This window comes from Rosa chinensis, chromosome 5 (assembly GCF_002994745.2).
Source record: "Rosa chinensis cultivar Old Blush chromosome 5, RchiOBHm-V2, whole genome shotgun sequence".
Classification (NCBI taxonomy): domain Eukaryota; kingdom Viridiplantae; phylum Streptophyta; class Magnoliopsida; order Rosales; family Rosaceae; genus Rosa; species Rosa chinensis.
The window spans coordinates 58,831,560-58,903,648 of NC_037092.1; the positions used below are offsets into that span (position 1 = coordinate 58,831,560).

The following is a 72,089-nucleotide window of genomic DNA, read 5'->3' on the forward strand; positions in this document are numbered from 1 at the left end:
CCAGAAGAATGCAAACCATTCATTCCCAAGGAACAAGCTCAGAAAAATGAGCCTCAACAATCAAAAGTCGTCTCTACAAGTAGATACAGCAACTATATAGAGATTGGACTCAAGTTCCCGAATCACAGGAAATATCATCTACATGCTTTTGTAGATAATGGATCGGGATTTACTGTTGCAAAAAGATTTGCAATTCCAGAAGAACTCTGGAAAGAAGATAAGAAAAAGTCAGCTACTGGTGTTACATTTGATGGCAGCCATCTCACCATGAAGAAAGTAGCAAAAAATGTTCATATCACCATTGGTGGAGGAACATTTATCATCCAGAATGTTTGGCAATCTGAAGGCCAAGGATCTGATTTCTTGTTGGGAAATGACTTTATTCTCCAACAACGATTCATTCAGGATGAAGAAGCGATAGGCTTCCGGAAAGGAGAACGGGTGTTCTGGGCAGACCGACTCACATATGCATTCAGTGTGGTAGGTCCCGGTTTTACTACTCACTATCAGAGATCGCAACAGAATAGTGGTGATCCCTACAAACCCAAATTTGAACCCATACTCCAAATCAAGCAACAAGAAGAATTGCTTGTTGAAGAATCTTCTGAAGAAGAAGAAGAAACTAGTGAAGATGAAGAAGCCAGTTTCATCCATGAGCACAACCTCAAGCACTTTCAGAACAAGCTTGAGTCTCAACAAATTCCCACCCTTGAAAAAATCAAGAAACTACTAGAACAGAATGTGGATACAAATCCTCAGAAGTTTTGGGAAAAAGACCCAGTGGTCTGTGAATTGAGATTGCATGACATGAACGCTATCTGCCATGTCAAAGCCATTCCTCAGTACAAAGAGGAAGACCAGAAAGAATTCAGAAGTGATATTGAAGATCTCCTGAAAAAGAGATTAATTCAACCTTCCACTAGCCCTCATCATGCTCCAACATTCTATGTAAGAAATCATGCAGAAAACTTACGAGGCAAAGCTAGAATGGTGATTGACTACCGAGATGTCAACAAGAAGACTGTCAAAGACGGTTATCAAATCGCTCAGGTACGAGTACTGATCAACCAGCTCAGAGGAGCCAAAGTCTTTTCGAAATTCGATGCAAAGTCGGGTTTCTGGCAGGTCAAGGTGCATCCTGAAAGTGTACCCCTCACTGCATTTGGAACACCACAAGGACATTACGAATGGCTGGTAATGCCTTTTGGTCTAAAGCAAGCTCCCTCAATATTCCAAAGAAAGATGGACAACATCTTCAAGCATGTGGCGGAGTTCTGCGTCGTCTACATAGATGACATCCTGGTTTTCTCCAAAAACCGAGAAGAACACATGAAGCACCTCCATGAGGTAACAAAGCTGATAGTACAGCATGGGATTATCCTAGGAGAAAAGAAAATCTTCTTTATCCTTGATGAAGTCGATTTCCTCGGGATAAACATCAAGAATGGAGTCATAAAGCTTCAACCTCATATCCTAGAAAAGATCTGGAAGTTTCCAGACAAAATTCCTGATGCTAAGAGTCTAGAGAGATTCCTTGGTGTCATAAATTATGGGAGAGATTTCATCCCTAAAATCTCAGGGTTAACAGCAATGTTATCTCCTAAGACTAGTTCCAAAAGAAAATGGAACTTCACAGAAGATGATGAAAAGATCGTGAAGCAGATAAAAAATCTCTGCAAAAACCTCCCTCCTCTTCAACAACCAGAAGAGAATGATGAAATTATCCTCCAAACAGATGCGAGTGATAATTACTGGTCCGGTGTAGTCCTTGCAAAAACGCCTGGAACTAACATCGAAAAGATTTGCAAATTTTGTAGTGGCAAGTTCAGCCCTGCAGAACTGAATTATCCCACAGGGGAAAAAGAAATTTTAGCTGTTAAGAAAACAATTTTAAATTCTCCAGCTTTCTTGGAAAACCCTTTACTGTCCGCACCGATTGTGCCAGAGTAAAGAATTTCAAAAATTTCAAAATTGATAAAGCTGCTGATAGAGGAAGATTAGCAAACTGGCAATTATTTCTTAACCAATATGATTATAATGTTGAATTAATTGCAGGAAACAAGAATTATCTTCCAGACGCATTAACCAGAGAAATGGCAATGTTCAGCCAAAGAGAAGACGACGAAGGTCGTAATCCCAGAAGCAGAAGGACTGGGAAAGAACATGAGCATCAAGAAGATCCTATGGAAACCAAAGAAAAAATTCTTAAAAGGTTTCTGCTAAGTCCGAAAGGCTTGGCCACAACTGATCAATCCCAGGGTAAAGGATTGGCTAGCCCGTCTCAAACGGCAGACGGTAAAGGCTCATCAAGACCGTTGATGGCTGCTGCTTTGCCAAAAAGCAGACCAACTCCAAATGGAGTTATAAATGTTTTTAATTATGAATTAAGAACTTTTGATACTCCTGTGTTCAGAACTGGCAGGAGACTAGCTTATCACCAGAAGGCAATCCTGGATAATCTCTTATTTGCCTTTCAAGAAAGAAGCAGTGGTCTAATGTTCCCGGCACTCTTTGCACTAGCTGAAGAACTATATGAGAATGCTAGACCACAGTTTGAAGAAAGTCATATACAGCAGAGTGCTGTAAGAAAAGAAAAAATTCTCTTCCTTGAAAGTCCATAAAGTGCTAAGGTTCCTGTCATGGCACTTAATGAATCAGACTGGGATGAATTCCATAGTCTGATAGGAAGACATAATTCAGAAGACCTGGTTCCTCCAACTCTCTTTATTGTTTCAGGTCCTTATGTTGGAAGATACCTGGTTAATGTTCAGAGTGAACATCCTCAAGAACACAAGCTCTGGCTTGTTGAAAATGGTTTTGTCCATAATCTGTGGACTAAAACAAATGATGATCTAAGAGGTTTGCCGCCTATCATTGTCAACACAGTCAAAAATATCAGAAAGAATGACTGTATGCTTCGACTAAAGTTCAGATCCACTCCTCCAGAATGGATCCAAAAGGCAAACGGTGAAGTTGAATATATTCCTCCTTATCATTATGTAAGAATTATTCAAAGGAAATATCTTCAACCAGCCTGTGTAGGGTACAATGGCCAGCCAAACTCAAGCATCCCGTGGATGAAGGCCATGACTCTAGAATATATCAAGAAGATCATCTCTGAAGATGTCAACAACACCTTCCTGGCAGCAGGAGAAAAAATTATCATCACTGCTTACGATCATCCTGACGTAGTCAGCAGTGACTTATTCCTATCTCTTACCAGAAAGGAGATAGATTCGACACTGGCATGCTTGCGATCGGTGGAGAAACTTGAAACTGACAACCACTACAAGATGTATGTTGATACAGATGTCGAAGATAATGCAACAACAGTAAGGATGGCCCAGGCAGATAACGACTCGTTTGTCCTTGGTCATAATTCAGAAACCGACGAGAACATGTGAAGCAGCAGGTGTAGAAAACACCGAAAGTTCTTTTGTATTTTCTCAAAAGTGACTTTTGCTTTTCAAAAAAGCAGGTGAAAAACATTTCACCAAAGGAATCTGCTTTTTCCCCGGCCGACCTCCACCAGCAGGAGCACTAAGGAAAGCAGAAAATCACGGAGTCGTCCTGTACATTTTGTTGTTTTGATTTGTAATTTGAGTTCCGCTCCCTATATAAGGAGCTTTAGTTTCTCTTAGAAGGGGGGTCGAAGAGAGAAAAACATCAGTTCTATATTCGAAAATCTCTAAGATCAGTTCATAGTTATAGCTAAGAAGCAGTAGCAGTCAGTCTATGAAGTGTGCTTTCTATTACAAGTAAGTAGTTGCAAATCAATTATGAGTAGCTAAACAGCTTCTAGCTGTTTGCCCAAGAGTGAGGCTCTGGGTTCTGTATCTGTATTTATGTTTAAATAAATAAATTCAGTTTGTGCCCAGTACCCTGTCACAAAAATACTTTACTGTTTTTGCATTTATGTTTTGGCAACAGTAGCAGTCAGTAAGCAGTAGCAGTCTTTCTGTTTTGCTATTTAGACTGAACCATTTACCATACTAAGGCAGCAGTGATTCCGCCCTGTTAGTAGCCGTTTAGACAGGAAGTCGCTAGGTGAAATTGTGGCATGTTGAAGGCTAGTCCTTAGGTTGATACTGTGTTTAGTCTAGGACAGTACAATAGAAGCTGATACTGTGTAGAAGCTGATACTGTGAAGAAAGTAAAAGGATAAAAAGAGAATAGTGAGTGTCCTTAATTGTATAAGGGAAAAGGTTGTGGACTTTGTTGTCAAAAATCTTATTGTCTGGGAGTGCTTTGTAGTTAACCCAAAAAAAAACAACACCCATGATATGTGGTCTTCATTCAGCGGGAGAAAATGGATAAATGATAACGTCAACCAGAAGAAAGTAGAAAGAAGGAGTGACTGTAATTTCCCTGTATATTCCTCACTACTTCAAAAAAGGATGCAAGTCTTTCATTTTGCTTGGGAATGGTTGTAAAAGTAAAATGGAATTGGTCTGCTCATTTCATTTCATAGTCCCTTTATATAGGAAGAGAATTACAACGGAAACATCAATTACAATGATGACATTAAATGCTGATTGATCGGTAATTCTTGCTGATTGATGGTAATCGCTAATTCCTTGATTCCCTCTTTGTCAATCACTTTGACCAAGGCACATAATGTGTTTTTCCTTTAACACTCCCCCTTGTGCCAAGTCAAAGGCGAAATGGTGCATGAGTTGTTGCCTCACTAAAAACCTTGCCAAGTAACAATAAAAACCCTGTGGGACAAAAAAAATACACCTTGGTCGAAGGAAAAGAGCACAACGCACATTTTACATTTGAGGATGACATGTGTGTGTTAGACTCCCCCTAACATCTACACCTCCCCCTGATCCTTCCATTAATCAAGGGAGCTTGGAAAATCTTTGCATTCCTATGTTTTTTACATGTTTCTCAAATATGGCCTTAGGCAATGATTTGGTGAACAAGTCTACCACATTCTCCTCAGACCTTACTTGATTCACTTGAATCTTGAGGAGGGCATGTTCTTGCTTATTGTACAAAAAATTTTGGCGATATGTGTTTTGTATTATCACCCTTGATATATTCTAGCTTCATCTGTTCGATGCAAGCTGCATTATGTTCATAAATACAAGTAGGCTCATCAGTGGTAGAACTGAAACCACTAGTCACTCGAATATGTGTAATGATAGCTCTTAACCATACACATTCACGAACAGCCTCATGTAGAGCAATGATCTCTGAGTGGTTCGAGGAGGTAGCCACAAGGGTTTGCTTAGTTGATCTCCAAGATATCGCCGTGTTCCCAATGGTAAATACATAACCAGTTTGGGAACAACCTTTATGTGGGTCAGAGAGGTACCCATCATCAGCTAAACCAACCAAAACATCATTTGGGGTTTCCGTATAGTGAATGGCGCTTTCGCCATCAACATTTCCTTTAGGGATTGCAATTCCATATGCGGTCCCTCTTGTCTCTCTGTAGGGAAAGAACAGTCTCAAGTCAATGGTTCCTTTTAGGTATCAAAAAATGTTCTTGATACCATTCCAATAATGTTGTGTTGACACAGAGCTAAATCTAGCTAACAAGTTCACTGAGAATGCAATGTCTGGTCGAGTACATTGGGCACTTAGATAGGGAATTTCAGATCCCAACACCTCTTCGTCATCTTCCTTTGGACGAAATGGATCTTTCTTTGTATCCAAACTTCGACTGATCATGGGAGTGCTAGCAGGATGTGCTTTGTCCATGTTAAATCGCCTGAACATCTTTTGGACATACGCAGACTGGTGGACTAGTATTCCACAAACTCGGTGTTCTAGTTCAAGGCCAAAACAGAATTGAGTTTTCCCAAGATCCTTCATCTCAAATTTGGATTTCAAGTAGCTCACGATTTCTCTTATTTCATCAAGAGTACCTATTATGTTCATATCATCGACATATATAGCTACAATTGCAAATCTGGAACTTGTTTTCTTTATGAATACGCAGGGACAAAATTCATCGTTCTTAAATCCCTTCCCAATCAAGTAGTCACTTAGACGGGTATACCACATCTGCCCGGATTGTTTCAATCTGTAAAGTGAGCGTTTCAACCTAATTGCAAACGCACTCCGTGGTTTAGAGTCACTTGACTTGGGTAATGTAAGGCCATCAGACACTTTCATATATATCTCTGAATTAAGATCCCCATAGAGATATGCAGTAACTACATCCATGAGCTGCATTTCCAGTCCTTCGGAAACTACCAAGCTAACTAAGTAGCGGAACATTATAACGTCTATTACGGGAGAGTATGTCTCCTCGTAGTCAATTCCAAGGCGTTGTGAGAAACCTTGCGCCACAAGGCGAGCCTTGTACCTCAAGACTTCATTCTTCTCATTATGTTATCTGACAAAGACCCATTTATGTCCTACAGGCTTTACACTTGGTGGGGTTAGCACTACCAGACCAAATACATATCTCTTTTTCAGAGAATCTAATTATGCCTGGATTGCTTCTTTCCATTTAGGACAATCTGCTCTTTGTTGACATTCTACAACAGAGCGTGGTCTGATGTCATCGTGCTCTATGATTTCTTGAGCAACAGTACATGCAAATACGTCATCAATGTGTATGGAAGATCTTTCCATCAACTCATACACACTCTCATAATCTATTGAGATTTCTTTGTTCTCTAGAAGCATTTCAAACATCGGAGTGTCCTCTAGTATTGATTTATGGATATAACTATAATCAGAGACAATCTCATGAGATGGATTCTCTACATTGATGACTAATGCATCGGTTTGTGCCTTACTCGCCCTCTTCTTCCTTGGGTGAGTGTCAATCGAAGCAAGTGGCCTCTCTCTCTTCCTATGGGGAGCCACAGCCTCAACCACACCTCCACTAAGTGTAGTTGCATCGCTTCTATCTGCGGCGCCATGCCCCTTGTTGGGGACTTCTAACCTTGCAGGCACATTTACAGCTGGTATATGTGATCTCGTCACTTTTGCGATATTAGTAAACGCATCAGGCATCGAATCTACTACGTTCTGAAGATCGATTATTCTTTTCACTTCACTTTCACATTGTGAAGTGAGGGGATCAAAATGAGACAGAGTGGGGACAAACCACGACAATTCTTGTCGTTCCTTTGGAAAATCCTTTTTCCTATCTCCCCCTAACGATGGGAAGACTATCTCATCGAAATGACAATCCGCAAATCTAGCGGTAAAGAGATCGCCTGTCAAGGGTTCCAAATAGCTGATAATCGTTGGAGATTCGTATCCAACATAAATATTTAATCATCTCTGATGACCCATTTTGGTTCGCTATGGGGGCGCAATAGGCACATATACTGCGCAACCAAATATGCGTAAGTGTGAAATGTCAGGCTCATATCCAGATACCAACTGGTACGCAAAAAATAGTTGGCTAGTAGTGGGTCTGACACGAATAAGTAAAGCTACGTGCAATATTGCATAACCCCAGATATATGCAGGTTGGTGCGCATAACCAATGCCCTAGCCACTATCTGTAGCCTTTTGATGGTGGCTTCTGTGAGACCATTTTGTGATGCAAATGGGGTATAGGATGCTCTACATCAATCCCAATAGACATGCAATAATCATCAAATGCTTTTGATGTAAACTTTCTAGCGTTATCAAGCCTTATAGACTTGATAGGGTGATCAAGGTGGTGAGCCCTTAAACGTACAATATGTACTAGGAGTTTTGCAAATGCAGCATTTCTTATGGACAATAAAGCGACATGTGATCAGCACGTCGAAGCGTCCACCAGAACCATAAAGTACTTGAATGGTCCGTATTCTGGATGGATAGGTCCACAGATATCTCCTTGTATCCTTTGTAAGAATGGAATGTTTTGTTTTGTGTCTTTAGCATAGGAAGGTCTCGATCCTGTTTTTGCTAAAGAGCTGGCTTTGCAAAACTAGTGATGTGCCTTTGAAATAGTCAATGAGGCATAATGAGAGGGAGGTCGTGCTTCTGGTCCTTCAGAAGGCAATGGTTGCATTTGAGTAGTACTAGGACCGACACCTTATATTGTGGCGGATTTTTCTCCCATTTTATTTTTCACTCGAAAGAAGGGATGTCCATATGAGTTCTTTAAAATACAGATCATCATGTCAAGGCCGGGGTGCCCTAGGCGGTCATGCCAAAGTCTGTATAAGTCAATGTCCCAACATTTCATTATTCGTGACAGCATGGGATTCAATTATCCGAATCTTAGTGAGGTACAGTCTACCAAATTGACTCATAAGTTTCTCTAAAATGTGTTTGCTTCCACATTCATTAGAGGTAATATAAAGGTATTCAGTTCCATTTTCACAGTGTATTTCTACATGATAACTGTTGGCACGAATATCTTTGAAACTTAACAAGGTTCGATTAGCTCTTGGTGCATATAGAGCGTCTGTAACTATAAATGTTGTGCCATTAGGCAACAAAAATTTGGCAGTTCCTCTCCCTTTTATTACTTGTGATGATCCAATCATCGTAGTCACAGAGGAATTATAGGCGATTAATTCAATGAATAATTGCCTATTCCTTAATTTGGTCTGGGTAGTCTCACTATCAACTAAGCACTCAAGTTCTCCTCGATTCATTCCTACAAATAAATGGGAGGTATTATTAATTAATTTAGAAAATATATCTCATATTCTTTAGAGTATTTCTATTTTAGTAGAATGATAATCTTTTCATTCTAATAATTTTTTTTCTAGATGGATTGCTTTACATGTTTATAGTGCTATTTCTAACCATGTAAATATGTGTAGTAAATAAAAATTGAATAAATTCAATGCTTTAGAATAAAATCTGAAATTTATTAATAAGCCAACGATAATCGAATCAAGGTCTTGTTCAGAAATCTAATTCATCAAACCGTTATTGAAATAAACTTTAAGACCAAGTAATAGTCTAATTAAAAATGAGGCATTGTGTCTTCACAACTGTTTTTGGAAAATAAAATAAATAAACCAGATCAGTCAAAATCTGGGGTATCGGTTGACTGAGCAAGTTCCTTCTTGCCATTAAAGTGTACAATTGTGAGGTTGACGTCTGGGTCATGGCCTCCTTCTTCCATTTAGTGAGCCTCTTGTTCTTTAGACTCCATATACCTCTTGTAATTGGTTGCTACTCTGTTGCTTGCTTGGCAGTTCTTGTACCAATGCCCAATGACTCCACACCTATAGCATGGTTCATTGCCAACTCTTTCCTGTTTGACTGAAGGGTTCTTAGGTACCCTTTGCACCTTGTTTCCATGACCACTAGGGCCAGCACCACCATCTCTGCGCCATACATTGGGAGGGCCTCCACGGCCCATACCACGACCCCCATGTCCCTTGCCACGTGGTGCATTGTTTCCATGTGGGTAGGGATCAACACATCCAACCCCCTTTGTATTGGGGTTCTTTCCACCTTTCACTTTGCCATAATTAGCCTCGGGAATTTTCTTTATCCCAACAGGCCTGGGATTGTTGTTTAAAAGAACCTCATTATGTCTCTCAGCCACTGACAGTAGGTTAATTAGCTTATTGAAGGTTGTGATTCTTTTCTTGTCATACTCCAGCCTATATTGGTTCGCTAGTATAAGTGCTGAAGTAGGAAAAGTAGAAAGAGTCTTCTGGATCATATCATCTTCTGTGAGTTCCTTTCCACAAAAATTTAGACGTGCCTTTAGGCGCAACATGTCCTTGTTGAAGTCATTGACTCTTTTATAGTCAAGCAAGCGGATTTCATTCCACTGAACGGTCAGTTCTAGGAACAAGGTGTCATGAATGTTCCCAAAACATCCCTTAAGGGCATCCCACAGTTCTTTGGGTGTCTTCAACTGAAGGTACTCCCAGCGTAGGCTAGGATCAATATGTCGCCTCAGAAACATTAAGGCATTTGCTTTCACCTTGCCAGACGATCCATCGTCTTTGGGGTTAGTGGGAGTTTTGATGGTGGCAGTGTAGTCTTTTACCACAAATGTAGTTTCTACATCGGAAACCCAATGGTGGTACTCAAGTCCTTCTGAGTCCAAAATGTCAAATTCATGTCGTGTTGGATCAGCCATCTACATAAACAAGAGAGAAGAAATAAATTATGCAGTCATAAAGACATCCAGGTGAATTATTTTCCAAAAATATGAATTAGACTTCAAGACCAAGATTCCTAATGGTCACACATTTTTTTTTGATGCTATGTGAAAATGCTTTATCACTGTAAGTATGGATTTATAATGCGCATGAATTTTCATTATCATGGCAAAGCTCAATTTATAGATAGCATACTAAATAATTAAGGAACAACTATAGCACGTTTAATAATGAATAAAACATAGCATATATAAAAATAAATTACGTGGCATGCTTAAAATTGCAATATACAACAAAATATATGCTACATATATCATGCGTAAAAATAAAATATAAACAATAGCATAATATAAAGACATGCTTAGGAATAATTATATAAGCGTAAATAAAATTCACAAAACATGCTCACAATTGCATAAATAATATATAACAAACTATATAGGGCATGTTCAAAATAAAGTATAAACCATAGCATAATTAAAACATGCTTAAACATAATTATGTAAAACATAAATAACAAGACATGCTTAAAATGATAAAAAAATTATCTAACTAAACATGCTCAAAAGTTCTAATTATAAATAATTAAATATACAATAGTATGAAAATAAAATAAAAGAGAACATACTTGGTTTCAAGAAAATAAAACAATCCTAGGGCACACGCGTGTTGATGCAGGCTTGTGTAGCGATGTTTTTGGGCTTGAGAAGAACAGGGCCGCTTCTTTCTTTTCAACAGTGGGCTTTGTTCTTTTTCTTTTTTTTCTTCTTTTTTTTCCCCTTTTTTTCTTTCTGGGCCGCAAGGCTTGTTTTTTTGTTTTTTTGTTTTTTCTGTCTGTTGGGCCGGGTCGTTACTTTGGGTCGGGTCACCTTTTTTTTCTTTTTTCTTTTTTCTGGGTCGGGTCCCACTTTTCTCTTGTCTCTTTGTTTTCTTTTCTTCTCTGTTTTTTCTTCTCTCTCTTCTTCTTCTTTTTTTTTTGTTTCTTTCTCTTCTATTCTGGTTTTCTGGTTTTTTGTTCTTTCTGGTTGGCTGCTGCATCGAGCTGGGGTGGAGACTGGGCAGTGCTGCAGCACGCGACCTAGTGTGCTGGGTGAGAGCGGGTTGCGAGGGAGACGCACGAGAGAGGGAGGCCGCGCCGTCGATCAGGACGAAGGCAGAGGTCGGGTTCGACTGAGTCTTCTCCGGGACGGGTATGGTGCTTGCTGGGCCGTGCGTGCTCCAGTGATGTAGGGCAGGAGGCTGCTGGGCAGAGGCGAGCGTCTGTGTGTTAGGATCCCCAGGATCCAACCAATGGTATGACATTGTGAAAGGAAACAGAGAGAAATTCTAGACAAAACTAAGAAAATAGAAACGCAGATTTTCATTCATAGATATGTTCTACAAGAAAGCTAGTAGATATAGAACTGTTTAGGACACGTGTCAACCAACCAGTGATGACCCCTACCTAACATACTCCCAGCACAAGGACTAAATTAAACAAAACGCTGCGTTTCAATTGTAAATAAAATGACTCATAACATTTCTTCCCCCTTAAACAGAAACTTGACCTCAAGTTTCACTTTTAGAACCAACTCCTAACATGCTGCAGCTTGTCCTCAACTTTCGAGTCCTCTTTAACACCCTTAATCAAATGCCAAGTAACCAAAACAGTAAATCCAATCACCACAGATGCCACAACCTTCAAGTAATTGACGCTATGTCCTCGAAGAGCATTCTCACAGTATGATATTGATTCCATAACTTTACCTGTCCTGTTATACAAATCTGCCAGACGGATGAAAACTGAACCAACAGATGGATGATTCTCTCCTTTAGTGGTCTTAAACCAATTTAACGCCTTCTCATAAGCAAAAATAGCCTCATCATACCCGGACAAGGGTAAGTATGTGTCTCCATTTTTGCTGTCAACAGAGTTTACCTCCACTTCCTGGCCATTTGCCACCACAACCCTGCTAGCTAAAACAAGATGCTCAAGAGCAGCTTCAAAGATTTGATTACATGAGCAGGACGTATCAATGTTTGCCACTACTCCCAAGAATTTGTTGCCAACTGTATATGTTATCCAAATCGTAATCAATTCAAGCAAAAGTAGTATCGCACCTTCTTTGAAACCTGGCAATGCCTTAATGATCCAGATAGAAAAGATATCTATCTCATTATGTGGCATGCAAGGGAACTCCATTCTGTGCTTCAAGAGACATATATAACTTGGCTTTGGAGTACAATGATTGTTGAGCATAATGAATAAGCCAATTAGGAACCTCCTGCTTTGATTCCTTTATCAACTCTACTACCATACCAGTAGGACCAATCTTGTGAACATAATCATCTATGCTTTTTGAAAAGTCAAAATTGATGACATGTGCAACATCAAACATTACGGCAGTACCATGATATACTTCTTTGACAGCCAACAAGGCAAACAACCCATTTGTTACATCACCAAGCTGAACAATTGCACTCTTCAGCTTCTCAAACCACCACTACAGAAGATTCCCCTTTGGATCCTCCCTTGCCATCCTTCCAACCATAACAGTATCATGACCATAAGCCTTTGATTGATCATACATTGCACCCAAAATAGCGTCCATCAGAGCAGTGCCATCAACACTCTTTGTCAAGAAATGCCTAACAACATCAACACCCGGAGCTTCTGTGGCAGATTTTTTCACACCTTGAACCTTCTTCTGGCTACCCAAGAACTGAATTTGCTTCTTCATGAAAACCCTTACCGTATCTGGATAACCAACCAACCACATCTGTCGTGCTGAGGAGTTTAGTGCAATTACATCACAAGAATCCCACAACTCAAGCTTGAAAGAACTTCTAAATTTAATCTTCATGGAGGTCAATCCAATCTCTTCCATATCATCTTCTTCATCCATGTTCCAGTAAAGAACAACTACGCGTCCATCAATTTTACTAATCACAAAACTATTACATTCAATGCCACTAGAGATACGCCCATGATCATTGTGCAAATCGAAACATCCATTTCTAAGACTAATCACTGATGCCATTGTCCCTGCAAAGTACTCCATAAAAAGTTCATTTGTTAAGAGAGTACTACCTTTATCATGAACCTTCTTATCAAATCCAAAGAAGCATAGTTGCAGTACGTGGTAGCTAATCTTCTTTGAACCCTCAATGTAATGCTTAAGCCTTACACACAATGCATTAAAAACATTCACCACGGAACCTATACCAATACCCTTTTCATACCTAAAACACTTAGGTAAGGCATAGTTGATTAGCACTGATGAAATCGGCTGAAAATTGGGGTTAACAAAATTAGCATGCATCTGAGGAATAACATAAGGGACAAGTGGTGGTACTTGATACTCCAATTTGCTACCATCTAATACAGCGTCACTGCTGGTTGCTACTTTCAGAAGAGCTGCCAATGCAACAGAATCAAATAACTCTTTTACCTTGATTTTAGCTTCAAAGAATTCCAAATTTTGCTTCTTGGAGTTGGCTGGAAAAACTACGATGTCGTCGTCATCCTCCGAGGACGAATCAGAACCTGAGTGTTTGTCTACCAGGCCTCGCTTCTTCAGATCCTCATACCGACAAGCGTATTCTTCATTGGTGTTCAGATTCGGAGCAATACTCTCTTTGGTTTCAGAGTCGCTGTCGCCGTTGAAGTCGATTGACGGACGCAAAGATGAACCATCAGGGGCTTATGTGGGAGTATAGTGGGTCGTAGGGATAAGTGATGACGAAGACTCCGTTGTAGCTGGAATTAATTTAGGTGTTGATGACGGTGGAGAGCCAAGCTTCAGTGGAGTATCAACTCAGCTTGCCGGAGATTTCGACGAACCCCTTAACAAACGTAGCTCTTCCTTGAATTCAGATATGAAGGTATCCATCGAACTCTTCAAATATTTTTGCAACTCACAGAGCTTAGCATCTGTGTGTTCTTTGTGAACTTGTAATTCACCGAAGCCTCGTGGTGGTGACGGTGGTTTCTGAGCCCCTTAAGTTTGACCGTAGTCTCAGGTGTGAAAGGGGAGTAGTCTGAATCAACAATTGGGACCTCCCAATCACGAACCCGATCAGGTTCCATTGGAATTGGACGAAGCTGAAGGTCATGAGTTTCCACATGCTTTAGATCTGAAATAGGACGTGGTTGCTCATGAGTGGACGGTGGAGGAACAAACTGGTTTGTGGGGATGCAATAAGGCTGGGTAGGTGGGTAATAGTGATAGACCTCACCTGGAGTTGAAGGATGTTGACATGGTGAATGGAAATTTTTCAGATGTTGCAGAGGCTAAGAAGTGGTGTAAAAGCGGTGCTTAGGGGTTTGTGGTAGTGAATAAACGGAATGGGTCATATGAGAATGGATTGGGGAAAAGGAGTGGGTGGAATCGACCATACTACTAATCTGAGTGTGAAATTGAGGATTTTGGATGAACGATTGTGATGGCGGTGATGGTGGGTAGTATCGCTGTGGTGGAATCTGTGGTGTATACGAATGCGAATAGAGAGAAAAACCAGTGTATGTACCAATAGTTTGAGCAGAATTGCCATCCAACACCGTCGTTCTAGTCGGAGCAAAACCAGGTGAAACCCGATATTGCGCCACCGCAACAGACAGCTCCGGTGGCCCTTGCCCCAACGGCCCAATCGATGGGCTCTGATACCAATTGTTAGGATCCCCGGGATCCAACCAATGGTATGACATTGTGAAAGGAAACAGAGAGAAATTCTAGAGAAAACTAAAAAAATAGAAATGCAGATTTTCATTCATAGATTTGTTCTACAAGAAAGCTAGTAGATATAGAACTGTTTAGGACACATGTCGACCAACCAGTGATGACCCCTACCTAACATACTCCTAGCACAAGGACTAAACGGTGCACACCAATTAAATAAAACGCTGCGTTTCAATTGTAAATAAAATGAGTCATAACACTGTGTGAGCTAGGCCAGGCTTGGCACTGATCTGGAATGGCGATCAATCCGATCTCCGGTGCTTGAGGAAAAAGAAGGCGGTCCTGAAAGGAAGGCTAAGGCGGGTCGAGGCCGGTTTATGGGGCTGGATGCGCACAAATTTTTTTTTTTTTTTTGGTGGCTGCAAAAAAGAAGAAAAAGTTTTTTTTTTTTCTTTTAGGGTTTTGGTTTTTTTTGTTTTTTACTGAAAGAAACTAGAAAACTATGTTTTTTTTCTCTTGGCTATTGGCTCTGAACGTGCTGATAACATGTAAAAGTAAATTGAGAATTGGAATTGGTTTACTCATTTAATTTCATAATCTCTTTATATAGGGAGAGAATTACAACGGAAATATCAATTACAATGATGACATTAAATGCTGATTGATCTGTAATCCTTGTTGATTGATGATAATCGTTAATTCCTTGATTCCCTCTCCGTCAGTCATTTTGACGAAGACACATAATGTGCTTTTCCTTTAGAGTTTTTCTATTGGAAACTCTAAATTTACGCACTTGACCTCCTATGCTTTTTGCACCTCCTATCAACTTTGCAAGTACTAAATTTACTCACTAAAGTTCCTCAAATAACCTCATTCATATAATTTGCAAACAAACTATTATCTTTAAAATAAAATAGAAAATTACATACAAGTGTCATTTTGAAACTCTAATTAGCCATCAGGCCACACAACTCTTTTTGTCTTCTTAAGGCCACTTTCACCATCAAATTATTTTGTCTCTGACAAATTTACCCTTCCATTTAACAAGACGTCAAAACCAACCTGAGATCCTATTCAATCCATTCTCTTCAAAAAAAAAAAAAAAAACTAACCCATCGTTCTCTCTTTTCTCTCTCTCGTCGGCGATTCAACCTTCTCTCTCTCCGTGGCTGTCATCCATGGCGTCACCAACGAAGAACATCTACGACGTGAGAAGCTTTCCCTTGGCTGCAACCGACTATTGCTCATCGCTGGCTGAACGATCTCGACGGAGAGAAGCTTTGTTACGGATCGGAGCGAAACGAGACAGCATCGTTTCACCATCTCCTCCTCTTTCTCCCACGTTTACTCTAATCTCGGCGCCGATTCGAAGCAGATCTGAGCTCGGGAGATCTGTCGACGCATCGATCGGTGACGCTTCTCCTTCAGATTGTTTGCCTTCGGTGACCTCCAGCTTTGTTCCTTATCGGTGACCTCCAGCTCCGGTTGTCCTCATCTTCCTCTAGAAAGTTGTTCAGAATACATCAGCTCGTGGTTGACTTCTCCGGCGAGGTCAAACTCCAGGAGGCGAAGGCCGACAGACGCTACCGGAGGAGGATGTCGTCGACGCATGTGGTGTCGGGCTCGAAATTGAGCGTGTAACTGGGAGAATTGTGGCTGACGCCGCAGTCCTTCGCATCTGAAAATGAGATTCCTGCACCGGTCCCTGATTCTATTTCGTTCGGCTTCTTTCCGGTGACGAGTTGTCCTCAATGCCATTCATTTTGCTGAGTTTTTGATTTTGGTATAGATTTGTGGTTTTAATTTTGTATTGTTACTGTTTTTGGAAAAGGTAGAAACTCATTTGTTCCCTATGCCTGATTTGATGCATTGTTGGCTTTTGTCACTAGATTTTGTGGTTGATTTATGGACATGTAGTGATTAGCGTTCTCTGTTGGTAGATTTGTGTCACTAGATTTTGTTCTGCTTGGTTATAGCTTTTGACATTTATGAGAGTAGTTTTTGGTGATGGTGAGAGTAGTTTTTGTTATTGGTGAGAGTAGTTTTCTGGTGTTGATGACAGTAGTTATTATTATTGATGATAGTAGCTTTTGGTATTTGTAACAGTAGCTTTTGTTGGTGGGGATAGTAGATTTTGATTTTGAGGAGTGTAGCTTTTGTTGGTCATAGTAGCTTTTATTACTGGGAACAATAGTTTTTTGTGACCTCACCGGAGGTTGCCGGAAATCTCACAAGAGTAGGTTTTGTTCCTAGTGACAGTAGCTTTTTTTGTTGGTGACAGTGGTTTTTGTTGTTGGTGATAGTAGTTTTTGTGATCTCGTTGGAAATCTCACCAGCGTAGTTTTTGTTTGTGACAATAGCTTTTGTTGCTGGTGATAGTAGCTTTTGTGACCTCACCGGAAATCTCACAAGCGTAGCTTTTGTTGCTAGTGATAGTAACTTTTATTGTTAGTGATAGTAGCTTTTGTGACCTCACTGGAGGTTGCCGAAAATCTTATCAGAGTAGCATTTGTTGCTAGCTACAGTAGCTTTTGGTGTTAGTGACAGTAGTTTTTGTAGTAGCCAGAGTTGGCCGGAGGTCTGCCGAAGACCTACCGGAGTTGATTGGAGACCTTGCCGGAGATGAGAGAGAGAATGATTGTTGACTTTTTACTCTAATGGCATTTATATAAATATGTTAGTTTTTATATCTAAAATATAACACCCTTTTTAATCTAGTGGCCTTATGAGGGAAAAAATTAGTTTGTGGCCTTGTGCCGAAAAAAAATTGAAATATGCACTTATATGTAATTAACCCAAATAAAAAAACTTAGCCATTTCAATGATTTAATTATTTTATAAATCTCAATTACATATTCATTCCTTAATTAGATAACATAAATCTCTTTTTCAATAAAAGAAAATCAAACAAGAAAATAATATGAACTATTCTGTGGTTTTTTTTTTTAGCTATGCAAAAAAAGAAAAGAATAATAATTTTTTCTTAATGTTTATTTTATTTTCTCTATTTTCTGTATCTCATGATTATTATTATTTTTTAATTGCTAGCTCATTTTTTGTTTTTTTACAAATATAATGGATAGACTTATATTTAGGTCATAATATGATTTATTTTGTTTTTCCTCACCAATATGAGTTCCATATGTATATCATACATTTTTATTTCACATGATCTTAATCACAATTTTAATTCTGATTATATATATATATATATATATATATATATATATGAATACATTAATGAGTATGTAGTGAAATTGGAAAATGAAAATAGATAAGGAAAATAATAAAGAATACAATCTAATGTTATTGAATTGAAAAGTCTAGAGAAAATTAATATAATATTTTTTTGGGGTATAATTATTATCCTGAGTAGTAATTTTATAGTAGGTTATATATGTCATTTAATAATTCAAAATAGAATGAGGTCAAGTGAGCAAATTTGGAGATCCCAATAGAAACTCTTTCCTTTAACATATAAAAGTAAATTGAGAATAGGAATTGGTCACACAAAAATGATGAGGTACTTGAACTTCAAACTCTGCCTTTTAAGCGTAGAGCAAGTACTTTCCCCTAGTAAAGCTCCAGAAAAGCTTTGCTTATTTGCTTATACCATTTTGATATCTGTTGAAGGATATCGATATAATGTGTGCCTCTACAAACTAGGGTTTAGAGTTGTAATAGGAATGTGTTCTAGGTATTCAATTGTAATCAGATTCTATTACCTTTTTCGGTACTTTGTAACTCCCTATTTAAAGGGCTCCTATTATCAATAATATACACAACTTCATTCTCCTACAACACATTATCAGCAAGAGTCTCTAGCCCTAGCTTCGAAAAGAAAAAAAAAACGTAGACTTGTTCTTTCTCTTCTGCCGCCCTAAACAAAAAAAAAACAAAAAACAAAAATTCTTCTCTTCCGGCCTCGTCCATCCCCAAGGATCGGCGCCGTCTTCTCTAGGCCATCTTCTCAGCCAGCCGCCCTCAGCTTGACCCCGATCCTGCCGATCGATCCCAGCGCACTGCTGCGCCCCATCCGCTCCGACCTACAGCGCAGCCCAGTCCTTCTTCCGGCCACCAAATCATCCACGATCGGCCTCCCTCTCCAGTTCGCCTTCCTCCACTGCGTCCTCGTCAGTCCACCGTGGCAGCCTCCTAGCAGCCCAAGCCGCCAGCAGCCCAGGCCGCGAATAGCCCAGCACTTCCGACCTGCACAGCAGCCCCCGCTGCTTCCTACTGCATGGCCGCATGCTCCCCTGCACCTTCCTGCTGCACAGCCGCTCGTACACCAGCAGCCCTCGCTGCAGCCTATAACCCATGCAAGCCTAGCCCGTGCACCACCATCCCTGCCGCTGCATCTCTTCCGACTGCCAGCGAAATGAAAAAAAAAAAGAAAAAAAAACAGAAAACAGAAAGAAGAAGAAGAAGAAGAAGCGTAGAAGAATGAGGGAGAAGGATTGGGCCCATCAGAAGAAGAAAAGAAAGAAAAGAAGAAAAGAAAAAAAAAAAGGGGGGGGAAGCAAGCTTGGGCTGAAAGAAAAAAAAAAAAAAAAAAAAAAAAAAGGGGAAGGGAGAAGGGAGAAGGGCAGCCCACCAACTGTCAATTTCCGACCAGATTCCGGCAATCCTAATTTAGCTACACGCCTGCATCAACACGCGCGTGTATAAAGACTCGTGAAGCAAAGCTTCAAATCATCAAGTAAGCTTTTGTAATTAAAGTTTCTGCTTTCTTGTCTTTTAAATTCCTTTATTTGCTGCAGGATTTTTATAATACGAACATGGGTTCGATTATTTAATAAGCGGAATTGTGGGGATTCACGCTTAGCGAACTAAGAGCGCTCGTAACCAATAAACTAAGAGTGTTCATAATGCTTGGACTAAGAGCGTCCGTAAGCATCAAATTGTGACCATATTAAAACATCATTGTTTGGTCTAATCCAATTATTCTTGGAAATTGATTTCTTGGTAGCATAGCTCGGAAATCTTATTATTATTAGTTTTCGTGGAAGTTTAGCTCCGAAACTAATTCGTTCTTGTTTCACCCTTTTTCAGGATGTCAAACTCGAACATACTCGATTTTGTTCCATTGGATTATGCAGGCAAAAGATACATATTGTGGACTCAGGACGTTGAGCTCCATCTTATTTCCAGTGATCTATTATACACAATCCAAGATCTTTGTTTTGAAGGAACTGCTCCAGACCCTCAAACTGAGATTGACAATTCCAGGGCACTTGCCCTAATGATGCGTTATATGGATAGAGACCTCCCGTTTGAGTTCATGAATGAGGATAGCGCCATAAAGCTTTGGCAAGCGCTTCATGAATGTCATGGCAATGTTCATGACTCCATCCTTCCGAATTTAGAAGTAGAATGGAATGATCTTCTCTTCTCTGACTTTGATACAGTCATACGATTTTATTCGGAAGCTCTCCGCATCACAGGAATGATGCGCTTCTATGGTAAGACGATCACAGAAGAACAATTGATTGAGAAAACCCTCAATACCTTCCCTACCTATGCTATGAGATCCTGTGATTTATTTCGGACTCATATAAATGCAAGACGGATCACAAGCTTTCAAAAGCTTATTGAAGCTATGGAAATTGCTGAAAGGCAATACAACGAGCTTGTGACAAGAGAAATGGATAGGCTTCAGGATTGCTATCCAGAGCATCGTCCCATGGCTAGAGAAAGTCGCCATAGACATCATGATCCATATGATTGAAATGCTCATGAAGGTAGTCGCCAAAGGCGACAATCACGCCACAGTAAGAGCCGTGATTTTGAGGAACTAAGGGTTGGAAACCATAGAGCCAACGTTGGTCATGGTCATAATCTTCCAACGCCTCAGGTCCTAGGGACCATGCACATTGCGCCAATGCGCCTCAATCAAGGGAGAATCCTCTTCATGGTATCTATTTCTAATATGGAATGTCTGATCAATGGGCTTGAGTTTGCAATGTACCTAAGAAGGTAGCTGCCTCACAATGATCAAGACATCGAGTTCAAAAACACTTTAAATCTGGCGATAAAGACAAAATGCCGCAGATTTTTATTTCGAATAGTCTTTTATTTTTCCAAGAATTATGTAATGACAGTTATGCCTTAAATCAATAAATGACATTTTGTTTTAACTCTTTCTCACTTGGCTCACCTAATTAAGTATGATGTCTAGGAAAGTAATTGAGATTAGTGGTACTTAAGAGAGCCTCGCTCCACCGACATCTCTTCCTACTTCCCTGGTCATATTTGATTGGAGTCACCGAACGGATTGAGTGACTACAATCTGTCTAAGTTTGACTTTTATTTTTGGATTAGACTTTGGTTAAGAAACTTTGATGTAATCATTGGTTATTAATAAAGTGTCGATTCCTTAATGTCTTGGACATACCTTAATTCGGACTTTATTATATAAGAGCCAATGGTTTTCATGTGGAAACACATTATGAGAATGGACAGAGTTCCTTTGCATCACCTCTAATGACTACGGACTTAAACGAGTATTAGAGAAACTTATGTGTCGCTCTATTTGAGTTATTGAATCCAACCATGTCATGAGAGACGACTTATGGGATTCTGACACATATAGGCTTTGACATGATGATCCGTGTATTAAAGACTTTACACGGACATCCATTTTCAGAACGAAGAAAAGTAAGAACCAAGAATTGGTTCGAGGAGCTACACATGCGCCTCATGGCCCCATGATTGTGCAAAGACTGGCCATACATGGCCTGCGCCGCCTACCCTCTGCGGCAAATACATGGCATTGACGCCATAAACTTCTCTCTCTACTTCTTAAGTCTATTGTGACATTATGGCTTAACCAAAACCTTCATTGGTTGATTATAAAGCCCATATTTCGTTCTGTAAAGCCTGTTATTTAGGATTGAGACCATCCTATACAAAGGAGATTGAGGAAATAATTCCATTCTCACGAAGAATCTAAGGGAATTATGTGGATTTGATCAACCAACTTGCGGATCGTATAGATGTTTTATGGTGTTGGTTGATACGCAAACACGCTGGTCACGTGTTGTGCCATTATCCACTCGTAATGCTACTTATACTACACTCCTAGCACAAAACATATGGCTACGGGCTCACTATCCAGATCATCCCATTCAGTCAATTTGACTTGATAATGCTAGAGAGTTTACATCGACAATTTTCGATGAATATTGCATATCATTGGGTATTGATATCAAGTATCATATTCCCATGTACACATCCAATTGGTCTAGCGGAAAAGCCACCATTAAACGACTACGATGGTAGCCCGGACATTGGTAATGCGCACCAATATTTCCGCTTGGGTTATGCAATATCGTATGCAGCTATGCTAATTCGTCTACAACTCATAGCCGCCACTCAACTTTTATTTGCGTTACAGCTAGTGACTGGGTTCGAGTCTAATATCTCGTATTTATGCATATTTGAGTGTGCAGTTCATGTGCCAATTGCGCCGCCACAGTGCATCAACATGAGTCATTGCAATGAATGCATATATATATTTGTTGGACACGAGTCTCCAACTATAAGTCCGCTATGTAGAACCCCTGACAGGCGATCTCTATTTCGCTGGATTTGCGAATTGTTACTTTGATGAGACAGTCTTCCCGTCGTTAGGGGGAGATTAGAACGTCAATGTTCAACAGGAACGACAGGAATTGCCGTGGTCTGTCCCCACTATGTCTCATCTTGATCCCCTAAAAGTGACGAGATCACATATACCTGCTGCAAACATGCCTGCAAGGATTGATGTCCCCACAAGAGGACATGGTGCCACCCAGAGAAGATGGGTACTGCACCACTACCATGGATGGTAGTATGGTGACGCCACAAAGGTGGCATAATGGCGTCATAGGCCATGGGTTCCGCTAGAGAGAGTAGGAGACCCATAGGTTAGATGGATTCTCGCCCTAAGAAGAGAGCGAGTGTGGCACAGCTTGATCCATTGATCATTGATACTCAAAATCCGTCTCATGAGAATATTTTGGATTGTAGTTATGTCCAAGAGACATCGTTGGGGGACGCCTCAATGTTAGAACCAATTCCTGAGAATATAGAGATCTCTACGAACTACACTAGTGTACATGAGGACGTGGAATTATTGAGACCAATGACATCGAACCTTACTCCGTTGAAGAATGCCAACGTAGAGAAAATTGGCTTAAATGGAAAGATGCGATCCAGGTTGAATTGGATTCACTAACGAATAGGAAAGATTTCGGGTCTGAGATGCCAACACCTCCTAACATAAAACCTATTGACATTAATAGGTCTTCGTTAGATAGCGTGATGAGAAAAAGAGATGGTAATCTCGCCTTATGGCGCAAGGTTTCTCACAACGCCCTGGAATCGACTACGAGAAGACATATTCTCTCGTAATGGATGTCATTGCACTCCACTACCTTGTCAGTTTGGTAGTTTCCAAATAACTGAACATGCAGCTTACTAATGTGGTCACTACGTATCTCTATGGGGATCTAGATACGGAATATAATGAAGGTTCTTGTGGACTTTATTTACCCAAGTCAAGTGGCTCTAGACCACGGAGCGCATTTGCAACGAGGTTGAAATGCTCACTAAAATGACTACTTGATTAGGAAGGGACATGATGAACTATGCCCACGCGTTTCCATGACAAGTTCCAGATTTCCAATTGTCGCGGTTTATGTTGATAAACATAATTGGAACCCCTTGAGAGTTAAGGGAAACCGCTGAACACCTAAAATCTGAGTTTGAGAGGAAGGACCTTGGGAGAACACGGTTTTGTCTAGATTCAGAACTTGTATACCGTGTCAATAGACATTTTTGATAAATTCAAAGATGCACCATGGTCGTCAGTAGTCTTGGCCCTAAAAGGGATCCGTTTCGTCCCAGGGATGATGACGAAGACGTGTTAATAGAAGAAGTGCTTACTTATGTACAATAGGCGCATTATTGTACTTAGCACAATACAAGACCGGACACCTCAATTATTATGAACTTGTTGGCTAGATATAGCCCCGCGCCAACGCAACTCCATTAGAATGGTATAAAGACAATCTTTCGATATTTGAGAGGTACGATTGATATGGGTTTGTTATATCCCTACAGAGAAAAGAGATGACGGAAGTGTGGGATCGGACCCCACAAGGCAAAATGCCACCTTCCGTGCTCCTCCTCCCCTCCATCAAAATGACAACAAGCATTTCTAAATATTGAAGTGAACCAAATCCGTTCAGAGGATAATGTAGCGGACTTATTTACTAAGTCGTTACCAAAATCCACCTTCGAGAAACATGTGAAGAGCATCGGATTGAGAAATTTATCCGAACTCCCATGATTGTAGCAATCAGGGGGAGATATTGACATCAGGGGGAGCCAAGATGTCTACATGTTCGATCTCGAAGAGTGAATGACGTGTTGTGCTCTTTTTGTCCTTCGACTAGGGTTATTTTTGTCCCACAGGGTTTTTGTTACCTGGCAAGGTTTTTAACGAGGCAACGATTAAAGCTTCATCACCAAGTTTGAGCAGCACAAGGGGGAGTGTTGAAGGATATCGACATAATGTGTGCCTCTACAAACTAGGGTTTAGAGTTGTAATAGGAATGTGTTCTAGGTATTCAATTGTAATAAGATTCTATTACCTTTTTAAGTACCTATTTAAAGGGCTTCTATTATCAATAATATACACAACTTCATTCTCCTGCAACAATATCAAGTATTCCAGCCAGTTAGTAATTGAAGTACTAGATTGGCTAAATTAAATTGCAGATGGACAGTCATGTCCAAACAATGTCCAATTCGACAACATGACACACATGGCTTGGAAGAGTGTACCGGCGGTTGAGAACATGATTCAGGAAGAAAAAGGGTACACTGTTATGGCGTAAAGCATAAAGCTATTACTCAAGAAGCAGAGAGAGAGAGAGAGAGAGAATTTGTCCAAGAAAAAAAAAACAACTACACCCATGATATGTGGTCTTCATTCAGCCGGAGAAAATGGATAAATGGATAACGTCAACCAGAAGAAAGTAGAAAGAAGGAGTGACGGTAATTTCCCTGTATATATTCCTCGCTACTTCCAAAGAGGATGCAAGTCTTTCATTTTGCGTGGGAATGGGAATGAGAATGGCCAATTTGTTTATCTATTTGACGGAGGGCGTTTACACACAATGTTTTTTATTTAAGTGGGCGCTTGCACTTTTTCTCCATTTCAGATTCTCAAATATCAGATTCTCTTCGTATTGAGGAGGGTTCTTGCCTTTCTTTAATCGTTTCTCCAGGATGATATGATATGTATGTAATTTCTCATGTATGCTTCGAATTAACTCTATGTATTTGCTTAAATATCTCCTTGTAATCACAAGTAATTTTTGTTTCATTTTGAATAAAGAACTGAACTTTGTAGAAGCTGTTTCGTTTTGACTCTGATTACTGGGAAAGATCAAAATTCAACACCATATATTCCTCTCTACTACTCATCTGCATGCATTTCTCTTTCTCTGATCAACACTACTGTTCTGTCCTTTGCTTCCAATATATTTTTTTTATCCTTCCGATGTATACTCAATAACTACCAATGAAACAATCAACTGTAGGACACCCAAAATGGTTATTGTAACCTATTCAAACAGCTATGGTTAAGGATTCAACCTGATCTCATACTATATATAGTCTGGGTTTAAGAGTTGCAGTAGAGGTGGTTCCTTAATTTTACTTTTCAGAACACATTATTAACTGATCACTATTATGTGACAATTGTTATATATGTTAAATAACGCCTAACCATCACAATTGATGTCAGGCCGGGGATTGTAATTTCACTTTGTTGGAAGATGATGAGAGGTTTTGCTCTGATCAAGCTTGCTTAGTTTGTGGTGTGTTTCTGTTGAGAGGGTTCCGGCTGCCCTTTGTTCGATCATCTGTCCAGGTATGATAAAAATTTCTCTATATGCTTCTAAGCAGATGTATATATTTCCTTTCTTATTGATCAGTAAATTTTGTTTTTCTTCGAAACTTTTGGGTAGAGAATTGAACTTTATATAGCTGCTTTATTCTCAGTGTGTTCCTGTTTCGTCCTCTACTTGGGAAATTAACGGGGAGCTCAATAGACATATATTAATTGATGGGGACTGAATTACCCTCCTCCTCATTTGCCTCTTCTTCAAACACACAATGGACATATGACGTTTTTCTCAGTTTCCGAGGTGAGGATACTCGTAAGAGCTTTACAGATCATCTATATGCTGCTCTAGACCAAGAAGGTATTTTCGTCTTTAGGGATGATGAAGAGCTTGATAGAGGACAACCCATTTCATCAAAACTCCTGGAAGCAATACAAGTTTCAAGAATCGCGCTTGTTGTTATCTCGAGAAACTATGCTTCTTCGAAGTGGTGTTTGGATGAACTCACTACAATTGTTGAGTGCATGGAGGATAGGGGGCAGATAGTGTTTCCAATTTTCTATGATGTAGATCCATGCGAGGTAAGGAAACAGACCGGATGGTTTGGACAAGCCTTTGCTGTACATGAAGAGTGCTTCAAGGATGACTTGGAGAAAGACAAGGCGCAAAAGTGGAGAGCTGCTTTGACTCGAGTGGCCAATCTCTCCGGATTTCATTTATGCGATAGGTACGTAACATTTACTAATTGATGATGATTAGATAAATAAGAAACCCGATGATATTTAGTTACAAGCCAATGTCTCCCCCTTTCTTTTTCCCGCAGGTATGAGTCAAAGTTTATCCAAGAGATTATGGGAAAGATAGTAAATGAGTTGAGCGGTACAATCCAACAGCCTCATTCGGATGATCTTGGACTTGTGGGAATTGACTTTGGTGTTGAGGAAATAATGAAGTTATGTTCAGCTACAGATCAAGGGAATGATGTTGTCTTTGTAGGTATATGGGGAATGGGTGGGGTTGGCAAGACAACTCTTGCACAAGCTTTTTATGATAAAATCTCTGATCAATTTCGAGATAAATGCTTTCTGAAAAATGTTAGAGAGATTTCTAGACGAGACAGTATTGTTGCATTAACAAAAGATCTCCTTTGCAATGTCTTAAAAAGGATGGCTGTGTATGATAGTGAGATAAGGTATAGATTTCGTCGTAAAAAAGTTCTCATCATTCTGGATGATGTAGATAAGTTGGAACAATTGCAAGCATTAGCTGGAAGCAAGAATTGGTTTGGTCGAGGGAGTAGAATCATTATAACAACCAGGGACAAACAATTGTTGATTGCTCATCATGTGGATAGATGTTTCAAGGTCAAGGAATTGGAAAGGGATGATGGCCTTAAGCTTTTCAGTTGGAAAGCCTTCAAGAATGATCAACCCCCAAAAGATTATATAGAGTTATCCCATAACTTTGTAAATTATTGTAAGGGCCTTCCTTTAGCTATTGAAGTTTTGGGTTCTTTCTTGTGTGGTCGAAGCCTTAAAGAATGGGAAAGTGCCTTTAGTAGAATACAAGAAAATCTAGACAAAGATATCATGTCTGCACTCAGAATCAGTTTTGATGGATTGCATGAGAAGGAGAAGCAAATATTTTTAGATATTGCATGTTTCTTCAAAGGACAGGACAGAGATGAGGTGACAATATTGTTGGAGGGTTTTGGTTTTGACCCAATCATTGGTATAAGTGCTCTCATTCGAAAATCCCTCATCACTATAGTAGGGAGTAAATTGTGGATGCATGATTTGCTTCAGGAAATGGGTTGGGAACTTGTTCGTGGGGAATGTCACAATGAACCTGGGAATCGTAGTAGATTATGGCAACCGGCTGATGTGCTTGATTTACTGAAGAATCATAAGGTAAGTGAAGATGGTTTTGTTAGAATAAACATAAAGCTAAATGTAGTCTTCATTTTATATCTTCAGTTATACATAAATATTATTACGTGCCAGTTCCGTATTTTTATTTTACCTATACTGATTAACAGTTTGCAATCTTTGTTATGATTACTATGTGTATATAGGGATCAGATGCAATTCAAGGGATGGTCCTTAGCTTGCCTCAAGAACAGAAGAAAGAATTGAAACGTGACACCTTGTCAAACATGAAAAAATTGAGATATCTTAAAATATCTAATGTGCTCCTTCCTCTTGGCCTCGATTATCTATCTACTGAGTTAAGAGCTCTCGAATGGCATGGATATCCTTCAAAGTTGTTGCCAAGAGCTTTCCCATCTGAGAAGCTTGTTCACCTCAACCTGTGTGGCAGCCATATCAAACATCTATGGAAAGGATTCAAGGTAACAACTTTTTCATGCATTTATGGGTTTTAGTAAATAGACTTCATAAGAGCTTATAGTTTTTCCATTTGTTTTCTTTTTACACAGTGTTTAGATAAGTTAAAATCAATTGATTTGAAGGACTCTGAAAGTTTGATTGAGACACCAGACTTCAGGGGTGTCCCAAATCTTGAGAGGCTGATTCTTGAAGGTTGCACAAAATTATCTAAGGTTCATCCGTCCATTTGCAATCTCAAACACCTTAGATTATTGAATATGAAAAACTGTGAAAGCCTTCGGATAACTTCATGGGACATCAGTTTGGAATCTCTCGAAATTTTCAATCTTTCGGGCTGTGCACGACTCAAGAGATTTCCAGAGATTGTGGGAGATATGAAATGCTTGTCTAAAATTTATTTAGATGGGAGTGCTGTAGAGGAATTACCAGTGTCGATTGAGCGTCTGACTGGTCTTACATTGTTGGATATGGCTCATTGCAAAAATATTTTGAGAATTCCTAGTGTCATTTCTAGTTTGACGAGACTTAAAACAGTCATTCTATCAGGCTGCTCTAATCTTATTGAAATTCCCGAGAGTATTGGGAATGTGGAATGTCTTGAAGAGTTGGATATAAGTGGAACTGCTATAAGGCAAATGCCAAGATCCATTGTGTATCTCAAAAACCTCAAAGAGTTATCCTGCTCCGGGTGCAGTGGTCAAGTTTCTACATCACTGCTCTTTCCCTGTCTTCCAGAACTATGCCCTGGACCGAACTTGTTGTTACCTGCTTCATTGTCTGGTTTTAGCTCTTTAATATCTTTGAATTTAAATTACTGCGATCTGATTGATGGAGCTCTCCCTAATCATTTGGACCACATGTCATCATTGGTGGAGTTGAAGTTACGGGGAAACAATTTTACAAGCATACCTGAAAGTATTTGCCGACTTTCTAAGCTTGTAAAACTTGAGTTGGGTGGCTGTAACCTGTTGCAGTCATTGCCAAAGCTTCCATTGAGTATAAAATCGGTTGGGGCAACTGGTTGTATGTCACTTAAAAGTGATTCTGATCAGTATGAAATATTTTGTGCTGGTGAAGAAAATGTTTGGATTAAGAAGCGCACAACATCAACTATATATTTCATTAACATTTCGTGTTCACAATTTGCAGCATGGCTGAACAAATTCCATGAGGTTAATGAGGTATACCCTTCTCTTTAAATATTTCTCTCCCAAGTCCTTGGCCAATCTTAAAATAAGTTGCAGTTTTTTTTTTACTCTCTCTCTCTCTCTCTCTCTCTCTCTCTCTCTCTCTCTCTTTCTTTTTTTTTTTAAACAGGTAGAGACAAGTCTACCGGTGAGAACTGCATATGGTTTATCAATTAGAACTCAAGAAATTCCAAAGTGGTTCAACAACAGAAGCAGCAACTGTTCTATAACAATCCCGCTTTCAAAGGACCTAATTAATAACAGTAGGCTATGGATGGGATGTGCTTTCTATGTTGGCTTGGAATTTGATGAGAATTTTGATACCAGCTGTTCTGATTTCAAAGTCAGGCACAAGTTTGATTGTTATTTTGATACCATGGAAGGTCCTGGTTACAAACAAACTCTATACCACGAGGTAAATGCCAAAGGTGTCCATTTGACTGGGTCATTTGGATATTGGATAATAATACCGCATCTGTGGTTTTCAACTAGGTTGAATGCCTTCAATCAGTGCAGTAGCATCGAGGCAAACACTACAATTGATAGCCCATGTGTGGAGGTTAAAATGAGTGGTGCCCGTCTACTCTACAATAGAACAGATTTTATAAAGTTTATCCAAGCAACAAGAAGCGAGAATCGTAATTCAAGAATTATGCAGAATAACAGTCTCTCTGTAAGTCTGTTGGCTGAGGATGGTCGCTGCAAAATTGACCCGAGCATTTCGTTGAAAGAACATCTTAGCTTTCTTCCTTCAGATTTAGAATGCTATGAGGTCTCTCTATCATCTATATTTCATTCAACATCAAATGCTTCATAATTGACCCAACCATTAGTACTCACTTATCTCTTCTTGATCATTCTTGTCGCACATCATATTTTCTTTATTCAGGGGGTAGGTGTTGGGATACCCAAGTACTACCTTATTGAAGGCAGAGTCTTTCATCCTCAGACCTCGTCTCTGTTAGGAGAAATCCTGCAGGTCTCTCTCTCTCTCTCTCTCTCTCTCTCTCTCTCTCTCTCTCTCTCTGTCTCTCTCTCATGGTCATGGTCACAAATCTAATTCCAATTTCTTTTTATTGAATAGATATATTCTGGTCAGCACTACGTGTTTTATAAAGAAACTTTTCCTCAGTATGGAATTCCAGAATGGTTCTGTAGTGTGAATGGTTCCTCGGCAGCCTTCCCGCTAAATCCTAAGAATGGGTGGAAAGGAATAGCTGCATGTGCCGTTTTCACAGTCCCTGACAATTTGGATCCTGAAACGCCTCACATAGGCTGTCGTTGGGAAATTGGCCATCAGAGTGGCGGAATAATTGGAGGCGTCACTGAATCTCTGATTAGTTTGAAGGTTCGTGGTTTCATGGCTATGTTTTATGCATCACGTGGGTCACTTTCACATCATATGTCAAATGATTACACTTCCATCATCAAAGCCAGGTTCTATAGTACCAGCAAGAACATAACGGTGCAGAGTTGTGGGTATCAACTTGTATCTCATGAAAATATGGAAGAATTTATGGAAACAATGCTGCAATGTTCAATCACATCTCAGACTTCGCAGTTGTCAAAAGATACGAGTATAGAAGAAAATAGGCCTACAGCTAGTCGTCTAAAAATAGAAAAGGAGAAAAAGAAGTCTTCCGGGAGATCGATTTGTTGCATCTCGTGAGCAGGTGTATAAATTAACTAATCTCGATATCATTTTTTGGGTATTGTCAGAGTCTCAGTTGTTGTTTGTCGGCTTGACTTGATGGGCTTGGCCCAAGTTGGTATCCCTCTGTGGAAGACCGTGTGAGCTGCATGTGCAAGGTTTATTGCACATATGTAGTAATGTCGATATGTCTTTGAAAAGGGCCGTCATGGATGATTAGAAGAAGATGAACAAATTGAAGCCATCCCAGAATACTCATAGACCCTCTTCCTCTCCTTGTTGGTGACTTAGCTAATCCATAATTGAAGCTTCTTGAGTTTAGGTATTTGTGTTGCTTTGTATTGTATATGAGAAGTAAGTATTTTTCGTCTTCTCTATTTGAATCAAGAGAGAGTTAATAGGTTTTAGTGTAGTGGAGATTTGGGTAGAGAGAGTTGCTCATAAACTCTAGTTGTATATTTTTTCATATTGATCATAGTGGAATATCTTGCCGGCTCCGAAAGTAGATGTAGCTCAATCACACCGATTGAGTGAACCACTATAAATCTTGGTGTTTTTTATGGTTTGTTTATTGGTTGCTTTCTTTATCATTGTTTGTTACTCTAAGAGTTCATATCAATACCCTGTTTGTTACGTTTCCGTACAACATCAGTAACACCCATTAACACTTAATTTCTTGTAATGTTTTTGCTTTTTGCTAATATCTGTTGTAAGTTGAAGCGACTCTTATGACATGCTTTCCATAAGCTACATTCAGGCAATGTTTTGGCATCCCCACAGGGAAAACTCTACGGTACATGCCTATTAGCTTTATAGCTTTTAAAGAAACGTTTAAAATGTCAATTAATGTCATTGATGAATGTTCTCAGTGATAGCATCATTTGCGTGCTAATATCAACTTTTATGCATGTCATGCTTTCCATAAGCAACATCCAGGAAATGTTTTGACATCCCCATGGGAAAACTTTGCGACACTAAAGTAGGCAAGTCCAAAACAAAGATTAGATTTGTTCCATGTAGTGGTAGACTAGTTCAATTTTATATTGAACTAGTTTACTTGATGTATTGGTACATTAATATACCGTAGCTCTGAACCTCACCATGGTTGCTCTCTTTGAGCGACGGTATCAATTCACCGATTAACAATTTTGAGTTCTTGAATTGATAATCCATTGTTACTCAAGTGAATAACAAAATTTTGTTGTAAAGAACCTATTTTATCTGCACATTCATCATAAAGCCACAATATCAAAGACATCAGGGTATTAACATTCATTCTGCAGTCCCAACGTAAAGTAAACACCCTGCACTGAAATGGCAGATACCATCGTCTATAACCATAATCTGAAATAAAATCACACATACAAATAATAGGAACACAATCTCATGCTCAAGAATATAATCAAAGCAACTACGTATATGCATGAGAATAATGTCATTGTTTAACTAGCAAGAAAACTAGATTTTCTGCTCCCGACAAAATCTTTAATTGGTTGTTAGACTATAATTGCCTTATATGGATTGTGAGATGGACATAACGTTACATATGAATAGAGTTAAGAGTATTCTTAGCAGACTCTCTATTTTGACTCCTTATCTATTTTGGAGAGCATGTTTAGTTTTTTATATATTTTACCAGCTGCACCAGACTCCTAAGTAGCTCTTTATTATAACTTTTAGCTATCTTGCTCCTAAATATAGAGAGCGAGATGAGAAATAATTTAAAACATTCACTTTATGTTATTTTATGTAATTTATAAATATATTTGAACTATTTAATCTTCATTTAAAAAATAATATAAACTCAAAATTAGATAAAATAGATAGCACTAATACAAACGTATTTCTAAAGTGGCTAGCTAAAATGACTTTTTAGCTATTTTGACTAAAATTTGACTCAAAAATGGCTAGCATTTCTGAAGATACTCTAAATCACAATCCTTATCGTAGACAATCTGGATAGTAATAATGGACAAACTTGTTTAAGAATAAAGGATTTGAGAGAGATTGATGAGAGAATTGTATGTTTTATTATTGAGAATAGGAGCTCTATATATAGGGATTACAAAACACATGTTCTAATGATATAAGGAAAACTATTCCGAATAGGACTAGAAATTCTAGAACATTATCTCCTATTACAAACATGAAACTAATCATAGTTTGATTAGGCACACATAAATCGATTTCCTTCAACAGAACTGTAATTTTTGTTTCTTAAGTAAACCTCATGAATTCCTTATGTTTTGTAAGCAAGGATGTAACCACATAGTAGGCTATTTATTTGGGCTATAGCCCAAGGCAAATTTGAGCCCAAAAACTGCTAAGTATAGGTAATATCATCTCACAGCCCAGAGTAGCCCAAATAAATAAATAAATAAATAAATAAATAAATAAAAATATATATATATATATATTATAAGTCGCAAAACCTGAGTCTACTGATTCCTCGTCCTCATAGTCTCAAACCACAACCCTACTACCACTCTTGCGACCGCGAGTCCTCCACCTCCTGTTTCCCCTAATTCTCAATAAATTGATAAGCATGAAGCTACTGACCTTGCTTTCTCTTAATTCTCAGTAAATTAACAAGCATGGAGGCATTGATCTTATGCAGGTTAGGCTATGGAGACATTAAAAACAAAAATTGGCATTTGCCCAAAATAAGGGACACCAATAAACTTAGCCACCCAATTTTCAAATTCTAAATACGTCCTTGTTTGTAAGCCTAAATAAGTTTTGCATCCCTACCATATTGCCCACCATCACAAAAGAAACAACCTTGCTTGGCATATGCTTGCTACCTTAACCACAAATAATTATAAGTATGTAATTTCTCATGTATGCTTTAATTAGCTATGTTTTTCTTATCTATTAATTTTTTGTTTTAATTTTCTTGTTCTTAATTTGAAGGGAAAAAATCAGGAATGGTCACTGAGTTATGACATATTCAACACTTAACTCACTGTATTTTCAACAATATCACATAACTCACTCAATTTTGAAACCGTCTTTCACTCACTACCGTCTACTTGGTTGTTAAATAATTGACCACATGTAACATATTGAGGGATAATTTTGTCCAATCAACCCATTCCTAAGTCTCTCTCTCTCTCTCTCTCTCTAGTAGAAAAGAATACTTCAATTCAAGGTTAATTCGATAATTCTATTCATCCCACAATGAGGGTATATATACAAGTACAAAAGAGTAGTCTAACTGTAATAGGAAACAATCTTTCCATAATTCCTAATTAAATAAAATCCTAATTGCATACAGATTTACAGCGATTCTACACTCCCCCTCAAGTTGGTGCATAGATATCTATCATGCCCAACTTGTCAACTGAGCTGTCAAATACCTTCCTGGACACTCCTTTAGTAAGAACATCAGCTAATTGCTCCTCTGAGTTTACAAATGGAAAGCGAATAACCTTTCTGTCAAGATTTTCTTTAATAAAATGACGGTCAACCTCCACATGCTTTGTTCTATCATGCTGAACTGGATTATGTGCAATCTCAATGGCAGCTGTATTATCACAATGCAAATCCATAGGCTTTTTAAGCTTGTAACCCAGGTCCTTCAAGACATTACGAATCCACAATATTTCACATACTCCATGTGCCATACCTCGGAACTCAGCTTCTGCACTTGATCTGGCAACGACTTTTTGCTTTTTGCTACGCCAAGTGACAAGGTTCCCTCCAACAAAAGTGAAGTACCCAGATGTAGAACGTCTGTCCGTTTTATCACCAGCCCAATCTGCATCTGTGTACCCAACAACTTCCAATTCATCTTTTTTCTGAAACAGTAACCCTTTACCTGGCGCCCTCTTCAAGTACCTCAAAATACGAAATACTGCATCCATATGCTCTTCACTAGGACAATGCATAAATTGACTAACAACACTCACAGCATAAGCAATATCAGGTCTAGTATGTGAAAGATAAATCAACCTTCCTATAAGACGTTGATCCCTCCCTTTATCAGTTGGCACTTGATCAGGATAGATAGCAAGTCCGTGATTCATCTCAATGGGTGTCTCGATGGGTCTGCAGTCCAGCATCCCCGTTTCAGCAAGTAAATCAAGAACATATTTCCTCTGTGAAAGTGAAATCCCCTTCTTAGACCTTGCAACTTCAATACCCAAAAAATACTTCAGTTGTCCCAGATCCTTCATTTCAAACTCCTTTGACAAATACTTTTGTAATTCATTTATCTCTTTCGGATCATCCCCTGTAACAATCATGTCATCAACATACACAATAAGAGCTGTAATCTTACCACTCTTGCGCTTGATGAACAAGGTATGGTCAGAATTGCTTTGTCTGTATCCAAAGGCTTTCATGGACTTTGAAAATCTTCCAAACCAAGCTCTTGGAGACTGCTTCAGGCCATACAAAGACTTCTTCAATTTACACACCTTGCCAACGTCACTTAGGTAATTCTTAACACCTGGGGGCACATCCATGTACACTTCTTCTTCCAAATTCCCATTAAGAAACGCATTCTTCACATCAAACTGGTGCAAGGGCCAATCTTTGTTTGCTGCAAGTGAGATTAGAATCCGGATAGTATTAATCTTTGCCACAGGTGCAAAAGTCTCCTCATAATCAATCCCATAGCGTTGTGTATATCCTTTGGCAACCAACCTCGCCTTGTATCTATTAATAGTTCCATCTGCATTAAGCTTCACAGTAAATACCCAACGACATCCTACAGTCTTCTTTCCAACCGGCATAGGTACTAGCTCCCATGTTGCATTCTTTTGAAGAGCTTCCAATTCTTCATTCATCGCCTTTGTCCATTTTGGATCCGCCAATGCATCCTGCACGTTACTAGGAATAGATACAGTAGATAATTGATCAACAACAAGTGCATGTGACCCAGAAATCCTATGGTTAGACATAAAATTAGCTATAGGGTATTTAGCTTTGGCTTTGACATCTGGTTCATATTGTTTCTTAGGAATTCCCTTGGTAACCCTTTGTGATTTCCTAGGTTCGACACTTTCTAACCCAGAAGACTCATTACAGTTTAGGGGTACCTGAGGTGGATCATTCTGACTGGGATCTTCAGTTGGTGATGCAGAAGGGGAAATATCTTGTGTGTGAGCTTCAGATATGTCTTGATTTTGATTCAAACTATCCAAAAAAGTTGTCTCTTCCGTCTCGGAATTCACAACACTCTGTTTGGCAGTTACATTTTCTATTTCGGAATTCGCGACACTTCGTTCGGCAGTCGCATTCTGTTCGGTAGTCACATTTTCTGTTTCGGAATTCGCAACACTTCGTTCAGCAGTCGCATTGTCTATTTCGGAATTTACAATGGTCTGTTCGGCAGTCACATTGTCTGTTTCCGAATTTCTACCTTCAAATCTATCCTCCAAATTTTCCAAGTCTTCAAAGACATCAAAATCAATAATAGAACGAGAACGAGGATTCCCTTCACAACCTCTCTCCCCCTGAAGGGAAGACTGAGAAGCTCCCCCTGAGTAGTAAGGCTCGGATTCACGAAAAGCAACATCAAGAGAGACATGTATAGTGCCAGTGAGAGGATCATAACATCGATAACCCTTCTGGAAGTCAGCATAACCAACAAAGATACACTTACGGGTACATGGATCAAGCTTGCTGCGTTGAGGCTTGGGAATATGAACATAGGCTGTGCACCCAAACACCCGGGGCTCCAAATTAGGCATAGAAGGGATGGTCAAAAGTGTATGAAGCTTCTGATGAGGATTCTGAAACTCAATCACCCGTGAAGGAGTACGGTTGATAAGATATGCTGCTGATTTTACTGCTTCTCCCCAATAGGATCGAGGTACATTCATACCAAACAAGGAAGCACGAACAACTTCCATCAACTGCATGTTCTTCCGTTCTGCTAAACCATTCTGTTGAGGAGTATAAGAATTGGAGGTTTGATGACGAATTCCATGTGACCGGCAAAACTCAATCATAGGGCCATTCACAAACTCTCCACCATTGTCAGACTGAAACACTCTGATGGATTGTTGATACTGAGTTGCCACCATTTTGTGAAATTCGGTAAACATTCCAAATACATCACTCTTATTCTTCAGTATTGACACCCATGTCATGCGAGTGCAATCATCAATAAACGTTACAATATACCGAGCTCCAGAAAGAGAAGGAATTTTCGCAGGACCCCAGACATCGGAGTGAATCTTCATAAAAGGAACAGGACTTTTATTAAGACTTGGTGAATATGAAATACGGTGACTCTTGGCCAGTTCGCAGATGTCATAGTGGAAATCTAAATCACTAACAACTGAAAACAATTGAGGTTGCAGCTTCTTAAGATAACGAAAGGATAGATGACCTAAACGGCGATGCCATAACCATACAGCTTCCTTCGCATTCTCTACCCCGTTGATATGATTAGCCTGTCCCAAAAGATGCTTCTGTTTCTTTCCAGTCTCTGTCAAATCCAGATAGTATAATTTCCCCCTTCTAACACCATAACCAAGAATCCGTCGAGTCAGAATGTCTTGAAACACACAGAAAGACGGATAGAATGTCACAATACATGCAAGAGCTAAAATAACTTGACCAACAGACAAGAGATTATAAGCTAGTGATGGAACAACTAAGACAGATTCAAGGGTTAAGGTATCAGATAAAGCAATAGAACCTTCTCCGGTGACCGGAGTTGGAGTACCATCAGCAGTAGAGACAATGTCTTGAGGGGAACGTCTAAGGTTTTTCACAAGACTTGGGTCATTGGTCATATGGTCAGATGCACCTGTATCAATTATCCATGTATTATTCAAAGTAGCCTTACCCTTCATACCTGACTGCGCTACATTAGCGGAGGCATTGTCGAGATGCTCTTCCTCTGTAGTAGCAATAGCCGCCTTGCCCGGATTCTTTCGCGGTTTCCTGGTGAAGTCCCACCAATCAGGGTAGCCAATCACTTCATAGCACCGCTCCTTGGTATGACCTACTTCCCCACAGACAACACATTTTTTGTTTGCGTATGGGTTTGGTTTGTCATGAGGACGGCGTGGAGAAGGACCTGAGAAGCCTGGAGGAGGACCTGGTCGGCGTTGAACGGCCATTGAGGAATTTGGGGTTTGTTTTTTTTTTTTTTAGGTTTGGTTTTTCTAGGGTTTCAAAAAATTCAGGGATGGCTTGATTTTAATGGTGGTGGTACGCAGCGGTTTGTGGTGTGCTTTGGGATTCAGGATTCAGGATTCAGGATTCAGGATTCAGGATTTAGAATTCAAAGGATGCAGGCAAGTTCAAAGGATTGAACCTGCTCTGATACCAAGTAGAAAAGAATACTTCAATTCAAGGTTAATTCGATAATTCTATTCATCCCACAATGAGGGTATATATACAAGTACAAAAGAGTAGTCTAACTGTAATAGGAAACAATCTTTCTATAATTCCTAATTAAATAAAATCCTAATTGCATACAGATTTACAGCGATTCTACATCTCTCTCTCTCCCTCCTCCTGTCACCTCCAACCCGAAAGCCCAAGAGTCAACAACTAACCTCAAAATTCATTAATTTTCATTGAATATTTAAAGATTTTGTTTTTGTTTGGGGGTGAGGAGAGAGAAAGCTCAATGTTTTCAGATTTGATTACATCTGAATGAATACAAAGCTTGGGGCTTTTCACTACTGAAATAATGGAAAAAGAGAGAGCAGGGGGGTAGAGGTGTAAAGGTCCACTTTTTCCTCTTCTGTTGGTTTTAACCTTTTTCTTTTCTTGGATCTTTGTTTTCTTGTTGCTAAGATCATTTAACTCACTGAATCAAAGTGCTTCTGCTTCTTCTTCTCTCATGAAGTTCAAGCCTTTATTACTTTGAAATAGCACAGTCAATCAAACCAGCAAACCCAGAACACACTACAAGAAAAATGACCTTTTGCAAGGAATTTTTTTCCTTGTAAAAAACTGAAAATTCCTTGCATTAACTCAAATGCAAGGAATATTCCTTGCATTTGAGTCCTTGCAAAGAGGCCCTTGCAAAAGAGCAAATACAACAACTTGAAAATTCCTTGCATTTGAGTTCACAAATACAAGGAATTGTTCATCTCAAATGCAAGGAATTCTGAACTTGAGGTTAACTCTAGTTAACTGATATACAAGGACAATTCCTTGCATATCATTCCTTGCATTTAGTATTAAAAAAAAAAAAAAAAAAAATATAAAAAAAAAAAACTTAAAACTGAATAATAGAAAAGTACCCCAAATGTCATTCCAGATTTTTTTGTATTCCTTGAATAAAAAACAATTAGTTTATTTGTAGATCATATACATATGCACAAATAAAGCACCAGACTAAAAGTTAGCAATTGCAAATCATTGAAGCTTGGAGTGAGGTAAATTCTGGTGCGGGGAAAGTCATCAATAGAGCACCAACTCATCTGCTCTCGAGATCTCTTCAACAAAACTTTCAAGTGGCCATTTCCTTGCTTCAATATGAGAATACCGGAAGAAAGCCAGTTCATTAGAGTTTAAAGCTTAGGTACCTAATTAAGAAAGATACTTAGTCACATGAAAAGAGTCGATTGCACCTAAACTAACAAATCATCAAACATTGAAATTCAATCATATAAATCAAATTATGTGGCTTCATGGAGGAACATCTATAGGTACTTTATAGACATATTCAAGCTAAAATATGAAGTACAATTGCAAGATTTCATTTAGACGCAGCCACAGTACCTTGGTATATATACAGCTCAAGGAACTAACCCATCATACTACCATTTATACCATAACAAAATTAGTTGATTACAATACAACAGCTAATTTCAAAGTTCGAGCATGAAATGATTCTCATTTAATGAAGTGTAGATTGGTTTGTTAAAGTGAAGTAATCACCTACATACATATATATTTGGGGATTTCAGCCATAATCTTGATAGCAGATTTATCAAATTTGGAGTATCGGCTTTGTTGACCACCTTCGCATCCACTACTACTTTACCTACACCACCTAACATGAATAACTAAGTTAACTCTTATCACTGTTCTACTTTATATAATAGTTTTTGTACAAGACAATGTATGGGAGTATCACATTTGAAGGATGGTTCTGTAATTCAATTGTAAAACTCACCGTGTAAGATCCATGACTGTATATAGGTTCGGCTATATTGTTCATACCTTTCAAGGCACACTTCATCGAGTCTCTTCTTCATAAACATGCCATTAGCTAAATAGAATAGTTAATATGTATAAATAGGGTTCTAGGACAAACACTAAACACTAGCCGAGAATGGGTAAATCAATTGAATCTGAGGGGCGTAAAAACTCACTTCTTTGGTGCTTAATCCCCTGATAACTTCACAGCAGCAAAGCTTGTACAGGGACTCTGCAATGGCACTCCAACCCATCTTGCTGAACATAGCACAACGTTTAAAAGAATATAGCTTTGAATTGTTAGAACCAAAACAAAGGTTTGCCCAGTTAAATTCAAATTTAAACCACCACTTGTTCCCTTAAATTCAACACCCTCGCAAACTCAAGCACACCATTCTGCATCAAAAGGTAAAAGTAAAAAATCACCAAATATCAGGTAAAACACAAACAAACAAACAAATATAATTCAGGCGAGTATGAACCTGTCGCTTGTTGTGTTCTTGGACAGCAAAGAGAGCGATACTTCCCATGCTATTCTGAGAAGCGCAGAATCTTCAAAACCACCCAAATTCATTTTGATGTGGGGTCGTCCCTGCAAAGCCCCAACTCAAAAATTTCATAGACCTTAATAACCTGACAAAGAGAAAACTTTAAAGAAGCAAGAGAGCAATTGAGAGCGCATATATGAGATGAAAGATATTTGGGGCTACGGTGTTAGGGTTTGTGTTTTAGGGCTAGGGATTAAGAGGCAATGGAGCGGGATTGGAGTGTGTAAAGGAGAAGGATGGCCAAAATAGTGCCTGAGGTCAATTAACTTGTCCATCATGCATATGGTGAGCCATGAAACTGATAAGCACAAAAAGAATATATTCAAAAACTGACAATGAAGTTGACAAGCTCAAAGCAAACTTAATATGTGATCATTCAAGTGTTTGGTACAACTCATCTATGAACCCACTCTTAATATGTCACTGACAATAAAGAAAATCACAACCCAGCAAAGTGCTTAGTACAACTCATCTATGAAAGCACTCTTAATATGTCACTGACAATAAAGAAAATAACAACCCATCAAAGAAACAAATATACCTCTGAGCCCTGAAACCAAACAGAAAAACAAGAAAACCTGCAAAAAGAAAATCACATACCAGTCAACCAAAGGTACTAATTAGGTCACCGCCCCACCAATAATCTGGTATAAAATTACCTGCATATACAAAGAAGGTCACAAAATCAAGTTAATAAAAATACATAAAGTTTCATATGTAGATAAACCAACCAGACGTGTGACTGCCAACACATTGAGTGCAAGAGAGAATAGGATACCTGAACATCAAAATGACGCATACCAAGCTTCTGTTTCACAGCTTCACAAACAACAGCAAAAGCCTCTACAAAAAGTCACCACTTAGAATCCGAACACAATAAATGCACAATCTTGGTAACAAGTAAACTCTAGACAGAAAGCAACCAGCTTGAATATCCGCAAGTGTCTCTCCTCGTCCCAATCTCCGCTGCAGTTTTATCAGTAAGCTACAACAAACAAACAAACAAAACCCATAATTCAAATCACCAAAACAATCTCTTACAACAAGTAGAGTCGATTAAAGCCAGCAAACCTGGTCGTTAGTGAGCCTTTGTAATTGTGGCTCAAACGAGTTGACAGAATTGACAAGGTGGTAATAGTCCCGAACAACCCAGCTGTTCAAGCTAGTCACTCATCGTTCCAAGTCTTCCCAAGTCGGCCCAGGTTTTCCTGAAACAAACAGAGAGGTGAGTGAGGCATATCATCGAACAGGTGGTGCGTAGTGAAGTCAGAGAGTGGGGAGGGCAAAAAGGGGAGTAATTTACCTTGAGAGAAGCGGCAATGGGGGCGCGAGAGAGAGTGAAACGACAGCGTGGAGGGCGGGAGGAGGTGGAGAAGGAAGAGAATAAGGAGGTGGAGTGGTTGGGGAAGGGGAAGGTGGGGCGTTGAGGGAGCAGTTTGAGGGAGAGGAAAGTGGGGATTTGGAGACTAGCAGTAGAGGCCATGGTGGGAACTGTAACTGGTTGGAGATTATGACATGGGGTAAGATTTGTATGTAACATGAGTCGGATAAGAGAAGAACTAGAACTCAGTTCGGAAAGCCACCGCCCGGATCCTACCGGTCACCGCCTTCGCCTTCCTTGAGCTTGGTTTTCGGCCTGCTAGCCACCGCCGCATCGCCGTTTGAGGCCAGGCCGGGCCTGCCGTCATCCAAAACGGCGCGAATCTCCACAGCGCGATGCAACTACTCGGTGAATTTCTGGGTAATAGCCTCCTTGATCTTAGGGTTCGCGTGCCTCTGCGTAGTTTCCAGCACTGGAATTGGGAATCGCAGCAATCGAATTTGAAATTGAAATTGGAAAGGGGAAGATGAGGGTTCTAGAGTTTGAATAAGGGGAAATTATGGATCGGAGGGTGATTGCTGGAATGGAGAAACCCTAGATGGCTAGATACTGGTTTGGTTGGGTATGAGAGCAATTGAGACTAAAATTTGGCTCTAGGGCGAATTAGCAGTGGGAGAGAAGAGAGAAAAATGGAGAGATGGAGAAACACAGGAAGAGACGGCGAGAGTTAAAAAAAAAAAAAAAAGATTCAGATTTTTTTTTTTTAGAGCAAACCTAAGGGCGCCAAAAATCCCGCTCAACCAATGCAAGGAAGTGAATAGAAAATACAAGGACTTTTATTTATTTTTTTATTTAAATAAACAAAATGCAAGGACTTTATGTATTCTTGGTATTATATCCAAAATAAATGCAAGGACTTGTATAATTCTTGGTATTATCAAACCAAATGCAAGGAATTTTAACTCCTTGCATATAAACCCGTTGCATATACTCAAATGTGTTGTAGTGACAACACTAAACAGAAACCCGAAACCGTAAAAGATCGACATGGAGAAAAGCATGGATCCTCGGCTATGGCAGACCTATGCCGGCGGCAGGGTCCAAATGACTCCGGTGAACTCCAAAGGCTTCTACTTTCCTCAAGGCCACGCCGAGCCTGCCCAAACCACATCGATTTCCCAGCCTCCGTCAGAATCTCAGCTCTCATTGTCTTTTCTTCCTCTCACTCCCACTCTCGTCTTTCTCTAGTTCTTCCCTTTTTTGTTTTGTGATTTGAGAAAGTCGGGCTTTGACTCAATTAAACGATATTTTTACAATGAATTGGACGAAAATGACCCTTTCAGTTCAAGATTTAATGGATAATAAACGTTGTTAGACGATAGTGAGTTATGTGAAAGACAGTTTCAAAATTGAGTGAGTTATGTGATATTGTTGAAAATATAGTGAGTTAAGTGTCGAATATGTCATAACTCAGTGACTATTCCTAAATTTTTTTCATAATTTGAAAAATAAAATAATTGAATTTTTTCTTTTTTTTGAAAATAAAATGCTAGTGTGGCTGCCTCAAGTTTTGATTAATGAAACTGCCGAATACAATGGGGGGACATTGAGCCTAAACCCCTTAATTACAATAAGCATTGAGAGAACGTCCCAAAATGATATCAGGAGTCTCTACAAAACTCATATATTCTAACATGCACCAATTAGCAAAGAGTTTTCTATTGGCTACTCCATTTGCTTTGACATAGTGGTGACATAATGGAAAGATAACTCTATCACGAAGAAACAACATTACAAATAGTATAGCTTTCCAACTATGTTGTCATAAGGAAAAAAATCCGGCGACACTATGTTTCATTCTGCCACTAGGAGGTAACTCCCATCTAACAACGGCACGCCGCCTCACTAGGCTAGATGTAGACCGAGTGAAAGCCCATTCAGCCCTACTAAAGAAAGGTAGGGATTTATTAACTGCACATCGCCACTAATTACTAAAAAGTAAAATAAATTAAAAGCATAAAATAAAATATAACCAAGCCTGGCCAGATGACTAAGTCGGGGCCCACATTCCAGTCAAAGTAGCAAAGTGGGAAATGCAACCCACCAGGCCAGCCTATGAGGACCTTACCACCAGCCTTATCACCATCAGACCATGTCACCCCCATCGGGGCACCACCCTCCTTCCTCCCCTGTCACACCTCTAACCCAGATCTTGAGCGCAGCTCAAGGCCATAGACAAGGAACTTGCCACTAGTCCCCAAAACCATACCAAAATCATATGGGTCCATTTCATTGATCGAAACCAGTGCCCTATGACCACCAAGATCCAGCCCCAGATTTACCCCCGCCGAAAAGCCGCCACCCCTCCGCCATTGAAATAGCTTGAGAATGGTTCCCTCTGGCCTGAAAAAATATCCAGTCCAATCCAAATCAAACACCAATCTCACCCCGACATTGATCCAATCCCGACAGCTATCCGACTAAACAACGATCCAGTCTGATCTAGTTCCCCATGGCTGACTCGGTCCAATCTCGACACCAAGTCCTTTTGCCGCTGCTCTCTCCCTGATTCACATGCAATTTATATGTGTTTCTAGCCCTAATTACCTTGAAATTAGCGAATACTCAAGCATTATTTCGTAGTATTATTTTGCTTTCTTCATTTCTAAGAAATTATGGTCAAGAAAGGGAAAAGACGAAAGAAAAGGAAAATTCGAGCAAAAAGTCAACTTCTGACTAAAGCAGGAAAAGTCAACTTGTTGACCGTCAGGTCAACCAAGTCAACCCGATCCATTAGCAAGAAGTCCAAGACCAAAGAAGTACACAAGTGAAGACCCAAGCACATTTGTATTACATATTTATATTCAAATTTCAAATTCAAAATGGAGGTAATGACAATAATAATTGTTAGACCACACATAGAGATGGCAATGGGGCGGGTTAGGGATGGAGATCACAATACCATCCCCATCCCGGGGATAATTCTCCACCCCCATCCCTGCCCTAATCCCAATAAAAATATATTGGGGATTCCCCGTCCCCATCCCCACTGGGGACTAGGCCTCCAAACCCACCCTAAATCCCCAATAAGAATTTAATAAATAAAATAATTTTTTCTCATATTGCCTTTTCTAAAATCAAAATCTACAACAAATAAAATTATAACATGATAATATTCATAAATCATAATTCAGTTAGGGTTAGAGAGAATAATAGGAACGGTTGGGTTGTTGTTTATGAAGGAAGGGTTTATACGGTGCCTTTTATATTGTAAAATTGTAGCCATTAAAGTAAAGTAGTAAATGTATATATTTGTGATTTATATTATAAAAAATATCTAATATAAATTAATACATATATATAATTTAAAATATATATAAATTAAATATATGTATATATTATTGGGGCGCATTTGGGGATGGGGATCACAATACCATCCCCGATCTTAGATAGCGGAGATTGGGGATCTCCATCCTCATTCCTCATTTGTCCCCAAATTCTCCTCCCATTAGGACAGGTATCCTGACAGGACCCTCCCTGAATTTCACCCTGAAATCCAAGGTGGCCCTATGGGGCCCACTTTAGGAATAACTCTACCAAAAATTCAGTGGAGTCACCCCTAAAATGGACTACCCAAAACCTGTAAAAACACATTCACACTTCAAATAAAGCATCCTTATTCTTCTGGAGTCACCCTGCTCCCCAAATCCCAACAACTCCACAAAAGCAACTGAAATCTGAAAAATACAACATAAAACAAATACGCAATTGTAGCTACTAAACTTTACAACATTTGTCCCACACTTTATCAGAGCAATCTAAAGGAGGAAAAGAATTCAAGATACAAGTAGGTTCAATAAATAACCTACAATATAGAAAACCACAGCAGCAGATGCTATGCCCGAATCCTATTATGCCAAACCAGCTACTCTGCAGACTGAGCATTTAAACCGAATGGCCCAGGGGAAAGTAGATAAAAACATTAGCGTGAGTGGACAAAAATAAATAATTGTAAAGAAGAGGGAGTTTATACTTTCCCACATATTTAAACTTATAAGACCTCGATGCATGCAACGTTTATAAAACGTATTTCTTTAAACTCAAAATCTCGTGAAAACATACCATCCCCGCTGGTTAAGAGAATCGGAACAACAGGGTGTGGGGAAGAAGTCATCACCATACGAGTAAAAGAGCCTCCCAGGCTCGGGTCGGAGTGTCCCACACTCTTGAGCATCTCATGCTCTGCTCAACTCACCCACAAACACAGAGTAGGCAGGGAGGAGTACTAATAGGCTAGCCAACAATAAAATAATACGACCCAAGTATGGTGGGTTAAAATCATACGAAAACCGAAAAACCAATAAAGCTTCCCCAAATCTCACGAGAAAAATAATATATATCTCTGACGTGGCCCCACACGCCAAAATATTCTCGAATTCATAAACCAATATGCGAGGTTAAAGTAAATCCTTGAATCCCAACAAAAATCTCATTTTCGAAGATCCTTTGGGAAACTCAAAATCGACGAATGAAAAAAATATTTAATTTCGGAAATCACCACAGAAAATAATTCATCGAAAATCATTCTAAATTTTGAGTTTAAAATTGAGCATAACAATTTCTAATCTGAAAGTCCAATCGAACAAATAATTGAATATTTAAAAAGTCGGATAATATGTTCAATAATTTTAAAAGGGTAATTTAAAAAAATTCTTTATTCAGAAAATAATTGCATGCATTATTTAAAATCAAACGTCCACTTGTAGTATATGGCTAACATGGTATCCAAGCGTAAGAATCCTCATCAAGTGATGAGTCAGTACCTCGTCCTATACACAATTATATTCCATAAACAACAATTCGACAAATAAATACAATTCTAAAACGAAACCCGAAAACCCCTACGTAAACCAACATCTCCATTTCTTTCCGGATTCAAGCCAAACTTCACTACTAATATCAATCCGTCAATTAAAGCATTCCATATCGGAAATAAGGGAAATCCGAAGGTCGGATTCCCACAAATCGACATCCGAAACTCCAAACTTCGGAAATTCATAATCCATGTCAAACTTCTCCCAAAATTCACCAAAATCACATATTCCACCTCTACAACAATTATAGGATTTAATAGGCTAAAAAAATCAAAATTAAAAAGCTGTCCTATCTGCCGCCTCCGCCACCAGCTCCAATGGCAGCCAAACTTTGGCAGCAGCTTCGTCTCAACCATATGAACAGCTTCCTCAACTACAACCATTTCAAAAAATGGCCGGAAGTACCTCAATAATCAAGGAGAAGCTTGAACCCGATTCGTAAATAGTGACCCAAAACTTCCCGCCGTTAGTTCTTCCTCCACATTTCGATTCTTGGCAAAAGCTTTGGGGAGGATGCTCTTCGTCTCAATGCTCTCCTAATGGACCTGGTCTGACGATTTTTGGTGGCCGGAGTTGCGTGATCAACGTGTTGACTCAAAACGGGGACGTGGAGTTCCCGACGATCTCCCGCCGTTTTCCGGCCAGGGAACGTTGTTCCACCGCCGCAGATCAGTCGAGGATGAGGAGAGGAACCGATGCCCAGGTGGCCGGATGAGAGAGATGGTCGGACTTGTAGTGGAGAGAGAGAGAGAGAGAGAGAGAGAGAGAGAGAGAGAGAGAGAGAGAGAGATGAAAGTTACTGAGCTCCACAGTAAAAATTCAAATATATATTATCTATCATGAACAGTAATTTTGGTATTTCGCTTATAACTTTCGCATACGAACTCCGATTTTTACGTACCACATATGCACATGCTCGGTTTAACGTCGTCTACAACTTTCATGAAGGAAATTTTCTCAAATTTTGACCCAAACAAAAAGTCAACTTTTAGGGCCACTAAAAGTATTAAAACAAAGTAAAAAGTGAAAATAGTTGTCGTTTACCATCCAAATGACTAGTAAACGGTTAAATTGAGATACGGGCCGTTACATATCCAATGGAGCTCCTCTCCGCTGGGGATTTTTGTCATTCCTACCTCACACACAACACACATGTAGATAAAGATATTTATGTTTTCCGGTGATGATCCTTGAACAACTTAGAAAATTGATTCACATTTTGGAGGCACACACAAAAGTAGTTGTACACAATATATAAACATACAAAAACATCAAAACCTACATAATGAGGAATTTTCTCTAGTTGAGATAGACTTGTATAGAGACGTAGAATTGCACCGAGTATATGAATGCTGGTATATATTACGTATGCTCGGAACAATTACAAATTTAGTGTATCTACACTTGCGATTAAATACACTGTACTGGAGTTCTATGAAGGTGTTGATTGTGATTGAAGGAACAAAAGTTTCAAAGAATTGAGTATACTCACCATTTAGCTGTTATCATTTTTTTCTTAAATGGCCTACTTAGACTGAAGAAGGCATTGTGTCGTTACCAACTCCATATTACCCAAAAGCAAATGGTCAAGCAGAAGCTGCCAACAAGGTAGTTATCAACGTTCTAAAAAGAATGATCAATGACAAGCCACGTGATTGGCATAACATTTTGTCGGAGACTTTGTGGGCACTTCGGACTTCAAAGCGGTCTGCAACCGGAACTACCCCATTCGCCTTGACATATGGCCACGATGCCATGCTCCCAGTCGAAATAAAGATTAAGGCTATACGGGTGGCAGAACATAACAATTTCACAACCGGGGACTATACGCAGGCTATGTTGCAGGAATTGGAGGATCTTGATCAAGCTATATTGGACGCTTACAACAGTACAGAAGCTCAAAAACGAGCTGTGGCACGAGCTTATGATAAGCGGGTCAAAGGAAAAACGTTTGCTGAAGAGGATCTGGTTTGGAAGGTAGTACTACCTAAAACTGCAAAAGATCATGTTAACGTTAGAGATCCAAAGGGGGTCTCTAGTCAGCTTTAGAGAGAGACACACACACACGATGTATAGTGGTTCGTCTCCGCCTTAGCGGGAGACTACGTCTACTTGAATATTGTACTATGTGTGTTTGGGCCTTGCAGCCCAAGAGGATTACAAAGTGTGTAATGGGATGATGTTTAAGTGGGAGGAGGCATTCATTTTATAGGTGAAGGAATGCTCTTCCTTTACATGGTTTTCGATGTGGGACAAGCAACCACCATTTCTAGTCTAAAAAGCCTAGTTGTGAGGGCATGTTGGCAAGGTCTGGAAGGTGGCTTCCCGGCGACGTATTTGCCGCTTTCGAATATCGTGGCGTAGCTTGAACATAGGGCTACAAGATGCATGTCTCGGTTGGGCCTCACCACAGCTTGTGGGTGTCCCAAAGTGGGTGTTACTTATGCTTGGTGATGTAGCAAACTAGCCTTGCTAGTAGAGGTATCTACAAGTCCCTGAAGTCCTCGAGTAAGAGGAGCTTCTTGGTTGGGGAGTTATAATCATGAAGTCATCAAGCATAAGTAACCGGGCGGCATGGAGCCCCTACAAGTCCCCGAACTCAGTAAGCAAGAAAGGACTTGTAAACCTGCATAACAAAGTCAAAAACAAGCATATGTAGAATGCTCGTTGCATTGGTTATCGTTCGTATTAATGGAATGCGAAAAGAATTCGATTTGTAGCGAACAACAAATGGTAGAAGAATTCAATATTCCATTAATGTGTATGAACATGTAAAATATTGGTAGTTGTATATGTGGATCTTATGGCCATATAACATGCACAATAGATAGTGGCAAGTATAATGGGTGTCCAAAGAAAATTGTGGGAGTAGTCCTGGTGACATAGTATGAAGCGTTTGTGAACTTGGGGCTTAAGTAAAACATGTTGGACATGATCGAGCAAGTTGGATGTAGTTGAGTGTGTAGGCGTTGTGTGAGCATGCGGGGCGTGGCCCAAGCGCAAGTCGTGGCCATACTCAATACCCAAGTGAGTCATAACCCGAGCAAGTCGTTTATCCGAGCATGTTTAACTAAGTCGTAAGTGTCACAAGCTTCTAGATGAATGTCACATGAAAGTGAATCTAAGCATGTATGTGTGTAGCATGTACTTGTAGTAAAGTTGCTAATAACATTTTGAAGGCATGCTTAAGGGTCATGGAGACATGTATAGACATGGCAATAGCTCTAATTGCAAGAGCGGAAGAGATAAGATATAGTGACTTATCTTATACCGATTTGGAGCGAGTTGGATTTGGCATTAATATGAGTACTCAAATCATGTTGGAGTTGTCCAAGCATGACGCTCCATTGCAACGGCGAAGCACCATAGTGGAAGGATGATGATTTCGTTACTTGGAGAGGTGATCGGTGATTATGTCTCCTTGAAACAAAATAGGTGATTAGTACATGTGTATGTAAAAGCAACGCTAATAAACAATTAATGTGCTTGTTTATTTGCATATATGTACCAACAAAGCAGAGTGTGCAAGTAGTGCGTTTGAAGACAAAGCCATTGATTACTTAGAGATCGATTTTGAGCCTTTAGAGTGAAAGATGAGTATATGGAACTTATTATGTATAATAGCCATTGACACATGGCAGCTATGCCGTGGGCATAGATAATAAGGATGTGATATATGGCATAAATGTGATATATTGTGTATATATGCGCAATGTGTCTGTTATGTGGCATAAAGGCAGTGAGGCAAATTAATTCAGCCCTTTAAGAAGTAATTAATGTCATGTTGATATTCAATCGAGTTTTTGCATCTTGACAATAACAAAAACGACAATAGATATTTGCTGTGTGTTGAAATGAGCTAGTCATTATGCATGGCCAAGTAGTTGCCGACATACAAATAGATATGGAGTATGTATGAATAGACCTGTAAATGGATCGGATTTGGATCGGATCGACCTAAATCCAAACCCGTTTACTTAAAAAAATTTTTGATCCAAACCCGCTCCGTTAACCCGGCGGATCATTGATAGCTCGATCCAAATCCGTATCCGCCGGATTAACGGATACCTGATCCGTTAATCCAACCCGTTTATAATTTCAAATATTTTAAAATTTTAAATAGTAATATTAAATTTATGTCATGATACCTCATAAGATATTAATAAAATATTAAAACAATATGAAAAGTATCATCAAAAGTAGAATTACATTATCAAAATTCTTAATGCTTCTTGGAATCTTGGGTGATGAACTATCCCTTAGATTTCTGCAAAAAATTTGTATTAGAAATTCTTCATATTTTATATTTTATATTTTTTAAAAATAATAATATATTAATAAAAAATAATATTTTATTATTACGAAAACGGGCCGGATCATTAACGGATAGGATCGACCTAAATCCATATTTGATCCGTTAAATAAACGGGTTAACAGATTCGGATCATTAACTGATCAACGGATCAAAATTTTCGATCCAAACCCGTCTAATAGCCATAGATTTGGAGCGGATCTGGATCAAAATCAGGTCCATTTACAGGTCTATGTATGAAGCTGCACTATGCTAGACATGGTATTGAATATAGTATGTCAGTGAGTGACCCCACTTGTGCGATACGTGTGCATAGAAGACAATCATAGCAAGACATTGAATGCGATATTTTGGGCTTTTGAGATAGTCATTAATTAAGACAAGCTCTGCACTGATGCTTAATTGTAATCATAATAGAATAGTTGGCATAAGCAAATAAGTGAAGTGTGAAGTAGCCTTATGTGTGAGTTGACTGATGAATGTGCCTAATTAAGTAACATGGCAGAGAGACCATGCAAGTGGCACAGCAAGTCAAATCAATTACACGTGTGGTATATGTTGGATTTGTATCAATGAATTGAAAATATGCTTCTACAATATATAAGTAATTACAGCAATAATTTATACAATAATATATGGATTACAATACTCAACATGTATCTGAGATAAAGGAATTGTAATTGCAAGAGAAATTGACTTGTGATTTGATAGAGGCTTGCAGATTGGCAATGTCCTTTAGACAGAATTTCACCCCTTTCTTGTAGTTCGTTAGTCTTCTGTCCACCAGGATACAATTATCTTTAATCTAAGAGCCTAGCACCAGACCTTGGATTCTAGCGAACGTACTAAGTGTTTTTCTCTCTAAAGGAAAGAGGGAAAAATAAATCTGTGTATAGGAGAGGAAGACCTGTTGAGTTTATATAATTTTTGAGACACCACTTCAATTTAAATTGAAGAGGTAAGTTGCCTTTCAATAACCTCTTTCAAATTCAACAGGTAAGTTGATCAGACTTGTCAACCGTCAAAAACTAAATTCTATTCCACCACCGTTTGAAAATCTCATTGAGGAAGATCCAAGTGAGGTGAAAATCCCCTTGAGATGGATCCGAGTGAGGAAGAAAATCTTCGATAGGTAATATCCCCTTGAGATGGATCTGAGTGTGGAAGAAAATCCTTGACAGATCCTTTTGAGACAGATCTAATCCTCCTCAATAGAAACCTATTTCTATTCAAACTCTAACAGTCCCCCACATTTGAATAGAAAGATGAATATAAGGAACTATGGCAGAATTGTACTAATGATGAAACATTTCGAGAGAAATTTGGAATTGATACGCATCAGGAGATGTGTCTTTTGGACTTGAACCTACCTTAGTGAATACTTATCGGACGTACTTGGTGACGCAATGGATATAAAATCTTGAACTGTTCACCGTTGTAGTAGGCCAAGACAACAAGCATCACACATATCACTTCCGACACTTTTCAGTTCATATGTTTGTGTTCATTTTGGTCCTGAACAAATCCCGGATTCATGAGAGCTTTAGAGAACTTAGCCATGTAATTCTCATAAATGCGACCCCACATTTACTCTCGTATAGGTGACACCTAATTTATGAATATCCTGCTATATTCCTCTTGAAATGTAAGAGATTAGTGTCATTAAGAATATTGAATTCAACCTTTCACTTCGTCACAGGTAACACACTTTTCCCATCTTAGGAATGAGTTATGTTGTGTGTTCAAATTTTTGAATCTTACTCAACTAGTTTGCCTATTGAACCTAGACCATGGGATCTCCAATCAACTAGGTTAGGTTTCCGCCAAGTTTGATTCATTGAATTGGCTTTAAACCCATTCCCCTCGATGTATACTTTACTTGTTCTCTAGGTATACCTTTTGTAAGAGGATCTGCAACATTCTCTTTTGATTTAACATAGTCAATGGAAATAGTTCCATTTTTGAGCATTTCCTTGATTGTATTATGCCTACGTCTTATGTGACTCGATTTCCCATTATATATATGGCTTTGCTCTAGCTATTGCTGACATGCAGTCACAATGTATGCAAATAGCTGTAAGAGGCTTAGGCCACAATGGAATGTCATCTAAGAAATTGCAAAGCCATTCTACTTCTCCAGCTTTATCTAAGGCTATAAATTCAGATTCCATTTTTGATCGTGCTATACACGTTTGCTTTGATGATTTCCAAGATACTGCTGCACCTCCAAGAGTGAAGACATATCCACTTGTGGATTTAGATTCATTGCAATCTGAAATCCAATTAGCATCAGTATAGCCTTCCAATACATGAGGGTATCTTGTGTAGTGCAATCCATAATCAATGGTATATTTTAAGTACCTTAGTACTCTTATTAAAGCTTCCCAATGATCTTTTCCAGGATTGTTAGTGTATCTACTAAGCCTACTTATGGAATAAGCTATATCCGGCCTAGTACTATTCATAATGTACATTAAACATCCGATTACCTGAGAGTACTCCAATTGTGATACACTTTCACCAACATTTTTCTTTAACTTGCTGTTGGCATCAAAAGGAGTTACGGCAGGATTGCTATCAAAGTGACCAAATTTCTTGAGTACTTTTTCCACATAGTGGGATTGAGTTAAAACATATCCATTTGCACTCCTTTGAATGCGAATGCCAAGAATCACATCAGCTCTTCCCATATCTTTCATATCAAACTTAGAGTTCAATATTTTCTTTGTGGAGTTTATGACATCTAAGTTGGATCCCAAGATAAGCATGTCATCTACATATAAACATATAATGACACAAGAATTTTTAAAATTCTTTATGTAAACACATTTGTCACATTCATTGATCTTAAAACCATGTGTAGTCATTGTGTGATCAAACTTTTCATGCCATTGTTTGGGAGCTTGTTTAAGTCCATACAAGGATTTAACAAGTCTACAAACCTTCTTTTCTTGACCTTTTACCACAAAGCCTTCCGGTTGTTCCATATATATTTCTTCATCTAATTAACCATTTAAAAATGCAGTCTTCACATCCATTTGGTGAATTTCCAGATTATACACTGATGCAATTGCAATTAGCATCCTTATAGATGTAATTCTTTTGACCGGTGAATAAGTGTCAAAGAAATCCAACCCTTCTTCTTGACGATATCCTTTTGCAACTAGACGAGCTTTATACTTATCTATGGTACCATCTGGTTTCAATTTCTTTTTGAAAATCCATTTATATCCAATTGGTTTATTACCAGGAGGTAAGTCAACCAATTTCCAAGTGTTGTTTTGCAAAATGGATTCAACTTCACTATTGATTTCTTCCTTCCAAAAAGGAGCATCTGGAGATGTCATTGCATCTTTGTATGTTTGTGGTTTCGATTCAATTATATAAGTAAGAAATTCAGGTCCAAAGTCCTTAGCAATTTTGATTCTCTTACTCCTTCTTGGTTCCAAGTCTGATTCTTGATCGTCATTATTGATAGCATTTGGTTCCAGATCATTTCCTTGTACACCAGATGATGTAGCATCATCAATATGACTTGAATCATATTTCCTTTTATTTGAAGATACTCTAGTTTTGTATGGAAATATATCTTCAAAAAACTCTGCATCCACAGATTCTATAATAGTATTTACATGTATATCAATCACTTCTGATTTAAACACTAAGAATCTATATGCTGCACTATTATTGGCAAATCCAATAAACACACAGTCAATTGTTTTTGGTCCTAATTTGCTCCTCTTTGGTAAAGGAATTTGAACCTTAGCAAGGCACCCCCACACTTTTAATGTTTTATATGAAGGCATTCTTCCTTTCCATATTTCATATGGAGACTTGTTAGTTCCCTTGTGTGGGATTTTATTCAAGATTGCATTAGCAGTAAGTAATGTTTCACCCCACAAATTGTGAGGAAGTCCAGAGCTATTTAACATGGAGTTTATCATATCTTTAAATGTTATGTTCTTTCTTTCAGTAACTCCATTTTGTTGCGGGGAATATGGTGCAGTAGTTTGATGAATGATGCCATGTAAAGAGCAAAATTCTGCAAATGCATTAGATTCATATTCACCTCCTCTATCTGACTTTAGGATTTTAATTTTGTTATCAAGTTGATTCTCAACTTCAACCTTATATGTCTTAAACATATTCAAAGTTTCATCTTTGCTATGTATTAGATACACATAGCAGTACTTACTGCAATCGTCTATGAAAATAACATAATAGTTCTTCCCCCCCCGAGTTGGTGTGGATTTAAAGTCACATAAGTCACTATGAATCAATCCCAACACCTCATTTGATCTACCACAAATTGATCTAAAAGTTTGCCTTGCAAATTTTGATTCTGTGCAAGTTTCACATTTATGTGCAGCATCTATAGTGCATTTTGGTAAAAAACCAAGATTAATCATTCTATGTAAAGAACGAAAGTTGACATGTCCTAATCTAGCATGCCATAAATTACAAGACTCAAGCAAGTAAGTAGAAGCATTATCTATATTATTATTAGCAACATCATATACATACAGCACTGAGTAGGGGTGAAATTATGTCTAAAGATTGTTGGATTTGTATCAATGAATTGAAAATATGCTTCTACAATATATAAGTAATTACAGCAATAATTTATACAATAATATATGGATTACAATACTCAACATGTATATGAGATAAAGGAATTGTAATTGCAAGAGAAACTGACTTGTGATTCGATAGAGGCTTACAGATTGGCAATGTCCTTTAGACCGAATTTCACCCCTTGCTTGTAGTTCGTTAGGCTTCTGTCCACCAGGATACAACTATCTTTAATCCAAGAGCCTAGCACCAGACCTTGGATTCTAGCGAACGTACTAAGTGTTTTTCTCTCTGAAGGAAAGGAAAGAAAAATAAATCTGTGTGTTGGAGAGGAAGACCTGTTGAGTTTATATAATGTTTGAGACACCACTTCAGTTTAAATTGAAGAGGTAAGTTGCCTTTCAATAACCTCTTTCAAATTCAAAAGGTAAGTTGATCAGACTTGTCAACCGTCAAAAACTAAATTCTATTCCACCACCGTTTGGAAATCTCATTGAGGAAGATCCAAGTGAGGTGAAAATCCCCTTGAGATGGATCCGAGTGAGGAAGAAAATCTTAGAGAGGTAATATCCCCTTGAGATGGATCTGAGTGTGGAAGAAAATCCTTGACAGATCCCTTTGAGACAGATCTAATCCTACTCAATAGAAACCTATTTCTATTTAAACTCTAACAGTATAGCTCTTGCACAAGTACATGGTTTCGTGTCATGAATTGGAGTATAGCAGATCACATGTATGATTAAACCCATGACAAGTGTATTTCATGTTTGCAGTAACTATATTATTTGCTAACGTGCTTGTGAGAGATTGATATATGTATATAAAACTTGCTTTGACTCTGCACAACAGCGAGCAAAAGTTGAAAACTTATCTTGTTTTTTAGCCAAGAGCTTGGACATGTAGCTGTGTCAGAAGAGTTGGAAACTCATTTATATTCAGAGAAGAGTAGGAGAAAGAGTCCAGGTGAATCTCAGGCGGCGAAGCAATGAAGATGAGCAAACTGTGCAGCTGCTTTGCAGTGGCGTTGTTTAGCAAAGGTTTAGCTAACAGGTCAGTGGAGCTGTGCCCAGTAGTTCGGAGCCTTTGCAGTGGAGGTTCTGCTCTTAAGGGAGGAGTTTGTAGAGTTTGCAGGGGAGTTGGCCAGAGGAGGGCTTGGCTAGCGGTCGAGCTTTGCCGGCGGTAACCTTGTCCAGCGGTAACAGTTGGCGGAGGAAACTTTTGTCAGCGAAGGTGGTTGGCAGAGGTTTGCCGCCTAAGTTTTGCAGCCGAAGTTTTTCCGCTGGGATTTGCTAGCGGGAGATGGCCGACGATGATTCCCCGCGGTAAATCTTGGTGGAAGCTGCCTTGCGGTGAAGCCCATTGTTGAATTCCAGCGGTAAATTCCAGCGAAGAATCTCTGTGATGGATACCAGAGCATGGCCGGCGGTGAAGTCCCGCGGACAATCTCAGCAAAGGCTGTGTACTTGCTCAGCGGTGATACCCCGGCGGTGAAGACCGGTAAATTTTTGTCAGCGGTTTGCTGCTAGCAGAAGGCCCTTGGCGGACTGGGTTGTTCGCTGACGGAGCGGAGATGGTGCTAGCAGAGTGCACTGGGCTTTGCTCGCCGGCGGTTGGCTGAGCGTTAGCTAGCAAGTTGGGCTGAGAAGGAAAAGCAGAGCTGGCGAAGCGTTGCTTATTAGAGGAAGAGATGCTTGTCAGCTGAGGTGGAGCTTTGGTCAGTGATTGGTGGGACTCTGGCCAGCGGTAGCGGAGCTATGCTCTGCGGTTGGCAACGCCGTGCTCAGCGGTTGATGATCATGGCCGCTTGATGCAACGAAGAAGAAGGTGCGCGTAACTGAAAAAAAGAAGGCAGTGGTCAAAGTAGATTTGTGGGTGTCCAGATCTAGAGAGAATTGGCACACTTTTTTTTTTTTTTTTTTTGGAGTTTTGCAGCATTGACCATTTGAGCTAGCGTTGACTTTTGTGCTGATCAGCGTTGACTTGGGATGGAGTTGGCATTTTCCATCGTTGACTTTGATATGGGCGTTGACCAAGCCTTGCTCGACGTTGACCTGCCCTGATGGGCGTTGACCCACCCTGACTAGCGTTGACCAGCCTTGTCAATTGTTGGTCATCGTTTTGACTTGAAACCTTGCAACGCCAAGGATGGATAGCGGCAGATGTAAGGCTTGATTGAGAATACAAGGTAAGGAAGGTTGAGTTCTTCTAGCGCCAATGTTAATGTTAGAGATCCGAAGGGGGTCTCTAGTTAGCTTTAGAGAGAGACACACACACGTTCTTCTAGCGCCAATGTTAACGTTAGTGATCCGAAGGGGGTCTCTAGTTAGCTTTAGAGAGAGAGAGAGAGAGAGACACGATGTGTGAGCCCTGGTAAAATTGTCAAGCTAAGTTGAGATCGTTGAGGAATTAATTTACGATCTCTGTAATTAATACAGGTGTTCGAGAATATTTTTCAGAATTTTTCATAAAGTGAAATCCTTGATTTAAGAGTGTGATAATAAAGTACATGATACGACGAGTTCGTGGTAATTTTCGGAGAATTTTTCAGACACGAGAGCTATTTATGATGAATTTCTAAAGTTGGAAAATTATAGAAATTCATTTTAAGTAAAGAGAAAACCCACGGTGCAATCTGAGGAGTCCAAATTCTCACCGCTTCATCGTAGCCGTTGAAATTCAATTAAGGGAGGCTATAAATAGAGCTGGATCAGATCAAATGTCCCAGAATGATCGAGAGGTCTCTGGGCTCTTCAACCCGGATTCTCGACCCGGCGACTGAACCCGGCCATAACTTCCTCTTTCGGCGATGATACGGCGGTGCACCGGTCACTTTCGACGCCTCTCGTCGTCGTGGTTCCTCCTGTGGTTATGGATCATCCATGCATGGAGTGAGGAGAGAGAATCGAAGCCCTAAAGCTTCGGGTTTTCAGGCGAAGTTTCCTACAATTTCCGGCGATCTTCGGGGCTGCATGTGGTATGGAAATCGATCCTCTCGGTGAGCTCTACGTACTGGTATACTTAGTTTTCAGTTTTGGATGGATTTTGATGAATTGATGTTTTGGTTGTTTCCGGGTATATATCGACGAGCTCACTGTACACGGTGATGACGGGAAACTGAAACTTAATTGGATTTGCATTAAGTCAGAATTGAGAAGGGTGGAGAGCGGTGGACGACGAAGGTAAACAGAGAAGGAAACAGAAAGAGGTAAGATCCTTTTACGAAAGTGAATGAGTTTAAAGTAAGTTCGGTGATGATGATTGGTATTTCTATTCCATGGAAACAGAGTAGAGAATGTTCAGTTGCTTGGTCCAACAACGCAGCAGGAAGAAGGAGTTTAAAATAAAGAATTTATAAGGTAAGTGGGAGATCACTTTGGACAATTAATGTTAGACTTGAACGTATGTGGCACGGGTATATTTTTGTTTGAGCCCAAAAGTAATTTTGGCAGAATCCTTTAGTGGGTTCGAGCCAGCGGGCCGATACCTGCGGCCCAAAAATAAGGCTACGCTGGTTTGGTTTATAGTTTCGCTCATCCCGTGTTTCGTAAGGAGACGAAGTCTTATTGAAATCGAGTAGTAGAGACTAAACAGGAAACTTCAATTAAGAATCCTTCTAGGGCAAGGAGCAGTCGAAAACCCTAGGATATAAATACAGGGTTAAGCAGCGAGTTAGAGGACCTCTCTCGAATCAATCAATCCCAGCGATTACAAAGCCTCCCCGGAGTAAACCCTCAACCTTGTTGAAACCCAGTGACCGCCCGCCAGTCCTAGTCTCCTCGCGAGCCGACTGTCAGCCTCACCAGATCAACCCGGCGACCGTACTTCCAGTCCCAGTCTCCCCAGGAGCCGACTGCTAGCACAACCACCACTGTTACTTCCAGCGAAGCAAGGGTAACGCCCTCGCAACCCAGCGAAGCTAAAGTCACTCTTTAGCAAACCCGTGCTTCTCTCAACTTCCCAGTGATTGCTCTGCTTAGTCTACAACACTAAGTATCGATTCGGTGAACGCGAAGAAACCACAACCAAAGTCCTTATCCGTAAGGCAAAAGTCCTTTCCCGAAAGGCAAAGAAAAAACCCTGTGACTAGGTTGGTGCTCTCCTCGTCCACAGCGCTTGAAGAAGAAGTCAGGTCACGGGACTACCCCAACGACTGCACCCCGCGGTGCTGGCACGCCTGCCCAACCGCACGCTCAAAAGAGACTGTTTGCACACCAGCTGGTTTTGGAGCCAAACAATTTTGGTGAAACTGTGAAAGCATTACTAGGCTACTGTACGTATGTAATGATCACTTGATATGGTTTTGATCAATTGGTAATATGCTGCATCATATTTACAAGAATGACAAAAGTTGCAAACCAGTTCTATTTGTAAGGTGGAATTGATATCCTAATTATGCAAGTAGTGACAAAAATGTTAAAAAGGTCACGTTGCCTTTAAAGGAGTTAAGTACCACATTGTTCAATCCTTGGGATTAAGTGGTTTAAATGTAGAGATTGGTTCTATTTAATATATGTGCAGTGAGCAGCACAATTAAATACAAATACAAGGTTGAGCTTAATTTATAAGCTTGGACAGAGACTCCATATATTTATTGGTAAATTTTGGTCAAACTAGGGAATGGTCGGACAATTTAATTTGTCGAGGTTTATATAATTATTTCCGTAAGAAAGTGTTATTGATATGAAATCGTGTCGGAATCTAGGACTCCAGTTACCCGAGGAACGGAAGGTTCGTGACTCTCGGAGTACGTGAAGAAAAGCATCGGAATCCAGGTAGGGGATTTGGGACTCTCCTCGATTAGCAATTTTATTATATTACGCTTTTTATTAAATGATGCATGTTAAGACCTGCGGTTTGGTTATGTTAAAATGCAATGCGTACTAAGCAAACTGTGAGAGATGTGATGGCTTGAGAGCGAAAGGTGGCTCTGACTTCATTGGGTTCGATCCCCTTAACCTCCGGAGGGTTATCTACACCTGTCGGACGGTGCGCGATCGCAATGAAGACCCGATCCGTGTGTGTAGCTAGGTAGCGGACGCTCTCGCTACGCTTACCTGGTTATAAATTAATTTTAGGTAAGGTCGTGTAGTGGGTCTATGGGACCGGCCATCAGATAATATTTGGATTTGACGTCGTATTCATTTAAGTATCATGCATCGGTTTTCGAGTTGAAAAATATTTTTAAAGTTTGTCATTCTTTAAATGACATGGTTTTGAGTATGTTTTTATATTGTGGCCACAAAGCAATACTACATTGTTTTCAAACCTAGTCGAGATGATTTCCCATTGAGCAGCGAGGATGAAAGCTCACCCCTACAACAGTGTGGATGCAGGTACTGTGCACTGGTGACAGGATAGACGGACGGAGTAGGGTGCACGAAGATAGCTTCGGTAAATAGTAGTAACTGAACTCAGGTTCCGTGTCTAGTCTTGAACTCTATCTCTTGAGAGTCGTTAATTTGGAACTTGTTATTCCTTATTTCGTCTTGTATCGGAGTGTACCAACTCTTATTTACCCTAGTGGTGGTCTAGAATCACTTTAGACAAATAAGTTCGATAAATGATTCTAAAAAGTTTTCACCTCAAAAAGTATTTCGATGTTTCCACTACGTGATTTACGAAAAGCGATTTAACTAAAATGTCTTGCGGGTTTTTAGGATGTAAACTGAACATTCAATTTATGTCTTAGAGACACGTGGCACTGTGACGTGCTCAAGCTGATGAGGTGCAGTTTGGGGCGTTACACGATGTATAGTGGTTCGTCTCCGCCTTAGCGGGAGACTACGTCCACTTGAATATTGTACTATGTGTGTTTGGGCCTTGCGGCCCAAAGGGATTACAAAGTGTGTAATGGGATGATGTTTAAGTGGGAGGAGGGATTCCTTTTATAGGTGAAGGAATGCTCTTCCTTTACATGGTTTTCGATGTGGGACAAGCAACCACCATTTCTAGTCTAAAAAGCCTAGTTGTGAGGGCATATTGGCAAGGCCGGGAAGGTGGCTTCCCGGTGACGTGTTTGCCGCTTCCGGATACCGTGGCGTAGCTTGAACATAGGGCTACAAGATCCATGTCTCGGTTGGGCCTCACCATGGCTTGTGGGTGTCCCAAGGAGGGTGTTACTTATGCTTGGTGATGTAGCAAACTAGCCTTGCTAGTAGAGGTATCTAGAGATCCAAAGTATGGAAAATGGTCACCAAAATGGGAAGGGCCATTTATTGTTGATCAGATCCTTGGAAATGGGGCTTACCATCTTCGGAATCGAGATGGTGAATTGCATTATATGCCCATAAATGGCCAACATCTAAAGAGGTACTACCCTACTGCATGGGAGATGCTGGAACATAATTCATGATTAAAGTGATCTGGTTGTGCAAATAGTCGTTTCACTTGGGGGGGATAAGAAACAACATGATGTATCTTGCAGTCGGACAACACAGCTTGGTTGATAATTTAGCTAAGGTTCTAGCTGAGGTTTGGCTAAGCTTAACGGTGGATAAGTTGAATTTGTCCGGGATTGAATCTGGTTTAGTCAATAACTTAATTCAAATTGTTTTAGCCGAGGTTAGGTTAATCCTAGCTGAGAATCGGATATGGGCTAGTCAATTAAGTCTGTCCTAGCCGAGGTTCGGTTGATCATAGATTTAATTGCAGTAATTTAAGAGTTCTAATGAATGTGAATTAGATGAGGTTCGACTAATCCTAGCCGAGAATCGGATATGGTCTGGTCAATTGTCCTAGCCGAGGTCCGGTTGATCTTGGTCAAGGTTCGGCTCAATGGTGGGCCGTCAAAAGTTAATTTGGGTGATATCACGTTTGGGGTGAAGCAAATTAAGTCTGTCCTAGTCAAGGTTCGGTTGATCATAGATTTAATTGCAGTAATTTAAGAGTTCTAATGAATGTGGATTAGCCGAGGTTCGGCTAATCCTAGCCGAGAATCGGATATGGCCTGGTCAATTGACCTAGCCGAGGTCCGGTTGATCTTAGTCAAGGTTCAGCTCAATGGTGAGCAGTCAAAAGTTAATTTGGGTGATATCACGTTTGGGGTGAAGCAAATTAAAACGGTCGAACATTAAAAAAAAAAAAAAAATTTAAAAAGGACATGTGTAAACTAAGAAGACCTCAGCAGAGTGACACGTGGCCGAGACGATTTTTGAGCGAACATCTTTTGGCAAGCCCAGTGGGATAAGCCAGGTCCCAAATGAAGCAGGCATGGGTCATAGTGAGTTGTGATATAATAAATATTTAGCCGAGGCCCGGCTCACTTCACTTCAGCTGAGGTCTGGCTCACTTCACCTCAGCCGAGGTCCGGCTCACATGAGTCGATTTCTGGTTTACTTGTGGCTGAGAAGGTCCTATCCGATGCTTGTTTCAATTGGTCAGGGACACTGATAGCAGGACATTATGAGCAGATAAAAGCTACTAAATGCCAAATTCTACGTTCAGAAACATTACAGCACTAAGTGTGGCAGTTATAAAAATAATCATTGAAGAGTCATGATGGTTGATTGCTAATTATGCACATCAAAGGAATTTTATTCTTAGAATTCAATTTGTAATCAATCCAGTCTCAACAATTAAAGCTGAGATTGTATTAGTTTTATTATCTTTATTCTGTACTATAAAAGAGGCCGTAGACATCTTTGTTAAAGGTCCACGACCAAAAAACACAACAGCTCAATATAAATTCAATATTTTCAAATTCTCTATCAATCTAAATTATCTATCGTCAATTATTTTACTTACTGGTATTTTTCTTGTCTTTCCGGCACTTTGCATTCTTGCATATTTATTTTGTCGTTCTTTAATTCCTTGCTCGTTATTTTTCCTGCACTTACTTTTTTCACAAATCAAAACCTCGCTCGGCCTCTCGACCGCGAGTTAGCACGCCTGCGCGCACGTCACCAAGCCAAAAGGACACGTGTAAGTTAAGAAGACCTCAGCCGAGTGACACGTGGCCGAGACGATTTTTGAGTGAACACCAACTTGGGTTTACCTCAATGTTGGAGATTTCCGCTAGAGTTTTGGTGATGCTTGGCCTGTCAAGGAATTCCACCCTTGTGTCCGCTGAACTTTGGTGTGGTTGGGCCGTTGCCAATCTTGCCAATGAGTCGGCCTTGGCGTTCTTTTCCCTAGGGATCTATGTGATGGTGTGAAATTTGAATTTCTTGAGAACCGTCTTAACGTATCCCAGGTATGCCGCTAACTGTTGGTCTTTGGCCTGGAAAGTGTCGTTGACTTAGTTAACGACTAGCTGGGAGTCGCTGAATATGTTGACACCGTCAGCCCCTGAGTCGATGGCGAGGAGTAAGCCAGCAATGAGCGCTTCATACTCTGCCATGTTGTTTGAGGCTGTGAATTTGAACTTCAATGCATATTCCACGTTCAGTCCCTTTGGTCCTGTCAAGATGACTCCGACGCTGCAAGCCTTGGCGCAGGCAGAGCCATCCACATGGAGGTTCCAGTCTGACTGCTATTGCGGTAGAGGTTCCTCAGCGGTTATTATTTCTGTGTTGGCCTCTTGTGCCCCTAGGTTGGGTTCATCCTGACGCTCGGTGAGCTCAGCGATGAAATCTACCACTGACTGGCCTTTCATGGCGGTCCTTGGCTTGTAGTCAATGTTGAACTTGCTGAGCTCGATGGCCCACTTACCGAGGCAGCCAGAGTGTTCAGGGTTTTGCATTACCTGCTTCAACGGTTGGTTTGTTAAGACATGAATGGTGTGGTCCTGGAAGTACTGGCGGAGGCGTCTAGAGGAGACAATGAGTGTGAGAGTGAGCTGCTCCAGGGGGATATCTTGTTTTTGCCCCGTTCATGCCCCTGCCAGCATAGAACACTAGGAGCTTGTCCTGTCCCTCTCACCGTACAATAGCACAGCTTACCGCGGATGTGGATACCGCTAGGTAAATGTAAAGTGTCTCCACCGGTACAGGGATGGATAGAAGTGGACCGCCACTAGGTATTCTTTCAGGATCTGAAATGCTGTCTCACAATCTGGGGTCCAGTCAACTTTCTTCTTGTGGGTTTTCTTCATGACTTTGAAGAATGGGAGACATCTGTCGGTGAGTCTGAATATGAACCGAGAAAGGGCGGTTAGCTTGCCTTGGAGGCTTTGAACGTGCACCTTTTCGTCCGGGGACTTCATGTTGAGGATAGCTTGCACCTTGTCAGGGTTGGCCTCTATGCCCCGCTTGCTGACAATGTAGCCCAGGAACTTGCTAGCGGTAACGCTAAAGAAGCATTTTTCTAGATTGAGGCGCATACCATAGGCCAAGAGGATGGCGACTATGATGCATAGGTTTGCTATGTGTCCGCTGGCTTTGATGCTTTTGACCAACATGTCGTCCACATAGACCTCTATTATTTTGCCAAGGTGCTCCGCGAACATGGCGTTCATCAACCGCTGGTATGTTGCCCCAGCGTTCTTCAAACCGAAAGGCATGACATTGTAACAGTATAGGCCCTTGTCAGTAGTGAAGGTGGTGTACTCTTGGTCAGCAGGGTGCATTTTGATTTGGTTGTATCCTGAGAAGGCATCCATCATGCTAAGAAATTCATGTCCCACTGTGGCGTCAACCATTTGGTCGATGCGGGGTAGCGGTAAGCTATCTTTGGGGCATGCCTTGTTGAGGGCCTTGAAGTCCACACACATTCGCCACTTTCCGCTAGGCTTTTTTACCATAACCAGGTTGGAGATCCACTGGGGATAATTGACTTGGTGGATGAATCCAATGTTCTGGAGTTTGGCAACCTCCTCCCCTATTGCTCAATATCTTTCCTCGTCAAAGGCCCTCCGCCGTTGTTTGACTGGATAGAAAGATGGTTTGATGCTCAATTTGTGCGAGATGATTTTAGGGGAGATGTCTGGCATATCAGCGTATGACCAACCAAAGATGGCGGCGTTGTCTCGTAGGAATTGTGTGAGTTCTGCCGCTACCTATGGGGCCAGCTGAGTGCCGATGTGAACTGTCCGCTCATGGTGATCATCAGAGATGCTGATAACTTTCAAGGATTTTTCTGGATTGACAGGCTCCTTTTGCACATATTTGTCCTCGTCGTCCCTGGGATCCTCAAAGATGTTTGTCGACGGCACATGTGTTAGCATTAGAGCCACCCTCAAGTGCAAGAGGTACAAGTTATAGAATAGGGAATTAAGTAAGGATGTCGAACCCACGAAGATTGGTAAATCCTTTCCTAGCTAGGGAAAACCTAAGGAAAAACTAGAAGAATATGCAAATGTACAATCACAAACAAAGGCTCACAAGTGAACCAAAGTTCATGGTGAGTATGTGCAAGATGGTGTGTAGAGATTTGATTTTGATTTTGAGATTGGTTTCTATTCAAATTGAAACAATGAAAGCAAGTAATATAAACTAACCTAAACAAAACAAGTTGTTATCAAATGGATGGGAGTTAGGGCATCGGGTTTCACCTTTTGCCTCCCTTGCAAGCATTAAAGAAATTGAATATGAATGATGCAAAGCTAATTGTCCAACTACCCTCTTAGCATCCGGATAGGACTACTAAGGCTTAAACCCCTTTCATTTTATTAACTCTAACCGGATAAGTCTAGAGCTAACTACCTAGAGACAAATTCAATTACCGGATAGGTCTCAATCATTTGCCCCTAAATGCATAAAGCTTAGAGTTTAGGTAACCAAGCAAGCAAACCAATCCTATCTCTAGGTGATTTTAGCTCACTACCCTCACATGCACACATGGTGTGCTTTCATGCTCCCTTTTTGCCTAGAGGTAATCAATCTCTAGGAAAAACTTCATGTCATGGCAAACACATAACTCAAATTGATTAGGTCTAAGTAATGCATTCAACTATTGACTTAGCATGTGAGAATGACAACATGAATTTTCATCAATTTATAAACAAAAGCATCAATCCAAGCAAGTTTGGCTAGGGCTTTCAACCCTAGCCCCAACTAGTTCACTACTCACACATAGCTAGATACACAAGCTTCAACATTCTATTAAACATCAAATACATAAAGAGATAGAAAGTAAATGGTGACTATTGATGATGCCGGAAGAGGTGGTGGAGATGGGTCTCCAAGAACATGATGTGGTGGTAGTCACCTCCTTCTCCTTGCTCCAAGCTCTTGATATTGGTAAGAATAGTGAAATTTGGGATCTCTAAGATGAGTTGTGGTGTTGAATGGTGGAGGAAATGAAGGTTGTAGTGGTGGAAATGGAGGTTTTAGAGGTGGAGATGGTGGTTTTAGTGGTGGAAATGGTGGTGTCTTGTCTAGAGAGAAAAATAGATCTTGGATAGGATGAAGATGATTGAATGGAGTCAAGAATTCTCAATAATTGGTCTTTGGCCTCTTTTTGATCAGCTAGGTGTGTCATCTTTGGTCCCCAAGTGTGCAAGAGATGCTCTTACACCATTGTCCCCCAAATGGTCCCAAATTGGCAAGGTGATAAAAGGACAAGGTGTAGGGAGATATTTGAATTCCAAGTGATGGGATATTCTCACCACCATGGTCCTCCTTTGCTGGAGAAAAGACCCTCCATGAGTGGCGGCTCGCCGGAAAAGTTTGCCGGAAAAGTCGCCGGAAAAGTCAATTTGCAATTTTCTTCCAATCTCCGTATCTTCTTCCCCTAGCTTCAAATCTCCACATTTCAAGCCTCAAATAGTCATTTTATTCTCAATGCAAGGTTTCCTACAAATAAAAGGAAATGGATTAAAAAGGGTAAAATAGCATGGAAGACAAATCAATTTTCATAATTATGGGGCACAATTGCATAAGTAATTTGTGACTCAACAAATACCCCCAAACTTGAATATTGCTTGTCCTCAAGCAAAAACATTAACCCAAATCCGAAACATAACAAAACTAACACAACCTAATCCTTCCAACATTATCCTCAAAGAACACAATTTGCTCAAGGCTAGAAAATCAAGTCATATCTCAAAAGTTTATGAAGCTATGGGACAAATGATAGAGTAGAATGTATGTCATGCCATGATTGTCACTTTGATGCACCAAAACCAAGCTTGCACAACAAAACCGTGCTAACCATAAACTCACTAGATTTTCACTCTAATTTTCACACAAGTGTTTAAAGGTTAGCTACACTATCACTCAAACAATCTCATGCAAATGCCGCCATATGCTTGTTTTTCAATCTCATCTCCACGGGTCATGCACAAACCATCTTGGATCAAAAAGGACTTTTATTAGGTTGTAATGAGGCTTAGGGCGAGGGGTTAGAGAAATGAAGTGGATAGGAAATCACAAATTCCAAGCAACTTAGCAAGCAACTCCCTTATTGAGATTTTACGAACTTAAGACCTTAAGATGCTTCATTTGATTCACTCTCTTAACCATTCCCCCAAACTTTAAACTAAAAAACTATTTATTGAACTAGAGAAACTTTCTTTTGAATTTTCTTTCTTTCTTTCTTTGCTCTTTTTTTTTTTTTTTTTTGACTTTCTTTCTTGACTTTCTTGAAATGTAAAGACAAATTACAAGTGCACAACAAACATAATACTCCCCCACACTTATTTCATTTCAAGTACCCCCAAACTTTGTTTCTTGAAGCATCTTGACATATACAATCTCACATTGCTCACTAAGAAAACTTAGAAAGGGTAAGGCTAGTGTTTAAGCTAGAAGGTAAGACATTTGTGGTGCAAAGAAATGAAAGGCTAACAAAAGGCACAAATTGGCAATCTAAGGATAATCATCTTTTTAGGACAAGAGCTTATTTGGCCATGGTGGAATTCCTATTGTCTCAATCATTTCCGCGATGTATTCATGCTTGACAAAAATTTTGAGAGATATAAAGCAAGTTCTAGAGATACAATTCACAAAAGATTGAACACACATGAAGAATAAAGTGCTAAGAGCTATTGGATGCACTTTTATTAGGCTCAAAACTCACATTTGTGGTGCAAATAGTTCTCACAAATCTCATCATGCCAACCATATCTCAATGCATCAACTTGACAATCAAAGGTACCAATGAAGTTAAACATAAGTCCCATAACCTTTATTTGAAAAATTGAGTTCACAAGACATAGACATGCTTTCTATCCCTTTACAAATCAAGTTCAAGTTTCATCATAGGAGTTGGAAGGAACTAAACACAAACAAAACACACAATAACTAGAAACAACTAAAAGCTAAAAATAATTATTTTATTTTTTTTAACAATTTGAATTTATTGAATTTAAACTAGACCTTCCCCCCACACTTGAACTTAACATTGTCCTCAATGTTAAAAAGTGTTTTCTTGAAAGTTTTGCAATGAAAGAGTCAAGCATGGTAAGAAGGAGCATGCAAACTATCACAAAAACAAAGAAGTGACCGGAATTTAAACACAATGAAGTACATAAAGCAAGAAAAAGGTTTAGGAATGCTCCCCCTTGTAGACCATGAAGTTCATTCAATTCACCAACAATCACCACATGCAAGGCTTTAAGCCCTTGCCTTCCAAGCTAAACTTTAATGGTGTCATTTCTTCAAGAATGGTTCCAAGGGTTTTCCTCCTCCTTCACTTGCATTATGAGCTTGGCTACCTCCAAGTAGGGCTTTGCTTTAAGGACTTCTAGCCGGTCCGTTGATTCTTCATTCATTCAAGGGGGCTTCTTGAGACAACCATCTCCCTTGTTTACCTTCTTTGAACTTCCAAGGCAAGCTCCCATGTCAACAAGTGCTCCCTTGAGCAATCCTCCAATTTGTTTCTCCTTCTTAATGGGGATCCTCAAAGATGTTTGTCGACGGCACATGGTTTCCTACCGTTAGGATCTCATTGTGGCACGTTGACAGGGCTACAGTTATTGAATAACATTCTCGTGCCAGCTGTTGGCTTCCCCTTACACAGCATGTCCCATTGGGTGTAGGGAACTTCATGAGAAGCATATAACCTGCTATGATGAACTTCAATTTGTTGAGCGCTGGTCTCCCAATGATGGCATTATATGAACTGAAGCAGTCGACAACAATGAACTCTGTATGAATCTCCGCCGTGCATGGGCTGGCGCCGAGGACTAGGCATATGTAGTCAGAACCAAGCGGTTGCGTGACATCACCGGAGAAACTGAGCAAGGGCTCATGATCTTGGAGTAGTTTTCGATTCCGCTGAAGCTGGTTGTAACAGCCATTGAAGATGACATTGATAGCGGATCCACTGTCCACGAGGACCTTTCCCACTGACCATTTGTCGAGCATGGCGTCGATCAAGAATGGAGCATCGTGGGGTAGGTTTATTCCGCGCTCTTCTTCCTCCGAGAAGGTGATGGGTTCCTAACCAGATTTTGGGAGTTTGGCGGATCTTTTATAACGGATGTTGCAAGTTTCCTTAGGGTGGTTGACGCGTGCATAGCACTTTCTTGCCCTGTGAGACATATTGGTGATCAGAGCACCGCCGTCGATGGTGTTGATTCGACGCATGGGCTCGATGTTGGCGACCACAGGTGGCGGTTGGCGCACCTTGAACTGATCCATTTTACCATCACGATATAATGTCTCAATGCCCGTTTTGAGAGCGTTGCAGTTATTGGTGTTGTGATCACTGTCCTCGTGGTATTTACACCACTTGCCAGTGTCTCTTGGTTTTCCCACCCTTGGGTACTTTCTTGGGGGTGGTGGCGGGATCTGGTCGTTGCATTGGTTGTATATTTCTTCATATGAGGCTGTGAGGACCGTAAACACTACATACCGATGGGAGGACTTCATCTGTTTGTTACGGTTATCCCCGTGGGATGAGCAGTTGTCCTTGTTGTAATGTTGGTCCTTCTGCCGCTTGTTCTAATAGTTTCCCTGCTGCCACTCTCTCTTCTTATCAGTTGGCAGCGGTGCAGAGGTTTTGTTGGTTTCCTGATGGCCAGAGGAAGAGGGCTGAGTGGTCTTTACCAGCGTTGGCGGTGGTGGTGGGGTTTCTCCATAGGTGATGAATTCTGCCTGTGCATGGATGACAGCCTCGTTCATGACGTGGTCATACGCGGTATTTGGATGGTTGTAGTTGAGGTGATAGAGAAACGACCCTTTTAGCAATCCCTACTTAAAGGCTACCAACGCCATTGTTTTATCAAGATCGCGGCACTGAGATACCGCCGCTCGCCATCTGGTGACGAATGCCTTCAATGTTTCCTCTATGCCATGTTTGACGTTGAACAATTGACTTAGGTTGTGGTGTCCGGCGGCCAACAGGATGAACCGAGCGAGGAAAGCATTTGATAGTGCATAGAACGAGTCGATGGATCCAAGTAGGCATTCAAAGAACCAGCTCATTGCCTCACTGTCTAGCGTTTCACTGAACAAGTGGCAAAGGGTGGCGTCGTCAAATCCTTTGTTGTTGGTGAATTTTTTGAAGGTGTCCATATGGACGAAGGGGTCAGTCATGCCCTGTAATGTGACATCTTTTGTGTCTTTGCATGTGCTGGGCTGACGAACTGCAAGATCCTAGCGGTGAATGGTCCTGGTCTGGATACAAAGAGTGGATTTGGGATTGGCGTTGGGGTGCCTGCCTCTTCCCGGATTAGCCTTTTCTTTAGATGCTGCATCCTTTCTAGGATTAGGGCGGTTGAATCGCCAGCGGGCCCCGCTTGGAGATTCCGCTGAACTGGCCTCCACTTGGGGACAGGTGGATTACCTTCAATTCTAACCCTGGATGCCCAGCAGTTGGTGTGCGGCTGTGACTCCGCTTCCTGCTCCATCATTAGGCGGGGTTGAGGACGTGGACCCGTTCCTAACGATTCTGGAGGGTTCAGCGGTACCTGCATTTGTAAGATTGGTACTAGCACCAATCCGCCGGTGTTAGGTTGACTACGTCTGGTGCTCCTCGATTGCTCGCTTTGTGCTGGGTTAGCATTTGGCTCCAGCGCCTTTTTTAGTTCGTCAAATTTTGACATCAGTGTGGCCACCTGCTTTTGGGCCTCGGCCTTCTCTATGCGCTCTCTTTTTGCCTTGTGGAGGTCCTCCAATGCCAGCTCATACATAGCGGCGAGATCTTGGCCTGGTGGGTGACTGCTGCCCGGTCGGGTCTCCGCTGTAGTTTGAACCAGCGGGACATGGGATGAGCCCTGGGGTTCCGCGCTTGGGTTGACCGGAGTGTTGAATAGTGCACGGTTAACATTAACCGCTGGGTAAAAGTTAGCCGCAGGGTTGGTGGGATGGGGCTTGGCAGATTGATCCGCTTGCTCCTCAGCGTTTCCCCCGCTATCGTTAGTCATGGTGATTGTTGTGGTGGGATGGCTTTTTGTTCAAGGATTCCCACAGATAGCGCCAATGTTAATGTTTGAGATTTAGCGTTAGCTAAACCTTGGTTAACGCTGGTCCGATCAGCAGACCGCTACTTGTAGTGTAATCGATACTTCCGCTACCTGTCAAGTAAAATACAAAGGGCGTCAGAAGAAGACCGCGTTGGGCGGTCTTCTCTTCTCCGATGCCTAAGTTAGTCAATGTATTTATGTTGACAAAGTAACAGTAGGAAGGTAGTAGATGCGTAATTAGTGAGGAGAGAGGAGAGAACCTTTTATAGGTGAGGAGGGAGCTGATATTCTCCATGTTTTCGATGTGGGACTTATGTGCTTCAGTT

General features: G+C 40.2%; 1 protein-coding gene and 1 long non-coding RNA gene across 7 annotated transcripts; one reads left to right on the forward strand and one right to left on the reverse strand.

Annotated features, from left to right (window-relative positions):
• Window positions 1-24,547: 24,547 nt before the first annotated feature.
• LOC112166172 (TMV resistance protein N) lies at window positions 24,548-31,290 on the forward strand. 3 transcript variants are annotated; one of them, XM_040506256.1, is made up of 9 exons: window positions 24,548-24,994; window positions 25,503-25,628; window positions 25,745-26,329; window positions 26,426-27,512; window positions 27,677-27,952; window positions 28,040-29,131; window positions 29,268-29,909; window positions 30,027-30,116; window positions 30,222-31,290. In XM_040506256.1, exons 3-9 carry the CDS (start codon window positions 25,824-25,826, stop codon window positions 30,804-30,806), a joined length of 4,278 nt encoding a protein of 1,425 aa, XP_040362190.1. In that variant the 5' UTR covers window positions 24,548-24,994; window positions 25,503-25,628; window positions 25,745-25,823; the 3' UTR covers window positions 30,807-31,290. The 3 variants fall into 3 exon arrangements, with proteins under 3 accessions (XP_040362190.1, XP_024158713.1, XP_040362191.1); XM_024302945.2 differs by having other exon boundaries at window positions 25,760-26,329; XM_040506257.1 differs by lacking the exon at window positions 24,548-24,994 and adding an exon at window positions 25,291-25,397 and having other exon boundaries at window positions 25,760-26,329.
• Window positions 31,291-39,018: 7,728 nt separating this feature from the next.
• Window positions 39,019-41,210, reverse strand: LOC112167557. 4 transcript variants are annotated; one of them, XR_005800257.1, is made up of 4 exons: window positions 40,391-41,210; window positions 39,886-40,304; window positions 39,656-39,753; window positions 39,019-39,292 (listed from the first exon to the last, which is right to left on the reverse strand). It is a non-coding gene; the product is annotated as an uncharacterized LOC112167557 (long non-coding RNA). The 4 variants fall into 4 exon arrangements; XR_005800254.1 differs by having other exon boundaries at window positions 39,656-39,762; XR_005800255.1 differs by lacking the exons at window positions 39,019-39,292; window positions 39,656-39,753 and having other exon boundaries at window positions 39,810-40,304; window positions 40,391-40,754; window positions 41,057-41,210.
• Window positions 41,211-72,089: the final 30,879 nt, after the last annotated feature.

What these genes read in the sequence shown, in the direction of transcription:
- LOC112166172 (XM_040506256.1), top strand. Translation starts at nt 25,824, where the DNA reads ATGGGGACTGAATTACCCTCCTCCTCATTTGCCTCTTCTTCAAACACA. An exon ending in GGATTTCATTTATGCGATAG is followed by an intron (nt 26,330 to 26,425) that starts GTACGTAACATT and finishes TTTTTCCCGCAG; the next exon opens with GTATGAGTCAAAGTTTATCC. An exon ending in AATTCCATGAGGTTAATGAG is followed by an intron (nt 29,132 to 29,267) that starts GTATACCCTTCT and finishes TTTTTTAAACAG; the next exon opens with GTAGAGACAAGTCTACCGGT.